General features: G+C 49.2%; 1 protein-coding gene across 3 annotated transcripts; it reads right to left on the bottom strand.

Annotated features, from left to right (window-relative positions):
• Nucleotides 1–3,786: 3,786 nt before the first annotated feature.
• Nucleotides 3,787–27,346, bottom strand: RBBP8NL (RBBP8 N-terminal like). Of its 3 annotated transcripts, XM_054081486.1 has the most exons (16): nucleotides 27,216–27,345; nucleotides 21,559–21,724; nucleotides 19,984–20,135; nucleotides 18,762–18,899; nucleotides 17,572–17,614; nucleotides 16,865–16,960; nucleotides 16,395–16,507; nucleotides 15,219–15,282; nucleotides 13,789–13,955; nucleotides 13,238–13,320; nucleotides 11,650–11,813; nucleotides 9,808–10,612; nucleotides 9,280–9,388; nucleotides 7,251–7,312; nucleotides 6,803–6,929; nucleotides 3,787–5,544 (listed from the first exon to the last, which is right to left on the bottom strand). In XM_054081486.1, exons 4-16 carry the CDS (start codon nucleotides 18,826–18,828, stop codon nucleotides 5,426–5,428), a joined length of 2,019 nt encoding a protein of 672 aa, XP_053937461.1. In that variant the 5' UTR covers nucleotides 18,829–18,899; nucleotides 19,984–20,135; nucleotides 21,559–21,724; nucleotides 27,216–27,345; the 3' UTR covers nucleotides 3,787–5,425. The 3 variants fall into 3 exon arrangements, with proteins under 3 accessions (XP_053937461.1, XP_053937460.1, XP_053937462.1); XM_054081485.1 differs by lacking the exon at nucleotides 19,984–20,135; XM_054081487.1 differs by lacking the exons at nucleotides 19,984–20,135; nucleotides 21,559–21,724 and having other exon boundaries at nucleotides 27,216–27,346.
• Nucleotides 27,347–60,948: the final 33,602 nt, after the last annotated feature.

Here is a 60,948-nt window from a genome sequence, read left to right as displayed (position 1 = left end):
CTGCTCTACCTTAAACAAAGCCACGGATTGTGTGGACTCATGGCTGAGCCATCATGCTGGAAGAAGGAGCTAGTGTGGAGCAGGCTATGCCTGAAAGCCCTTTTTCCAGTATTATGTAGGGAACAGAGTCACCAAAGTCAGCAGGATTTTTCTACATGCAAGAGCTGCAGGATTCCGTCTAAGCATCTGCTGTGAGACAGCATTTTGAAGTACATATGTGGGCTGGGTGCTATATTTTTTTTTGCAAAATCATGGCCCAAAATCAGGCAAAGATAAAGAGGTCAAGAATATATTTAGGCTGGGAACCAGAAGAACAGCCTTCCAGTTGGAGGAACTGCTAGTATGAAGATAAGGCACCAGAAATTCCTGTACACATTTTTCCAGCCTAAGCGGTTTGTGGATGGGAATCCAAGAAGCCTCACAGGGAACCAGAGTGGCTTCCTGAAGCCTGGGAGGATGAGCAAGTACTACGTGCATCAAGAGCTTAATGTCCCCTCTCTCCTAAATAGGCTCTAATCTAAGGTCCTTGCCCCAGGGATACTCTCACAGTTCACCCCTGATGAGTCCTCTCCTTAAATCAGAGCATCCAGGGGAACCAGCACCCTTTGGAGTTAAGCTTCACACTCACCACATCTATCTAATGGTCAGACACTGAGATTTTGGGACTATGCATTCTCCTGACCACATCCTCCCCCTCCTATTCAATGTCTCAGCAAATGCCCGGAGGCACCATTCCCTACTCCTGTTATGCATGTAAGAAACCATGAAGCCCTTCCTAACCACACTCACGAGTTGGACCACTCCTTCTCTCTGCTGGCACATCCATCTCCATCTCTTTCCTCCTGCACCCAAGTCTGCAAACTGGGTTTAACTCAAGCCGTTGGCCCATGCAGCCTCCAATGGATTTTATCTGCCTCCAGTTGGTTCTAGATGGAAGTCCTGGTTTCTCTTAGCTGCCGCTGGAGAAGCGTGACCATGTCCCCTGGATTCCCAGGTCCTCACCCATGGTGGGTGATGCAATCCTCTGCTCTCGCTGCAGATTTCCAATTACAGCAAAATAACATAGCTGAGTCCCAGGAGGCAAACAGACCTCTGCTGATAACTGCATGCCTTGGAAAATGACTCAGGCTCTCCTGCGTGACACGAAGTATTTCAGAAACACAGAGCTGATTGATTTAATCCTAGAGCTCCGCACTCACGAGGGCCATGAGCTCGAGTCAGGAAAAATGTGTTTAAGTGAGGATTTGTGAATGAATGAACCAAACCCCCTCCCCTGAGCCGTGTGATGCTGCACTACACACTGTTATTAATAGATCGGTAATTTTCATGAGAGGATCTTGCAAAAGGTGTTTTCTGGAGAGGTCCCACTGGAGATCAGCACAGCTAGCAGCAAGTTCGGTAAGAGCAGGGCATGCAGCACAGACCTGCCAGAGCCAGGGAACTCTCGAAAGGTTGATGAGGATGTTCAAGGCAGAGCAGAAAGCTGTGATACCCAAGGGAGGCGGGAGTGACTTGTACTGGGGCTCAAAAATTCCTACAAGGAATTCTCCAAATCTCTCAAGAGCCACCACTGTGTGCTGGACTTGCCAAACCTATCCACGACTTCACAGCCTCCTTACAAAAGTGTAAAGCCTTGTCTTTGTTCCTGACACTCGTGTTGTCCCTGTCCCATCTGAGCTCCTGGCTGCACACTGCCTTGCTGCACACGAGGCTGCCTGGGTGTGTGCTGTCTTTTTCACACATGCAGGGTGCATCTGACCTTGGGAAGGACCCACACAGAATACCCAGCCCACATAAATCCCCAAAAAGGACTTTAGCAAGACTTCAGTAACTCTTGGAATGAATTTTCCCATGGTGAGCTGAAGAGTGAAGCTGTGTTTCCAAAGCTAGCGCTATAAACAGGCACTACTTACTGATCGGGTCTCAGTTAAAGGCATTTCACTATGGAGGAGGTGGTGGTCAGTCTCATAAAAAAAAAAAAAAGCATAAATTAAGTTACCTTCAAAATATCTATTGTCATAGAGGCAATCCCACCATGGAAGTTTCAAAGTACGAAGAACCAGATGTGCGTTTCTCTACTTTTGCTGCTTTTGGTTCCTGCATTGCAGCCAGCCACGTCCTCAGCACAGTTCCCTTTTGCTTCTACCTTGCTGGACTTCCTACTTCCCTGCGCAGCCTCGTCTCCATTCCACATGCAACAGAGGAATCTTTGTGTGGTGGCAAGTTTTTTCCTGAGATGGAGTTCTATACTCACTGCTGGATTTGCACACTTATTTCCTATAAAATTCTATGAATAAGCCTAGAGAGTAGCTGAAAATGTCAGTTTACTGGTGAATTTGGTGGGAGGCTGATGCACAGGGAGGACCTGGGTGGTCTACAAGCTGCGAATAGCGATCAGCGCTGTGAGGATAATTCGGCACATACAGATGCTTAAGGATCAGGAAGCAAAAGAATTGCAACGATCTGTTATTGGGATTGTTTTGCATGATGGGAGATAAGGGAGCCAGTTGTCCCTATTTTGGATGGGCTAAAAGTGAGCAGAAATGGTCACACCATTGCTTTTTGAGATTCGTGTGCAATTTCAAATCTAGCCCCTGACCTGAGCGACCCCAAGCTGTGCTCTGAACCCGTTCCTCTGGGAAAGCAGTTTGCCAGGCCAGGCATTCTAATTACATCGCGTCACTGATGACATCAGAGCTATAATTTGTCCGAACAAAACAAACATGAGCTGCCAGCCTCCTAGAAGGACCAGTCTGTTCATGGGATAGCTTCTCTTCTGCTTTATTGCTCTGCGGGTCGTAAATCCAAGGGTGATTTTAGTGGCTTTTTGGAGAGCATTGTGTAAAACAGTCCTTTTTATCCTGAACGGAAATGTGGCAACAAAAAATGGTTTTACTCTGCAAAAACCATGGATCACTGGGGCTGGTCCACAGCTGCCTGTTGGAATCATTAGCCAAACTCCAGTGAGGTTATTAAAGAGGTGCTGTGCTCTCGTAGAATCATAGAAAGTCCTGAGTTGGAAGGGACCCACAAGGATCATCGAGTCCAACTCCTGTCCCTTCGGAAGAGAACACCCAAAGTCAGCCCCTCTCAGGGGAGGCAGGGTCAGTCTGTCAGTCTGTCTGCTGCCCAGCGTGTTCCTGTGAACACGTTATCTTTAGCAGAGCTGAACCTGCATATGGAAAACCTCTGGGAAGCTCAGGGGTTCCTTGCAGGGCTCAGATTTCTTCCTTACAGTGGAGGCCTGAGGCTGCCTGCTCCTCACCAAATCAATATGTGCATTTATCTGTCACGGATGGCTTCAAGTAAAAACTGACAAGCATAATTATGAGGATTAATGGACTTCAGCAATTATCTGTGCTTCTGTAACAAGGAAGGGGTTATTAAGGAGCCAGGGGCTGGATAGGAACTGCGTTTCCAGGCCTGGATTGAGCAAAGCGTATAAAGTTTGACTTCACTTAGGTAACTTGCTTGGAGGAGCACTTTGCTTAGAGCTGACAAATCTGTTTTTCCGGTTTTATAGTTATGGGTTTGCCCTAACTTTGAGCTATGCATCCCTGCCAGCCCTTCAAACACAACCTGCACAGGGATACAGGGCATCAGCTCAACAAGCCTGCTGGAAAAAGGCAAGAAGGAACACAAAAGAAAATAAAAGGACAAAAAATGAAGATGAATTCTGTGACGGTCTTGTGCAACAAGAAGAAAAATATCTCCTTAAAAAAGGAGAAATAGAGAAGTTAATTATTTTTAATAGGACTTTGCACATTTTGCTTATCAAGTGATGATTGTAGGGAGGGGATTATAATATAGTCGCATAAAATTCCCTTCCTCCTTCTGTTTTCCTGATCCCAGGCTGTCTCCCTGCAGTCCGAGGGGCCTCTTTACAGGATTACATTTCCACGACTTTTTGTTTGTTTCTTTCTTTCTTCTGGATGGAGTATTTTTAATAGACTGATTTGTCCAGCTCACCATGCACATTCAGAGATGCTCTGGGTATTAGTGCCCCCTGCACGCCAACATGAGCAAGAGACAGACGCCGTGCTGGCTGTCCAGGATCAAACGGGGAAGGCAGCAGCTGTGGCTCTGTTCCACACTTCACATCTATGATCCAATGACTGCTTTGAGCTAGGATGAATTAGCCCTCCAGCCGCCCAAGGCAAGGCTGAACCCAGCTCCCTGCCCCTGCTCCCTTGCCTCTGGGGCTTTTTTGGGATGCATTTTTTGCTGCCTATTTGCTTGGGGGTGGTGGGAACTTGCTGTAGGGTGTGCAGAAAGGATGCTTTTGAAAAGGCTGGGCGCTTGGCTTGTTGCATTTTGCCCTTTGTTCCTGTGAATCGATTCAAAATAACTACATTTAAATAAAAATAACTGTGAGTAAAGGAAGTGGTGGTGCACCAGACAACAGGTATTGTCTCTCGCACTTATCCTCTGCTCTCTTCTCTCTGTTTCAACCCTGTTATTTGCACATATGCTAGGAACAATCCAGCCTGGCTCCTGGGGCAATGTTGTGGCTGCAGGGATGCTCTCTGCAGCCCATGCCATGCCATGCCATGCCATGCCATGCCATCCCCTGCCACTTGATATTGAAGGAAAACTTACCCATGCTTAACATATCTGAAAAAATTGTTTAACAACAGTTTATCCACAAGAAAACAAGCTGTCAATAGTTCCACCAAGGTCAGTGTAAACTGCTGAGCTGGTACCAGCTGGGTCTCACACACCTGCCTTTTCCAGGCATGCAAGACACCTGGGGGAGAGGCAGCCCACAAGCCTTCCCGTGCCTGCCCTCTCCAGAGTCGTGTCCTACCTGCCTGCCCACATGCTTGCTCCTCACTTAACTACAAAAGCAAAGCAGGGGCTCTCTCCAGGTTAAACAAGGTGCACACATATATGAAACCTGGGTAGGGATTTAATCAATGCAGGTTTGTGCATGGGGACCTGCAGTGTTCAGCATGGTCACCACCCTCGGGACAGCCACCAGGACATTGTACATGGGGAGCTGGTTCTGGGTAGTCCATTCTACTCGCGTGCAATCCCAGAGAAAACACAGTCCTGGCCCCAAGTCAGCACTGCAAAGAGAGCATCTCCTCATCCTAGCAGCAGTGTGAGGTCAGCTCTGGTGCAGGACTGTGTGTCACTGAATGTGCTGCTCCACCACTGCTGGTGCAGTGACCTGGCTGCTCCACCAGCAGTGACCTGGCTGCTCCAGGCATCACCTGCACTTTTCTTCTTTGTCCAGCCTCTCCCGTGGCACCAAGTAAGGATTTTGATGGTGCTCTACTCATTAATGAGTCCTTATGAATCCCCTACTGCCCGGCCAGCATGGCCGGAGAAGTTGCTCTCCCAGCACAGGTGAGATGCTGAGGTCTCCAAGCCTTCTCCTTTGGTCTGCAGTGTCCGTATTGCTTCTCATCTTGCCCTGCCGTTAGCTGTCCTCAGAGGTATCGTTGTGGGAAATGGAACAGTTCTCTGATTCCTTTGTGATCCCTGCTGAGCACGGCTCTGCTTTGACTTTCTTTCTTCCTCTCATTGACTTCTTAGCTCCTGTTAATGGCAAGATGAACACAGGAGTTAACCACAGAGCAATGGATTTACATGTACAAAGTCACCGTGGCCTCATCCCAAAACAAGGACAGAGCAGGAGGAAGCAAAGCTCAGCAAAGATGAAGAGAAACCCCTCTCACACTTGAAAGGCATGGGTGCCTGTGAGAGGCTGTTGCGACCCTGGAAACAAAAACATGAAAAGAGAAACAGGCAGAGAACCATCCCGGTGCAGGATTTTGCCTGAGAGGGCACCCAGACCAGCAGGATTCACTTCTTCAATCTCTTCCCCTTCCAGTATGGTCCATGGCACACATCACACGCTGAGAGAGCTGTTACACCTCTCCATCACTTCATTCCTGCCACAACGATATCCAGCCCTTACTCAGGACAGCCCCATCCAGTCCCGGCAGGTTGGATGGTTTCCACCCTGGAGATCACAGGGCAGCTTCCCCCCTCATTTCTCCACCAGTTGGTTTTGTAGAGCAAATCCTCTTCTCGCAGAGCTGCTAGCGAGCAGGCAGCTCCAAAGGCTGAGTACGGAGCAAGGGGCAGTACTTGCCTTTAAAACAAGTTCCCTTCATGCTTAAGCAACAAGTACTCTCTACATTTATAACCGAGTTAACACTTCCCTGTCTTTACTGACAGTACAAAGAGGGTTAGCAGTGGGATATTTCTGACAGAGCCCTTTTTAGGGCTTGACAGGCACACACTGCCTTATCCTTGCCCTTATCAGGGGCAGTTTTCCCCTTATTCACCTGTAGGAAACACGAGTACAACACATTCCTCCGTCAGTAGGGAAAACCTCTACAAATGCACTGGAAAATCAACAAGGTTGGCAGAAACCTTTCTCCAGACGTCAATAACTCACCCCTGGGAATTTGGCCTTCTCCAATCATCATCTCCTTGACCAGCTAAGCAAACACAAGGGACTTAGCCCTGTTAGCTTAAGTGCTTGGGATTGCTGTCCTGGCCACCCTGCCCAGGCTCCCCTGGCTAACCATTAGCAGAGGCTCCTCTGCTTGGAGATACAACGGTTGCCAAAACACGGCAAAGTGTGTCTTATCACAGGGATATGAACAACACCACTGAATCACCTTGGGCAAACATTCGTTCACAGAGTGGCATGCACTCGTTGGAGAAGCACCCTCCTCTCTGCGGCAGGAAAGGTGGCCAGTGCCCTTGGGTACTTCTCACAGAAGCCCCTTGGGAACCAGCAGAAGCTGTAACCCTGAGGTGGTGCCACATTTCTCCTTCCTACCTTTTGTCCAGGCATCCTGTCCTCTTTTTCTCTTCTTCTGCAGTGCATGAGCTTTGTCTTTGGTGCAAAAATATTTCCCTTCAGACTGAGCTTCTTGTAGGACTTCATCCTCATATGGGGCAGCCACCTACACCAGCAAGAAGAGCAGTCAGTCTGCAAAATACTCACTTTCCCAGAGAGCTGATGTCTTGGTAGCATTGCTGTGGATCTTTGTGACCATTGCTATGGAGTGGCGACAAATACTGTTGTCTATAAATTGTCTTGACTAGCTAGAAAGAGTGATATCTCTACTCCTCATCAACAAGTTGGATAACAGTGTGGGAATGGGGTTTGGAGCCTCATGCAGGAAGAGCCATCAACTTCTGGACTAAGCTGGGGTGGTGACAACCAACCTCACACCTCTCGTACCCAACAGCCTAACCTAATGGGTTGAGGAGAACAAACAAACCTCGCTGTCCGTTGTGTCTGCCTCATCGGATTCCTGCTTCCCAGACTCGGCACCATCGTCATCTAAGGAAACAAAAAAGGAAGGTTTTTTTTTGGCTGGCAGGGGTATGATAAGCTCATGAGCAGGTGCAGAGCCACTGGCTCAGGCTCTGAGAGCCATCAAGGTGGAAAATAGAATCAGTGATAAACTGTGTTGCAAAGCAGAAGCAGTGTGAGTTATGCAGCTTGAAATTAAAGATTATGGCATATCCAACAGGAACCTGTTGGGGAACCAGCTTCCCAAAAGCTGTATCCATAGGACTTTGTTACCCCAAGGCTGCAAGCACTGCCCAGAAGTCCATGGCCACATGCAGGTTGGGAAGCTGAGGGGTGTTTAAAACCCTAGACTGCATTTTCCTGTTTGAGACTCAGGTGGGTAGAAGCATGTCTGGTTTAAGAGCCAAAAGGATCAATCCTCAAGCTTGCTGCTGGTGCCAGTCTGTGGCTCTCAGCAGGGAACCTGTGCTGAGGAGCAGAGGAAGAAAAAGCAGGGGAGCTGCTGCCTTGCCCAGCAAAAGGGTTTTGCTGCACATAGGCCTTGAGGCTACACAACCCCAAACACGTACTTGCATGCACCAGACGTGCACCCAGCCTTTGCACGGAAAGAAGCTGCCCGGGCCATGGACCAAGCTTTGCCTGTGGTGCCATCACCCTGTCTGCACCCACAGCGGCACACTCGTGCTGGCTGTGGGGGGGCAGAAAGGGCTGGGGACAGAGCTGTGCCCTCTCCCAGATGGCAGGAGCATCGTCAATCCTTCTTACTCCTCACACTCAGGTTTATCCCAAGTGGGATTGTCAGCAAGGCAGCCTCCTTTGCTGCCTCTGCCCAGGTGGGAGAGCAGACAGTGCTGCTTTCAGGCACTCCGAGAGCCCCTCTAGTCTGATCCATCTTGCCTTTATCCTTCTGCAGGTTAAGGTTCACTAGAAAGTGCAGAAGTATCAGTATATTGTTTCCCGGGCTTTGTGTCAGCCTGAAGGTGAGAACTGAAGAAAGTCCTGTATTCCCACACCCAGAATGTAATCAGCTGAAATTCTTCTGCTATGATGATATCTCCTTAGTGTGTAAATCACAGAGGACTGCCCCCCCCCCCCTTTTTTTTTTTCCACTGTGCAAAATCCTGCTCCGGAGAGTGTTCCCAAACCGCTCTGACACGCCCAGACCAACTAAGCCAGGAGAGCTCAACTTTCTGGTCAAGCCAGTAAGGCTGGTGCTGAGCAGCTCTCGGCAGACGTGCTTCCTGCTCTGCTCCCCATGGCTGCTGCCTCCCACCTGCCCACGCAAACCTGGTGCCCATGTCCTGCGACAGTCAGGCAACAAGAAAGCACTGTGTCCCCCCAGACTAAGGGCATTGTTGGCTTTGGGAATGGAAAGGGATTTTACAGGAGATGGAGTGGGTAAAGGGAGGAGAGCATCCTGTCCTGCCTGATGCAGGTGCCAGCATCCCTCTCTCCACTAGGGCCATTGGTGATGCTGGAGCAACAACGTTGTCTTGTGGTTGTGTCTCTTCATGGAGTGGGTTTTGCCAGTGGGTCAGTTATAAACAAACCACTTTAGCTCCTGAAGCCTTTTGCTCACCCAACAGCTGAGTTTACGGTGGAGGGTGCTCCACAGGATGTGCAAGGATACCTCACAGCTGGTTCTTGGTCTGTGCTGGGCAGAGAGACCAGGCTTTTCTCCAGAACAGCTGGGATTATTTTTCCCCTGCAGATACTGAGCCTCAATTTTGGGCTTACTCCTAGGGTTGAAAATCGAGCCCTCGCAGATGTAAATGTGAAACCTGATGTTCCCCTGAGGGCCAAAATAGCTGGGAGCATGGAGCACCTGGGCCTGTGGAAGGGTGTCCTGTCCTGGTTAAGTTCTGCTTGGTCAGCAGGGATTGCTAGTGCATGCAAAGCGCAGCCCAGAGAGTTCTGGGCTGGAAGAGACCTCCACCAAAATCCACATTTTGTTCTTGCTGTCCCAAATGTCATGTTTGCCTGGGGCTTTTTACCTGGTTCTTCCTTCTCTGCACTGACAGCCAGTCTCACCCCGGTCTCTGGAAGGGCCTCTGGGTTGCTCGACATGGATTTGTTTGTCAGATGTGTCCGTGAAAGAGTGAGCTGTAAGATACAGAGAGCACAAATGCTGCCTTCCCCAGGCAGGTATAGAGAGATGTCCCCAGTCCCTACACGATGACTGTGACACCTGCGGGACAAGCATGGCAGAGGTGTTTCCATGTGTTTGTGGTGGGTTGCAGGGGAGCCCAGCACCCCTTCTGCATCGACCTGCGAGACAGGGCACAGGCGCTGCCACATGCTGGTCCTGGGATCTGGAACCCCATGGGCACTGGGGGGGAGGTGGAGGGCAAGGGCCAGGGCTGAACAGCCACAGCTTTACCGTGTGCAAACACATCCCTGTTGGCTTCACACACAGTAAAGCCATCCTTCCACGTGACGTTAATGGTGGTCATAATGCCAGCACCAGCTCCAGACTCCCCGGGGAGGGGACCACGGTTGATGCCAACATGAGCTGTACTCACCACAGCTTCATCCTCCTCCTTTTCCTCCTTGACAGCACCAGGCAGTACCTGGGAGGCGTTGGGACAGTGGTAGGGGAAGCGCAAGTCATTAATCTCCACCCTGTGTCTCCTGCAGGGGCCATGGACTGCAGGTATGGAAGGGTTCTCCTTGGGGCTCAGCCGTGGGCTGCTGGCCCTTCGTGCCTCCTGGCGACTGTGCCAGCACATTTCCCTGCAACGGCCGGCATCTGACAGATCCAGAGGCGCATCTGCAGCATCATCCCTTGATGCCTCTACTTTTTCTCGAAGCTTAGAGGCCTCCTGGCTCAGCCAAAGCTCTTTCTCTTCCTTCCCATCCATGGCATTCTCTAGGAAGGACCCTTCCCCCTTGCATCCCAGCATGATGCTTGGCCATGGGGAGAGGGGCCGCTCCTCAGGTGTGAGTTTTGGATCTTTATCTCCCCTCTGGCCTGGCTGGCACTGCTGCATGAGGAAATGCTGCAGCCGCTCCCTGTGCTTGAGGAGGCGCAGCTTCTCCTCCAGGTGCTGATCCCTCGCATACATCATGGCAGCAGGGAGCTTCAGCAAGGCGGCACGATCTTCCCAGCCATCGCGCGACTGTGTCCTGCTGTCAGTGTCTTTGACCCTGAGCAAATGGCTTGAGAAGCTGCTGCTGTCCTGGTCGGCTGAGACACAATTGCTCACCAGCCCCAGCTGGTGCAGGGAGAGCTGCTTGTGGAGGAGGCAGATCTGCTCTCTCCGGGTTTTCAGGTTTTCATAGGATGGAGCAACCTTGGGGGTGTCCAGCTTGCTTGCTGTTAAATAACTAAAAGAAGCAGGGAGAAAAAAAAAAATCACGTTAATTAGAGAATTTTCACATGAGGTCCCAGCTCCTGCTGGTGATGTCTGTGGTCTCCCCTGTTCTTTCTATAACCCTCTGCCCATTGCAGCTCCTGGCCCTGCGCACCACCGTTGCATTCAAGCTCTGCTCTGGAGAGAATGGTTCTGATGGTGCAGGGATCAGACAGCCATCAGCAGGTCTCCACACTGTGCGTACCACAGGAAACCATCACCATCCCAGCATCCAAGTGGTCTCCTGTATCTGGGCCATGGCAGCTCCAGGCATGGGCTTGAGCAAGTAGAGGCATGCAGTGACCGCTCGTGTCAGTACTGCTGTTGAGGAGTCACTTGTCAAACCATGCCTTACAGCCAGAAACATTCTAACTACCCCATAGTGCCTTGGTGGGCTGGAAGAGTTCCAGGAGAGAGCAACAGCCCTCCCTCCCTCCCCTAATCTCACTTAATGGGAGGTTTGTACAGCCACACAAAGAAGGCTGGTACGGTGCGTGAACCTGCCCTGCAAACCATGCCCCAGCTATTGCTGGTTATGTGGCAGCTTCTGTGCATGCAAGCTTTTCCTGGGAACGCTCGGCACATCTACTCCCACTCTGGGAAACCGTCTGTCTCTACAGGTGAACTCACCAACTTTGCTCAGTGCTTCTGAAATCTATGGGGAGGACAACCCCGGGGGAAGTGCTGAGCCCTGCAGAAAGGCCCATTAGAATAGAGAGGGAGGAGCAGTGATTGCTGCCTCCAGAGAGGCAAGTCCTGTGGGCTGGAGGTGGGGGCACTCGGTTCACTTTCTGGATCCATCTGACAAAGCTGGAGTAATGAGAGGCTGTTCTTGTTGGACCAGATTCTAGTTGGTTTTTGCTGGTGTAAACTGGGAGACCCTGTCCCCAAGGCCGTGGGAGAATTCTGGAGAAGAAGGTGGGCAGGTATAGTCAATACCAACCATCTCTTTGCAGCCTGCAACTTGCCAGGGATCAGACACACACCATGACCTATGAGTAGGTAACTTACGCCTCAAGGTTGGGGCTGTGCTCACGCTCCAGTGGGAGAGTAGTCTTCCTTGCCGGTGGGGACACTGCGGACCCTGAAGGACTTTTCTCCAGGAGGCAGGGTCTGGAGCTGGGTCTCATCAGGGCAATGGTTCCATGCAGCTGGTTGGCGATCCTCTGGGATGCCTGTGGCAGAGGGGAGAAAGCCCACATGAGCCGTTCTGCTGTGTAGTGGAGATACAGCTCTTCACCAGCATGAGCAAGACAGACAGCTCCTCAGTGCTCTGCTTGATACTGTTGTGGTCAACAGCTCAGCCCTATTTGTACTGGTTTTCCCAGGAAATTTTCTCGTCATGTTTTCTAGTTGGATCTACAGTAGTCTTTATGTGCTGGCTGCACTGCTTTGTAGCCCAGGAGATCTTGTGCCTCTTCTCAAGTCAAGCCATGATTCAGTGGCTTACCAAGATAAGACCCTGCGAATTCCCAGACCCATAGTCAGGCCACAAGACTTTATTCATACAAGCTCATGGCATGCACTGATTTGATGAGTGTATTTCCAGTGGAGTACCTGGCTGTGAGGCCAGGACATCATCATCTCCATCGGCTGCCATGAAAGTCTCACAACATGTTCTGACTTGACTTCCCTCTGCCTACCTGGAGATGCCACCAACCCTTCCTGCAATCCCTATTAATTATCCTTGCAGTCTGCCTGCAGCCTTACCTAAACCCCTTTTCACCTGTTCTTTCAAGATTTCTGTGGAGTTCAGGGAAGGAAAGCCTGTGCCAAAACAGAAACACCTATGTGGGTGTGTACGTGGGCTTGAGTTCCCACGACCAGGAACAGGGCTCCAGGTCCTCCAGGCTCATCTCCTGGTGTCCAATATCTCCATATCACTCAGCATCCCTCGGCTGACACATACTCTTTGTTTTAAAGGCATGGCAGGCTTGCATCAATGCACAAAGTGGCAACCAAAGAATGCCAAGCCCACTGAAAATACCAATATTCATTGTGCTGCAGATGGAGAGACATCTGCAATGCTGTGGGGCAGGGCTCCTGTGGTGTAGTTGTTCTCAGTACCCACAACTCCCACAGTTCATATGTTCTCCAGGCTTTTCCATCATTCATAACTCTCCACCTTCTTGCTTGCCCAGACAAGGGAGAGATGACTCTATAACTCAGGATAAGCCACACTGAACTGTGGTTCAGCCCAGTCTCCGCAGGTCCCTCACTCCCCAGAGCTTTACCCAGCAAGACGTCCAAGAAAGGAACCAGCATGTTGGGCAGAGGACTTAAGGATGCTGGATGTGTTGTCAAGGAGGATAAACAAGGGAGAAAAGAAAGATGTGCACACTCACAGCAGAGACAGGAGCCTGTGCCAAACCCTGAATGCTTTGCTTGCACTGAGTGGCAATTTCTACAGAGACGGTGAACCTGGCACTTGCCCTCCTTGGTTCTGGCAATGGAAAACTGCCCAAGTCTGGCTAGGTATTTTAGACTTTAAGGGCCTTCTACTCTTTCTCTGTCTTAGTCCACCCGCCTTGATCCAGTTCAGATGACCACAGTGGGGAGGAGAAGCCCTGAGGGCATCAGGCTGCCTCTGGCAACTCACAATTTCTGCGAGGCTGACTTCTTGGAGGACAGTGCTTGGGGAAGTCCTGCTGCTTGGAGGGCTTCTCTGTCCTGCAGGCTTATCTACGAAAAGACACAAACAATCACCGTGATGGTCCCACAGAGCTGTTACAGCCTACCCTTCCCTACCCTGTGGCGTGCTGGAGCCTCACAACCCCCTCCTGCTGAGGACTTGGAACCCAAATTTCTGTCTGGCTCACACTATCATCTGAATGGACGTAACCTCTATTGCACGAGCAGGTGGCAGCAAGGCAATGACAAGGTCTCTGCATGAAATTGGCGGTGGGGCCGCAACTGCACAGCACTTATCCCACAGCGAGGACACCCAAGCACTCTTTTGCTCTAATGCAGAGCAGTGCGTTTCTCCCTCAACATGCACTTTCCCTCCCAGCAGCTATTCTGGCCATGGCAATGTCCGTCTAGCTTGGACTTTACTGTCCTGATCCTTTCCCAGAGAAGATTTACACCATGGTTCAGTCACTCTTCCCACCCCTAGGTCCCTTGAGGATGGTGGAAGCCAGCAGCACCCACCTTCTCCCAGCTCGAGGCCTGGAGCTTCATGGTGGATTTCTTCTGCTCCCCTGTGAGCTGCTTTCTCAACGCTAGCATTCCTGCTCTCTGGGGATAGTAAAGCCAAGGGAGAGCTGGAGGTGGAACTGCTTTCTCTGGAGGTGACTCCTGGGGGCTTTGTGCTTTCCCTATTGAAAAGAGAAGGATACAAATGAACGACAAGGGGCAGGAGAAGGAAGGTTTGAGAGCCACTGCACCGGGAGCTCCGAGGTATAGAGCCCAACATATAAATATGTATATTTATACATATATGTAAGTGGATATACCGGATCCTCAATCTCACCTCTTTCCGTCGCAACTTATCACTAGCTCAGCTGCAGCCTGGCGCATGTGACAGAGCCAGCATGACAGCTCAAGCTCCGATTTCCCCACTTGGCTGTGGGTAACGTCACAGGAAGCCACAATGTTGGGTAAGCCAAAACCCAGCTGCAGCTATTGCAAAAGCTTTGTGAGAACATATATGACCGTGGCTGGGCCTTCAGCCTGGTGTAGGGGTGGATTCAGCATGAGGATGTGGCCGCTGTCTTCCTCCACCATATCAAGCTGGTGGGGCTGATGCTCTTAGTATAACGGAGCCACTGAGTTTCAGAGACTTTCACTTATGTCACAGCAAAGTCCTAGGTCAACCCTAATACCAAGACGTAGGTTTTTCCCTGGGAATCTTCCTATCCAGAAGCCCAGGGTCAAGCAGAGCAGAGCAGGAGGGCTCAACAAACCCAGCCTGACCTACAGTTCCGAAATGCTTCAGGCCTTGGGAAGCATTGGGGAGCAAAAGCAAGAGTTTCTCTTTAAGCGGATGGTGCTTCTGTGCTCCAAAGAAAACACATTTCTAAACTAATCCCTCAGTGCTAATTCCTCTGAACTTTAAACCCCTGAGGAATGAGCTGATTTGTATGTATTGGCTAGCCTGGCAGGTTACTTGGCTTTCAGCACAGCACTCTGATGGAATATGAACCTGTTGGTACAGATCGCTTCTCTTTCTTAAACCCAGCTCAGTCCTGTATGTGTCACTCTCTTTCCCCCAAAACACAACTTGTGTCTTGCAGACCCTCTCTGGCTGCTTCAGGAGGGGAGGTGGTGCCATGGGAAAGCCACGGAAGCCCAGGATAAGGTCCACGGCCAAGGCACGCAGCCTCCCACAGAGGGATGAATACCCTTATGCCCCAAAAAATGAATCCTTGGATGTAGGAGAACAGGGAGCAAAGATCAAGAAGGACTTAAGAGACCATTACAGGTGTTTCAGTGTCTAACATCTACAGGAAACCATGGTGATTAGATGCTAAAATATCCCTGAGGAGGCTGCAGTTAGGAGGTAGCCCAGCTCAGCTGCAGGGATGCCTCTGTCCTTACCAGCAACCCTCGTAATGAATGCAACCCAGCAGAGCACTTACTTCAGGCTCTTCAGTTCTTCCTTGAGAGTTTTATTCTCTTCCCTCAGGCGGTTCATCTCGTTAGCTGCAGGGACACAAGGTGCATCATGGGTTCAGATGCTGCAAGGAAACAGCTGATGCTCCGCACATCTTGCTGGGATGCACTGGGGGGTAGGAGGGAATGGCACCAACTTTTGCAGGGATGCTGACCTTCCTGCCTTTCTTCCTTCTCTGAAAACATGTTGGATAGTAGGGAATAAAAAGGAGCAACTTGCTGACTTGGGTTGGGTCAGGATTGGGAGGCTGCTCGCAGGTCGTCCATCTCGAGGGGACAGCGTGACCCAGGTGGAATAGTGGCTGGGGCACGGTGGGGTGGGCGCAGCCGGCATCCTGCCTGTGAGCACCACGGCTGCCCTCAAGGAGCAGGAGCTGTGTTAGCGGGAGGAGTGGGGGCCGTGGGGTGATCAGGTGAAGGCCACAGGGAGCCGTGAGCACCCTGTAATGAGGAGGCAGCGAGCAGGAGCAGGCAGGATCCCAGGCAGGCTGGGCTGCTGCCTTGGCTTGCTCCTGTTTGAAAGCAGCACTTGGGGTGAAATGGCATAACGCGGGAGATAAACCAAGGGCTGCTGACATGTCTTCATCCCTCCTAATATCTTCTTTACCCCCATGACCCACCCTGCGTCAGCCAGATCCCCAGGGGAAGATACCCCTAGCCTGAGCAGTGCTGGAAGCTCTGCCAGGCTCAGAAGAGCCATCGCATGTGTTGCTTGATTTCCATTTACCCATACCAAGCTGCTACCGTGACTTTCCTGTCTTTGCCGGAGTCTTGCTTCTGTGGTGACAAATGCATCTTTTTCCCAGGCAGCTGACATGGTGTGCCTTACTCAGGGCTGCTCTTGGCATGAACATCTCTCCTTTTTCCGGAGGTGTGGAGGGTCTGCAACCCCCCAGCTCCACCACTTTCTCCAAGCGGTTACCTCTGCTTGAGTGGGGCCATGGGCTGCCATCCACAGTCCTGGTCAGATCTGATTTTTTCAAGACCCCACGCTCACATTGCCTCCCTTCTTTCTCCCCAGTTCAAAACCCCTCCTGGGTACCCTGTCACCAGTGGGGCACATGCAAATATCTGAGTGAGGTATTAGCTGAGCAAAGACACAACCAGCAAAAGCCAAGCTAACAGCAGGCAGTGGTACGTACTGAGGATGAAGATGTGCTGCAGACTCTGCAAATGGGAGGTCTCGTACTCATTCTGCTTCTTTTTTGCCAGCTCCTGGGTGACCATGCATCTGTCACAGAGACCCGCTCGCAGCCTGCAGGAAAACCCACAGCAGGCAGCTTGTTACCAAGTGGTTCCCATGAGGAGAATAAGCTCCTGCCCGCCCCATGGAAAGGTGCGATCACCCTCCCCATCACCTAGAGCTGGTGGGAGGTGTTATCACTGATGCAGTCCAGCCCTGGCCCTTCAACCCCTCTGGATCCAGTCCCACCACTATCAGCTTAGGAAAGCTCCTCTACATGTGCCTGGGCTCCCCCAGCAGCTAAGTGTGAGCAAAAAAGTTGTTCACATCTGATATCCTGCTCCTGGAAAGACAGCAAGCCCTGAACTCAGCCCCAGGATGGTGCAGTCACTGCTACTAAACAGCACCCAATCGAAAAATAAAGCTTACCTGTTTTCTAATACCTTTACATTTTCTTTAAGGACCTTCTGCTGTTCCCTTAATTGGTGATTTTTAGCAAACAGCTCTTCAATTCTCTGAGCATCGCTAAATGGAGAGAGAGAATAAAGAGAAGAGGGTCATTAGATATTACCCCAAATCTGTGCCTTTATAGAATCATGGAATGGTTTGGGTTGGAAGGGACCTTAAAGCCCATCCAGTTCCAACTCCCCTGCCATGGGCAGGGACACCTCCCACTGGATCAGTGTCCTATCAACAGGGGAAGGGCTTGTGCTCTGAGCCTGCTGTGAAACTCACACTGGTGTGGTTGAATTGTTTTTATTTGTGTGGCAGGAAGGCAAATTAATCTGTTAGAGCCCAGACTCTGCCTTGCAACATCTGCCCTTGCAGTTGCAGCTTGCTTCATCCTAGGTTATTGCTTCCCAAGAAAGCAAGCATCTGTCAGCACAAGCATCACTTGCTGGTGGGAAAGGAAATTGGATGTAGGCTGGAGTGCCTAAGTCATGCCTGTGCTGGAGATTTGCAGGGAGAGAGACGTTAAAAGGTTTGAATTTGGCAGAGCTAGAAAGGCAAACTGTGCTCTCTAAATCAGAGGAGTGGAGAAGTGCTTTGGATGCCTTAAAATGAAGGGGTGTAACCTCTCCTCCACCTCCCTCATCCCGCCGAGGCGTGGGTAGAACAGACAGGATGCTGCTCACCGACACTTCTCCGTCGTCAGCTCCGTCAGCTTGCTTTGGAGACCTGCAATAATTAACAGAGGCAGGTATTTATTGCCAATTCCCTGGCACTTGGGAAACAAAATACAATGATGGATCTCCAGGACGCTGCCTGACTTTGCAGAAACCTCATCCATTTACAAACCTTGTTTCCTAGAAGGAATAACACATTGACTGTGTTAAACAATATCACAGTTTGCTACAGCTGGAAAAGTTGTACTAAATGCGAGCGCACCCCGTATTTCCATTGTTTAATGAGTCTGCATTTCCCTCCCACCCCCAAAAAGTCTACTTCAGTTTTGTTACTACTTATTTCTCATTATAGCAGGCATTTCCCAGGTGGGCAGTATTTGATAACTCTCGGGGCTGAAAAGTATCTTGGAGGAAATTTACAGCTCAACAAGAATGGTTGCTGTTGATGGATCTGCAGACGTTACATCTCATCAACTCCATTTTATGCAAAGTAGATGTAAACATGAGGTTTAAATTGCTCAACAGTTTCCTCTAACACTCACGAGGCTTGAAATTACACAAGAGAAGAATGAATTAATAAGCCAGAATCCTCCAAAAGCGCTGCTGTTTTGTTCGTAATATTGATACTGGGAATTATTCTAAGAGGAAAACAATTGCATTTGGCATTTGGTTGCTCAACCTAAAGGTTCTTATTTTAATAATGTATGACCTCAGGAATAATTTATTCCCCAGAGGAATAAACTTCCTAACCTGACTCTAAGGTTTTATTTAACAGAGCCTCATACTCCTGCTGCTTCTGTCTTATAGATTATCGCATCTTTCTACTTGCTCTTTGATCCCTCAGTATCAAAGATTGCTGCAGGTGGGGTATTAGATGCAGGAACACCTTTTCTCTTCTGCTCCTCCTCATCATCCAAGAAGGTACTGATTTTCTTAGTAAATCTTGTTCCTCACTGGGACAAGGTGGATAAACCACACCATGGTGCCATTGGATGGTGTGGTCCCCTGAGGGTCAGGCTGTGACCCTGCAGCTCCATCCATCCCTGTGGACGATGCTCGCTGAGCCCCAATTCCCAAAGCTCCCTAATCCACTACAGCTCCTCCTCCCTTCAGGTTATTTCAAACCTAACAGATCAAGGTGGCATCACAAAGAAATGGACCTCCGCTAGTTTTTAACAAATCTTCTCATCACTCCTTACCTTGGACCTCTTTCTCATGGATTTCCTTGAGCTTATTCAAGAGCTCTGCAAAACCCTCTGTGGTCATGTTCAGGGCTGTGCCGCACGCTGCGCTGCTTACAGCACAAGGATGTTCTTTTAAATTACTCTGATTTCACCCTGAAACAGAAACAAAAAGTCTGATAAAAAAGAAGTCTTGTTTTTTTAAGGATGTTGCCCTAATTTTAAGAATTTTTCAGAACTTTTGCTCTGATTTTAAGAATTTTGCCCTATTCCCATCAATTTTGAAATTACCAGCAGGGATGGAAAGCGGAAACTTTGAAGATGAGAAAGCTCGCTACATCAGTGATAACCTCATTTTCCCCTAGGATGCTGATGTTAGGATAAACTCTTTTCTTTCCATCAGCCAAAGCCTTGGGAAATCTCGGGTCCCCAGAATAGCTGTTGGTCCAGGTCCCTCCTGGGCCATGGCAGTACTGGGAGGAGCATATATCTGAGTACCCCCTCAGTGTATTGTGGAGGGTGCCCCAGGGTTTGGGAAGGAGGGGTGTGCAACCTCCTGGCTCCACCAAGCAGGTCAGCAGAGCCCTGCCCGTGCCAAGATGTCCTCCAGGACCACCAATACCATACTGGGACAAGAGCAACTTCCACATGAAGGCATTCACCATTGCCACATGAGAGCTTCTCCCCTAAGAGTCACGCTGAGTTACTGAGTCATGGCCAGTAATCCTGATCCCATCAAAGCACCAAAACACTCAACCTTCAACCAACCACGCAGAGATGACCAGGGAGAAAATCCCATTTCCTTGGTTTGAAGGTGAAAGGCCAAGCTGGGACCTGGATTTTGCAGCACAGGACGTTTTCCACCAGGCTCCAGCATGCTCCCAGCCCAGATCCCTGCCGGCAGCCCGCCTTGTGCCTTTATCTGCATGCAGAGCAGAGGTGTGCCGGCTCGCCTGCATATGCAAGATGCGGGCATGCAGAGCTGGGAGAAGAAACTTTCCCCTAAAGCATCTGATTTTCAAAAGAAATGAGGCACGCGCCAGCGAGCACAAGCAGCGAGCTCAGCTTGCGTGCTCTTAGCACTCTTGGATCAGTGAGACAGCTGCCTAAATACAAACCATCTTGGAGTGACTTTGTTTGTCTTTTGAGCAGATCTGGTAGAAATGGAGCAGGGTGCTCACTCTCTGGGGAAACAGTTAAAAAAACATTCATCGCTCCCACTTCTCTGCTCATAACTCACCTTTTCCCAAGGCTGGGTGAACTCTCTGAACGAGTAAAAGCCACCCGAAGCCCAGCATGCCTTGTCATGGCTTGAACGGTTCAGGATCGGGTGCTGTGAAATGGTTCCCAATCTCTGCTGCTCAGCCCCAACAGCTGCAACTGAATAATGAGCTGGGGATATAACACCCAAAATCCAAAAAAGAAGAAAATCCAAATGCCTGATGTTAAAAGGAAGCACTCTCTGGGATTACAAAGTCCTAAATTCTCCTCTCTCCTGGGCAAAGCACCTCCCCAGGGCTGAAGGGAGGTTGTGAGAGCCACAGCTGCCGTCATGGGGCTGAAATTCCAAGCGCTGGTTGGGAAGGTTTTGAAGTGCTCAGGTGCTAATTCCTATTGCACTTCCTTGTGCTGTAAACTGGGAAGGGATTGCAACCAAAAGCGGAGCCGATGGTGGCTGCGTGGGCTCCCTGCAGTGCTCGCTGGTGCTGGATCAGCCCCTGCCCACTTCATAGACTCACAGATTTGTGAAGGTTGGAGAAGACCTCTAAGCTGACCCAGTCCAACTCTCAGCCCAAGGCTGGTGTCTTGGAGGGCAGCACCCAGCATTTCAGGCCACAGGGCTCTGGGAAGTTGTCATCCAGGCTGGGATTCGTGCCAGATGGGGTTCAGGGAGGCAGGGCTGGGCTTGGATGTGGCTGGAGGAGGGTGTGGGGGCAGCCCAGGTGCTCAGTGCCGGATCCAGATCCCTGCTGCTGTGACTCAGCGCTGCGGGCAGAGCCCGGCAGATCAGGATTTTGGGCTGGGGTGTGGGCAGCAGCTTTGCCTTTGGTGCACAGCTGTGGCTGCAATGCCGCCAGGGTTAGGGCTCACTCCTGATTTTCTTTTCCTCGGAGCCCCCAGGTCAGCAGGGATCTGTGACCTGCTGGAATCCAATTGGTGGGGAAAAGCTACTGCCATATTCAGTGCTTTTGAGATGCCAGCATCCATCCCTGCTTGCAGACGGACCTGCCACTCCGCAGCAAACCTAGTGAAGACTTTGGGTCTCTGGTCTGCGCACACACGTGATCACAGAGATGTCTCACAAACATCACCCTCTGTGTATCTGTACCCAGAATTTGGCCTTTTGCTGAAGGAGAGCAACCCCCCCGTGCAGCGTAGGCTCTCTCAGGGGTTTGGCTTTGCTTCTTTCTCGCCTGGTGTGGAGTGGCCAAGGCATGAAGCCACAGCCGCCTGCTCCTCTGCCCTGCTTGAGAGGATTTATTGAGAGAGATTTATTGATGAAGACTGGACCACAGAGTCCCTCAGTGCGGAACTCTCTCCCCGAGACAGGGATTTCATTTACAGCCCTGAGCCCTTTCCAGTGCTGTCACTGTAATATACACCTGGTGGTGCCGGATGCGGCCCCGTGGCAGGGCCAGGAGCAGCCCCTCGGCGCACCAGCCAGCCATATTTCAAAGTGAAGGGTGCCCTCTGCAAACAGAGCCCCAGTGTCAGGGATTGAAGACAAACTCCTCATCCAGCCCTAAATCTGGCAGCTTTGGGAAGCCCAAGCTCCCAGGGCCGGGTGGTTGCTGGTGGCCATGGTTTTGCTCACCTGTTTTCTGCATCCACCGATGCTCCGCTCAGGGCAGGACATGGGGTCAGAGTTGGGGTGCAGGGTCCCCAGCACACTGGCTCTCACACACAGGGCTGGGGCAGCCTCTCGTATTGCCTGGGTACCGGTGGCATCGCTCCTTGGGGTGGGATGCTCCTGACTGTGGCTGGGGAGCGGAAAAGCAGCAGGGAAGTTATTTCCTAGCCCATACCAGGAGGCTTGGGAAGGGATGGACTCAGATAGCCAGCTCTAACAATCCATGCCCTGATCCCTGGGGGTGTTTTGGCCTCCTGTTCCCATCCCTGCTGCTGCCATCCATGTTTGCATCGAGCCACAGCCCATCCTCACTCTCAGCACTGGTTCCTCTCAGAAGAGCAAAGCAGCTCATCAGCTAAACAAGCTTAAGACATTAAAAAAAAAAAAGGCGGGACTCTTGAGTTCTGGAGCTGTCAGATCAGCAAAGCTTAATGGATTTACAACCAGATATTTCCCCACCAGCAGCACTGGAGTTGTTCAGCTCCAGGCTGGATTTATGTAATATACCTCTTGTTGGGCGATTGCCGGGCATGGCTGCTATCACTGGCCAAACTTTTGTTTTCTTGGCTCCCCTCCTATGTTCTTAGTCTAATTTTAGAATTATAAATTGAATTTACATCCAGAAAAGCTGCCTGATCACTCATGGAAAAACTCCAGTGCCAGGAGTATTTTGCAGGCCAGCACGAAGCTGATTTGTTTTGCCAATGTACTGTGCGCTTGGCAGAATGGAGAGAGATTTTTTTGTGTGTTGGGCTTTTTCTTTCTCCTCCCTCATTTATTTATTTGTGTGACTTAACGTGGCATAGGCTGTCCTAAAATGAAGCACAGTGCTTACTCTCCATCACGCACTGGTTTTGCACACAGGTGTTGGATAAGGGCTGGCAGATTGCAAAATCACCCTTGGATGGGTGAGACAGGTAGAGCAGCTTTGGCTCTTGCCTTACCAGGGAGGAGGATAAGGAACCTTCCTCTGCCTCACACAACCCGAAAATCCTCCCCGAAGCAGGGCAGCTGCTCTGTGCTGCTCTGCCAGCCTGGGGACCGGTTTGCAGCAAGCGCTTGCTGCAGACGCCCTGCCTCAGGGTCGCCTACGCTGACTTAGGATGGGGATCCCATCTGGGCACTGTGGAGCTGCAGTGGCGCTACAAGCTATCCTGATGGCTCTTTGGGTTTGCTGAGGACTGACACGGATCGCAACCCCCCTGAACAAGCTAAACAGGACCAGCAGCTCCAGGGAGATGCTGCCCCTTCTCACCTGCGTGCAGACGTGCCCCATTGCAGGGAGGGGAGACCAAGATCAAATTCTACAAGAAGGAGCTCCAGCTTCAAGTCCCAACCTAAACACCATTTTACTTCAACCCTAGAAATAGAGTGCAGCCCCGGCTATTACAAATCCAGCAGCTCAGTTTCCTTGCCACCATCTCAGCTCCTTGAGGACACCTCCTTCTCTGCTGGCTGTGGCGTTCACCAAGGCAACAGGGATTTTCTTCCATCACCATATTTCTGCTTGAGAACTCCTAGCTGGGGGGTGTCCCCTAGGACATCCCTCCTCCCAGAACGGTCTTTGCTGCCCTAGTGTCACAGGATCACTAAAGCAGGAGAAGTTGTTCTTCTGCCATACCTGAGTATATGCAGGAACTGGAGTGTGGCTTTTATGTAGTCTGGTGAGCAGGTAAGGATCTCTTCTTGCCCTATCCCTAGTGGGAAGGGAGGCTTTCTCCTCCTGCTCCCCCATTCTTTCAACAAACAGCTCTCTGCTGCTTTCCTGAGGTTTAGCTGCTCCTCATCCCGGGTGGGGGGAACACTTGCATTTGGGTCCACTGGCCGTGCCGTGATGCTCCCAGGAGCACGGTGGGCTTTGGGCAGATCTGCGGGCAGGTCTGCGTGCCCATAGGAGGATTCAGAAGATGATTAAATGTAGCCACTTATCTGCCTGTGCATCTCAGGGTAACCACAGCTTCTATAAACATTGCTTAATTAACACCTCAAAATGCTCTGGGAAGTGGGTAATGAAGCATTATCACATTTTTCAGGCGTTTTAATTGAGAAGTGGTGAGGTGCAGGGAATAGCTCAAGGCTCCATCGGGAGCAGAGGCACACGGCCACCAGCACCTCCTAGCCCATCCAACACACTCCCTCTGCTTTCCCCATCCCCAGAGCCCTTGACTGGGTAAAGCAGGTGGTAAATACCCTGAGAAGCTCTGATAGACAGCGATATCACCCCACGCTTTTCTTGTGAACCTGTTACGCAGCACATGGTGCCTGAAGAGCATCTCTGTCTTGCTGTCTCCTCCTCACTGGCAGAAGATCTTGTTAACAGCATGCCTTGAGCCCACGCTGCTTCTGACAGATGGACAAATTGTCATTCATGGTCCTGCACGGGTGAATCTTATGTTGGGTAAGGGGCAGGAAGATCCATTGTACCCATGCTCACAAACTGGCACCTCTGCTCCTGCTGTGTTAGGGTGTGCTTGGCCATCCCGAGTCCATCTCATGGCCATGTGAATGAGAAGAATAAAACTCTCTCCCCTGGACACGGTGCAGGTAATGAAATCTTTAACTGAATCAATTTTTCTCTTCAGCGCTATTTAAAAAAGAGGTTATGTGCCAGGAAGGTTCCATCCTGCAAAACCATCCTGGGTGCTTTGTCTCCACTGGCTGAACCAGGTTAGCTGGATGGGGGTGAGATGGCCTGCAGCACTCCTCCTCTGTGGGAACTCACAGGACCTCAGGGTGCTGGATCTGGTCCTGGCCCTGTGGCTGGGGCAGTTCAAAGCCTCTGGTGGCGCAGGTTCAAAAGCTGAACCAAGTGGCCGGGATTCCCTGCCAACGGGGATGTCCAGGTTGGGGATGCCCCGGGATCCACTGCCGATGGGAATGCCCCAATGGGGAATGCCTAGAGAACCCCTGCCAGTTGGGGATACCTCAGCTTTCAGGGCGCTGGGAGACTACTTTCCACTTTTATCTGCTGATGTAAGACTGAAGCCTCAGTGGTTAGTCAATATTTCTCTTCTATAATAGCAGGAGCTGTAGAAAAGGCTCCGCGTATTTTGAAGACCCAAAGCAACACGGCTGTGTCGGTTGTTACTCTGCAAAACTGTCTTCCCATCCACACATAGGACAGCTGTGCGGATCATGGTTGCCTTGGGCAAGACCTCGTGCCTCAGGTTTCCCCTCACATTCCATATAGCTCTTCTAAGGCAGTGACAGAACAAAGCTCCGGATGCTGCTTCTCTGCTTTCGGGCAATTTGAGCAATGACAGGGTTTCAGGTGTCATGCAGTCAGGTCAAGCACAAGTGGGGCAGGAAGGGTGGATGCTTTCTCTTTCTGGTCTCAGCATCTGCTCCTAGCGAGGTGTGGAAGACAGGTTCCCATCGCTGAGGTGATTTGGGAATGTGCTCACGGTGTTGGGCAGCTGAAACGAATGAGCTGCCTCCAAAAACCTCAGAGAAGCTTTAATGAAAGATGCAAAGGACAAATTCCACCAAATCTCCATCCTTCAGGAATTCCTGCAGCTCACGTTGAAACAGGTGGGAGGTCCCACTTACCTTCCCGCTTTAGGGGAGGGAAAATGTACAATGCCTCTAATTTGGAAGAAAAACCTACCCAGTGTGGCTTTGCCTTCCTCATAGTCACATGTCAGTCAATCCAGCTGCAGGCGTGTTTGCCAAGCAGAGCCAGTCCGCTCCCGAGCGCAGCCCCTAACACACTGCATAGTTGCAGACTAGCTGGGACATGTGCACCCTCTTACCGCTCCCGAGCGGATCGAGGGCAAAGCTCGTTGGGAGATGCCATGTTTGAGAAATACTTGCTTCTTCAACAGGCTTGCAGAGGACCACGCTTCCCCACTTTCCTGGCCAAATCTCTACCGGCTTCATAGAATCAGAATCATAGAATCACCAGGTTGGAAAAGACTTCCTGGATCATTGAGTCCAACCATTCCTATCTGCATCTAATCCAGATCAAAATGTGACTTGATTCTCTCCAGGACAGGTCTTCTCAACCTGGGTTTTTTGCCCCACTGTGGCATCATGGCCAACTCTCCACGTACCAGCTCAGCCCCACACTGTGCTGTTCAACAAGCGAGATAGCCACAGCCAGGCATTTTTATGGGCTGAGGCATCTCTGCTTGTCCCAAATGCCTGGTGACACATCGGTGCTGGGGACACTCTGCTGAGTCTTGAATCAATACCACACACCAGCATCCCATGTCCTCCACTGAAGCTATGGTTACCTCCCCTGTGAGTGCCCTCAGGGCATTCCCATCATGGACTATCCCAGCAGAGGGGACATGGAGCAGGCGATGGGGACAGTCCAGCCCACAGCAACAAAATCCCTGCGCAGGGAGGCAGTGTGTGAAGACAAAACCATCACTTTCTTCAACCTGAATTTAAAGTAGGGAATAGAGACGACAGCCCCGGGCATCCCTACACCTCATGCCTAGGACTGCCCTGGGAGTGCTGGTGAGCTCCAGTGCTGCTGAATATTTGTACTGCCTGCAGGAGTGGGAGGGCACTGCCAGGACATCACATAGGGAATGAAATGGGGAGACAACTTTGAAGGTGAGGGGACAGAAAGACAAATCACCCAGCTCGCAGGGTCACTACAACTGAACTCCTAAGTGCCACGGAGGGGGAAAAAAAAAAGAAAAAATTTCTTCTTAGTCCTGGCAACAGAAATGAAGTCAATTTAGGGTGGGAAAATGGGAGTGGGAAGGGAGCCCTATGACCCCACTGGAAGTTCTTTACTGCTCAGTGTGCGTGTCTTTTGGCACAGGCCAGTGATGCAGAAGATGCTGCATAGGAGGTGGATCAGAAGTGAAAGGAGGCGATGCCCCCCGGTGCCAGGCACTAACACCCAGGTGAGGGGCACTTTCTGCCCAGCTTGGGCACCGCTGCCAGCCCATGCACTCCTGTACTCCATTCCAACACAGCCGTGGATGCGGCTCTGCTCACACCATGGCTGTCATGCAGTTTGTATGCTTGATCAGAGGAAGGTTTGTTGGTTGCTGCCTCCTGACCCTGCTCTCTAGATGCAAACACGACTGAACTCACCAGTACTCGCATCAACCCTGACATCCATAAACTGCCCTGACCCTCACACAGCTATTTCACTTAGCCCGAGCTAGAACTGGATGCTGTTTCTTTGCATTTCAGCTTCCAGTGATAACACCATCACCTTTCATGCTCAAGTAGAAAATGCCAGAGGAGAAATATTTCTTAGAGGAGGAGAGAGAGCCCTGGTGTCCCAGCCGGGCAGTGGCCGCACAGCCTGAGCTGGCTCAGCTCTGCTCCTTGGTGACCCTGCATGCCTGCAGAGGCAGAGCCACCACTTTGCAACAAGCCAACTCCCAGCTGCTAGAAAAACCCAAATTTCCTCCACAAACTCTAAGAGAGGAACAGAAAAGCAAGCAAACCCACGGCACAACAGCCTCTACCCATCAGATGGGAGCTGGAGGAGGCTCTGGCTGCCAGCACCAAGCGACTGCTCCCCCCTGAGCACTGCTGTTCAGATTTTGGGTGCCTCTCCATGCACAGCTCAAGCCAGCTCCCTCCCCAGCTACACAACATCGCCCAGGATGCCAGGGACAGATAAAAGGCAGCGCAGGTACAATACTTACATTGTGGGGCTGTCTGAGTGTGTCTCTCCCTTGGCTCGTCAGGCTCAGTTAAGCTGCGATCAAGAGACCGTCATCTGGGACATGGGAGACAGGAGTGAGCAGTGTGGGTGAACTTGCACAGACAATAAGCCATAATTTTTTCTTTGCAGTCTGACTGGCTCTACTGGTTTGCGTTTCTTTGCCCCAGCAGCAGAAAGGAGGCTCAGCTTAACTAAAGCTGCCCAACAGGTTCTGCTGTAATACAAAAAAAGTGGCAAGACCAGTATGGTTTGAACCCAGATAGAGATTTGATTGTTTTCCCATAATTACAGTTCAACGTGTGCTGTTGGTTGAAGTCAATCGCATTAGCAAACAGACCCATTTAAATAATTCAGCCACCATTAAGATGGGATTTTTTTTGGTTTTATATAACTTCGCTCTTTCTGAGAGGAAGAGAAAGAAGACAGGCCAAATGTGACATCCCCTACTAAACTAGAGCAGCATGGCGCACAACTGCCCCCAGCCCAAAGAGCTCAGGGGGAGGGTAGGAATGTGCCCAAATTGACTCAAATGGCTGCTTGCAAGTGCCGGATGAGAGCCCTTGGTCCTGGGCTGTCTCTTGGGGGCCCTTTGCAGAAGCCGGAGGTGCTTTGGGGATCAGCAGGGAAAGGCTGGATGACTTGGGTGCCGATGGTGGCCTGCAGCTTAGGTTGCTTTCCAGCTCCAGCTGCTGACACAAGCAGCTTCCACCCCAAACCGTGGGCTCACAGAGCTGAAGGCAACGTGGACACATCCTGAGCCTTTGAAGTGCAGCTATTTCAGCATCCCCCGGGGAAAAACCTGGCACAGACTCCCCTGCCTGTCTCTGCCAGGGTTGGGTGGGGACAGCCTTCTCCCACATTGCTGCAAACAGCAGCAGTGCACAGGGGCTGTGAAAGCAAGAGATGCACTTGCTCTACATCAGCATGGCACCAATAAAAAGCAATAAAAAACCTGTTGCCTACATATCTGAGACCCAGATGGCACATCCTGCTCAGCCGAGAGCTGCCTGGCAAGCACAGCACCCTGTTATGCTGGCGCAGCCGCCTCTGAGCACGGATCTGTACTTGGGAGGGACGCGTCCGTGTTGCTTAACAGGACACGTAAACTGGGGAGGGAGGTTTCCCTATGGTATTTCCAGGGCTGTTGGATAGGGAGAGCTCCTGAGGAGGGTGATTTAGAGCACTGAGCTTCTCCTTTCAATCATCTTGTGCTAGGAAGGCAGCTCTGCTGTGCTGCACATCCCTGGATGTGGTCCCCAGCCACCACCTCAGTCCCAGCTGGTATAATGTCATCTCCATCCACTGACAGAACTACCACCACGCTGATTTACACCCCAGCTGCTGACCTAGCTCCTTAAGCAAGCCCAGTGCAGCGCTGAGCATCCTTGGCATCATTTCCCTGCAGCAATTGCATCTCTCATCTGCAGCTCTGCTGCCAGAGGTGGCTTTGCGCTTCCTTACCTGTGCACGGACAGGTTGGGCAGGTGGGAGCAGCCGGAGCTCCCAGGAATGCAGCTGCACGCCCACACTATGAAAATGGGCGGCAGGTAAACAAGAAGCCACTTGGTGAGCAGTGGTCCTCTGCAGACCCGTAGGGACTGTTTGGTGGTTGCTCTACATGCATGAAATTCCTGGCTTGTTCCTCTGCAAGGGGGACATAACACAGGGCTGAGAGGGGTTATTTTCCATCCAAGGCTTCTCAAGAACCATCTGCAACAACCAGGGGGAAGCTCTTGGCCTCTTTATTCCCTTTCTCTTTCCTTTAGAGCTTTGTTCTACCTAGGGTTATGGACTGATAGGGTTCCGTACCTCAGGCTGATGTTTGCACTGGTGGAATTCACGGCAACCACGTGGAAGAGAGATCCTCGCTTGGACCAGCCTGGTGCTATCATGGGAGGGGTGATGGGGTGACAGGGAGGGATGGAGCTTGAGGAGATGACCTGCAGCAGCTAGACCTCCTGGGACATGAGCCAAGGGGGCACCACTACCATCTCATGTCTGCCTCCAACAGTTCAGTGACTGCTCTGTCTGCAGCATCTCCCACAGGCGCATTGGGAAGGGAAACACTAAAAGGAAGGCTTAATGGTAGCAGCTGCTTGTGGGGAGCGAGGAGACTCGAGGAAGGAGCAGCTGCCTGGAAGGGTTGTGCTGATGTATGGGAAAGCAGAACGGATATTTCTGGAAAGCAGGAAGTGATGCACTTCAAAATAATCTCCACCTTGTCTTGCAGGTATCTGATAGAGATCCCACAGATTGCTCACAGGAACCTTGATTATACTTAAAATTGCTCTGCTTCCCGGCTGAAAAGTCAAAAGATCAGGATAGGAAATTTTTTTTTTTTAAAAAAAATAGGAACTTAAAAACTAAATATAAAAAAAAATATATTTCAAGCCCTTTTTCTAGAAGAAAAAATCCTCTAAGCAAAGAAACCCAGAAACACTAATGCAATATGGAGGTATCCAATCAAGACTGAGACAGGTGGCTGCAACTGGAAAACCAGCGAGACAGGAGAGCATCGCTGTGCAGCGTGTGGAGAGGCTCTACAGCACTGAGGCTGAGATGAGCAGCACAGAAGAAGAAGAGGTCATCAAATAATCGCAACTGGGGAAAAGCAATCTGTTTCAGAGCCAGAGCTATCAGAGGCTGCTGCCAAAATATAGCAGCCCTTGAAGAGAGTGGTCACTAGCTGGACTCAGGGCTGAACCCCCTCCGCAGACGCCACGGCCACGTGCTGCCAGGAAAGTGCCACGAGCCTGTAAAAAACCTGGAGGAGGGCATTTCCAAGGTGGGTGCTCAAAGCAAATTCTAGTCATTAGGTCTGTTTTAAAAAGAACTGGATAAATCCTCCACAAAACTGATTTTTTCTGTAAGTTCAGCCACATTTTTCCCTTTGTAAGCACACGTCTTACCCTGCCAAATTCCAGCACTAACCTTTACTGCACAAGACAAGAAGGACCTTCCACAGATTTCAACCTGTTTGCTGGATGGACAGGACATGGCTGAAATGCCAGAGGGAGCCCTGCACCCCCAGGACAGGCAGAGTCCTGCACTGTGGGAGCCATCCCCATCCACCACCCATCCCAGCCAGGGCCCCAACAGCCCTCATTCCCAAAGCCGGCAGTTCTTTGCCCATAGTTTTGAAGACCATCTAAATAGCCAAAGACAGGAAAAAAAAAACCCCTCTCTTCTACTACCAATGAAAGTAGTTTTCCCACCACCTTTTTGTATCAGAGCTCTTGACAACACATTAAAGAAGAGCAAGGCAACTGCTCTGAGAGCATCAGCTCTATATATGTAACAGAGAAACTGGTTTAACCATGAGAAAACCCATTCCCCGAGTTGAACCCCACCTGAAATGAGAGGACAACTGTGAATTATGCTTTTAGGGATAAATGGGCACCACAAATAACATCTGTTACAGACGTAGATTATCCTCAATTCCAGAGATTTAAAAAGAATGGGAAAAGTTACTGCTTTGTGGAAAAAAAAAACCCCTGAAAGCACATGCTTGTTCCCACTAAGGGGACCACCACAGCAGGCTGAAATCACCCAGGGATTATAGGGGCATCGTCTCCATGGGCTGGGCTGCAGTACCTGAGCAGGTTCATCCAAAGGTCCAGGTCACCAGGTGATTTTTTCGTGACATAGGCAGAGCTGGAGACCAGCATCCTGCAGCATCACTGGGACAGGGACCAACAGCCCCACGCTGGGCTGAAATGGGCTCCTGGGCCAGGGTTGTGGGTGGGGGCTTCAGGTGAGGTTGCTTAAGGCTGTTAAAGCCCATTAGTGCCTTCAAGGCCCTGAGGAATGCATCCCCACCTCATTACCAATCACTTCACACGACTCAGCTGAACACGAAGCAGAGCCCAAAGCCTCATTTTAGGGTATAAACATAGTGCCAGCTGCTGCGTGTGTCAGTGACACCGGAGACAACTTCCTCTGCAGCAGCCTGGGAGTGGGTGGCCCTGTAGTGTGCACCTCCCTGCCTGCCCGTATAACTTCATGGGACCCCATTGCCGTTCTGATGAGTATTTTGAGGCCAATTAAAATGAAATAGAAACCCAAGCAGAGGAACAAAAATTGTGTGCCAGCTCCAGGGCAGGATGAGCAGCAGGAGCATGCACTGCAGTTCTTGCCTGCATCACCCTGACCTTCCCACTCCATGGCACGGTCATTCAACACAAGGCTTTCCTACCCATTCTTGCCTCCGGTTATATACAAGGCAAGGTTACAATCTTTATCCTCCTCCTGCCTTTTTGCAAGAAGCAAAGTGTCATTATCCCTGTTTCAGCTTAAGGAAATGATAAAATGGTGTTAGGCTGAATTCAGGACCTACTGGTGTAGCTTCAGCAGGGCAGGCAGTGCAGTTAAAGCTCCAGATGTCTTTGGTGATCTCAGGTTGGAGACTCAGCATAAAGAAGTCCATGTAGGCTTTTCTTGTCACTTCCTTGGTTTCACTCTTGTTAACAGCCATCTCAAAGCAGATATAAGAAATGTTTTTCCAGCTTGCAATCCTTGTTGCCTTGTTGGCAGAGGTGCTGGCGTTTTTGCAGCCACTCTGAGCACAATTTCTCTGAAGGAACCGTTAATATGTGTGTAATGTGGACAGGGGATTTTTGGAAATGCACCCTCTCCCTCATTTGAAAGCAAGAGATGTGGGCTCTGCACATGGAAATCTTGCTGGGAAGTGACTGCTCCACTAGCACAGGTTTCCTGGGAAGCAAAGTGAGTTCAATGCAGTTGTCCACACCTCAAATGAATCCATACAAACAGAGGAATAAAATCTTCCCATGGACTATTCAGGACTTTTCCACTTGGTCCAACAGTAGACACCCACCTGTGGGTCCCTGCTGATGAGCTGAGTGTGGAGGCAAGGTGCAAATCATCCCCCTTGCTCAGGGCTTTGTAGAATTATAGAATCACATAATGGTTTGGGTTGGAAGGGACCTTAAAGCCCACCCAGTTCCCGCTCCCTGCCATGGTTAGAGACACCTCCCACTGGACCAGGCTGCTCAAAGCCCCATTCACCCCAGTCTTGAACACCTCCAGGGATGGGGCAGGCACAGCTTCACTGGGCAAACTGGGTCAGGGCGTCACCAACCTCACAGCTGAAGATGTCTTCCTAATGTCTAATCTAAATCTCCCCTCTTTCAACTTCAGTGGGGTTTGTGGTGATGAGGATGAGCCTGAAGTCGATGTGTTGCCATTTCTGACCCTGACTGACCGATCCTGGTACTGGATATTCAATATAAGCCTGAGGACATTTCAGAGCCCGATCCTCTTGGGATTTCATAAACCCTAAGAAAAGCAAACCCACGGGCTGATGCCCAGCACTCCCCCCAGCAGGAACAAGCAGACAGGAGCAGCATCCCTGCCTTGGGAACGATGCCGCTCTGCAGCAAACACCGAGAAACAGGGGTGAAAAAATAAAAAGGAGCTGTCTAAACGCAACGAGGCAGATGTTGCAGTGCAGTGACAGTATTTTCCTTGGCTAACACCCCCTGCCCTCCAGCCCTGCCGCCCTCAGGGCTCCCCGGAGCCCAGCTCAGCGCCCGCCGCAGCCGCCAGAGGCTGCTCGCTGCCCGCGGGACCCGGCGCTGCGCCCCGGGGAAGGATGCTCGGCAAAACCGGGACCGGGAGCTTGCCCCGTGCTTTTCTCGCCTCGTAAAGGTGGAACAGCCTTGTACAAGTGGGTTAAAAAAGAGATCAGGAGAGATCAGTTGTTTGCAGGTGCTGTAAGCCTTGAAATGAAATGCAGCAAAGGGGAAGCGCAGAATCCTGCTCCTCGGGAGAAATAGCCCCACGGGAAAGCAGCTCTGCAGGGAAGGACTTGGGAGTGTCGGTGCACAACCAGCTAACCATGAGCCAGCCGTGTGCCCTTGTGGCTGAGAAGGTCTTAGTAGGCACCACCGCGCCTGCTAAACCATGTCCCAGAGTGCCAAGGCTGCATGTTTTTTAAACCCCTCCAGGGATGGAGACTCTACCACTGCCCTGGGCAGCTTCTTCCAATGCTTCACCATCCTTTCGTAAAGAAATTTTTTCTAATATTCAATCTAAACCTCCCCTGGTGCAACCTGAGGTCGCTTCCTCTCATGATACTGCTTTTTACCTGGGAGAGGACACCGGCAAGCACCTTGCTACAACCTCCTTTCAGGTAACTGTAGAGAGCAACACCATCTCCCCTCAGACCATGACTTCCCTCAATTCAGACTCATGAAGCAAGTGGGAAATTTTCCTTCAAAAAAATCCTCTTTTCCTTGTGTTTTGACCAGTGCTGCCAGCTCTGTCCCTGGACACACACTGGTGAGCTTAACCCAGACCTCTTCCCGCTGGTGTTGCTTTGCCCTTTAGCTGTAATTTTTTTCTTGATTGTAAGGAGAAGCAGATGAGTCCTTTCCACTCTGGCTCAGTTTTCCTTCACCTTCTTGAACCTGAACCATCTGGGTTACAAACACCCTGGGAGAGCAGCTCTTACCTTCTGAGGCACAGTGAACGTGCAGGAGAGTATATAGACATCAGCAAACTGTGTGGCAGCTGTTCTCAATGAAGAGCAAAAGGATGATGGAAATGTAGCTGTCGATGTCAGGCTTTGGCACAACTTGTCTGGTCAGGAAACATAAGTTTTTGCGATCACACTTAAATTCACCTGTTCCTATCACTATTGATAATTTTTTTTTCCTGATAAATCAATGTATGAATACCCTCAAAAAACATAGTTTGGCCCTGTGGGTGGTGGGGTTTGGAGGATGCGCTAGTGCCCAATTGCAAGGACCAGGCTGTGCCAGAAATTATCCCCCTCTTTCCCAGCAAGTTGGCCTGTTGAAATGAGCATTTCTTAAACTTTACAAAAATACCCTCTTTTTGGCCCATCCATCTTCATGCGACCCCTCAGCCGGCAGGGGCTCAGGCTGGGCCATGCCCATGCTCCCATCTCAGCTGGACCACGATCCTGATCCTGCCCAAAATTCATCTTTTATTTTTTCCCACAGGAAGAGGGGAGCCAGTCCATTTTCTTCTGGCTTCTGCTCGGTTGAACTGGGGAGGACCTCGCTGTCCTCTGACACATCTTGGCTGTCTTTTAAGCGGTCACGAACCATAGTTTGAGAAACTCTGCACTTAACAGTCCTTCCTATCTCTTACTCCTCCATCTCCTCTCTGTCTCCTACAATATCCATTTTCCCTTGCCTCTCCCTCCTCCCCTGGCCAAAAAGAAATAAAAAATTAAGTGTGAATTTCAGAGCCAAAGATACATTTAGGGTTTTTTTTTTTTTAAGCAGACACCAAGAAGTGAAGGAAAAACCCTTCCTGTAAATTATAGTCCCATGAAAATGGTTCCAATTGCACAAAGAGTTTGGCAAATTATGGAAGATGCAAATGTCAGTCGAAGAAACTCTGGCAGTAAATATTTTTCACAACTGCTTCGTTAGCAAAGCTTTTCATTGGAAAGGCTCCTGCTTTCAAGAGACGGGGAAGGATGACAGCTCTGTATTTTTTGGTAGGCTTTAAATGGCTTACCCATAACACACAGCTATGTCATTTATCCCGCTGTAATTAATTCATCAATAATATCTCCGTCTTAAAGACAAGAAAACTTATTTTGAACTTCATTTCTGGCAAAGATCCTTGGAAAGAAATATACGTTCGTTACTCTCCTCTTCCCAACTTTCCTGGAGGTGTTATATCCAGCAGGGCAACACCTGAAAGCCAGTGTATGAACCCTGAAAGTACCAAAGCTGAGGGTTTTATCGCTCTGTTTCCATCTCCTCTTCCCCACAATGGAAAACCCAGAGCAAAGTGGTCACACTTCAGTCTTCCACTTCACACTTAGGTCTTCCTACAAAAGGCAGGAAGAGATGATTTCCTAAGTCCAGCTTGAGTGGAGAGAGCAGATGTCAAACCAGCCGCAAAGCACCTAGTATCACTAACTCATTGTTGGTTTCTCACTAACCTCCTGTTACCTAATGATTTTCTTCAGAAAAATCATAGAGAACTCAATTATTGTGTTTGCAGTTGTGGCTGATCAACTCTTAGGCAAGAAAAAGTAGTTCTCCACCAAGTTAGGCTGGAAAAAATGCTAGAAGATGTTTCCCGTAGCCTCCAAACTCAGAAGCTGAATTAAAAGACTGAAATAAGCACTACTTTTACACGGACAAATTGCCAAGGTGATGCTAGCAACATTATGTTCTCCTTCTGGCGCCCAAACCATTGGAAATGTAAGACTTGCCCTAGGGCCTAATTGCTGATCAGCCATTTGTGTGGTGTAACACTCGCAGAGTCGTGTAGGCAGTTGTGCAACGCCACAGCTTGAGCTATGCAAGCCCATGATTTATGTCCCTTCCTCTCGAGCACATATAAAAGACGACTTCATCTGATGTATTTGCAAAGACCTCTGCAAAATTCCCTTCTCCAAGTGGAAAAACTCCTTAGGGTAATGTGGTTTATTTGGGCCAACTTCTCCCTGCCCAGTGCCAAAGGTTGCGTCCAAGTCATGACTTTCCAGCCTTGGTCTTTGCAGGGCCCAATCTCCCAGCTTGCTCCCGTGCCTTGGCGTGGGAAGATGTTGAGGAAGGGTGCTCTGCACAAAGGGGTGGCTGTGGGGATGGCTCCTGCAAGACCTCCTTCTCCCCTGCATCCTCCTGCCCTGTCTGGAAAGGTCCAAGCACACCAACACCAGCAAAACCACTCCAGCCACATGCTGCTGGGTCCCCCCTGGGTGCCTGGTCCTCTTGCAACTCCTTTTGGGAAGTGTTTTAGCGATTTCCTCTCCATCACCCGGTAAAAGCAACACCCACTCTGTGCTCTTTGCAGAAATAAATGTGCAAATAAAACATGAAGGTGAAGGGCTTTGCTGCCTGCCTCCACGCCTGGCCTGGCTGCTCCCAGCCCCATGATTTATGCTTTGTTTTGCGAATGCCTCTTCCTGCCAGGTGATCACATGGGCCCTCGCCTGCACATTATTTTCACATTTGCTTTTGCTTCCCTTCCCTCCCTGCCACCCCCCCAAAATGGTTTTCATTTTTACTAGAGCAATTTATCCTTGCAGTTGCCAAGGGCTTATCAGGTTGGGCATATGTTCAGACAAGTCGTGCCTGGTGATTTTGGAGGCAGGGGTTTGTTTGAGAGGAAGAAAATCAATGAAAGCAACTCCAAAAGGGCGGCCGAGTGGGGCTGGAGTGAGCGTGGCCAGGCTCCAGAGCTGAGATTTCGGCTCCAGGCAAGGGTGGAGGTCAGGAGCGAGACAGCCTGCGCAGAGATGGGGAGGACCAGAAAAGGGGAAAATGGGATGGGGAGAGATATTTACACCCCCTCGAGCTATGTGCGCTAAGGTCCCTGCCAATCTGGAGCTGTTGGTATTTGAAATGGCACGCAGAGAGGTGTCTCTCCTCCCTTGAAGGTATGTTAATGAGTACCTTGTTAAGAAACTCCTTGGAAACTTCAAGAGAAGACAAATCCTCTTCATTGATGAATTAATCTTCTCCCTTCCCTTGACCCGTCAGCCTGTACTGCCAGCAATGTTCCTGTTAGCTTTGATGGAGTTTGCCAACATCTGCTGAGATCCAAGACCCATAGAAATCCACTGGAGCCTTTCCATGGATCTCAAGGAGCTTTGGGTCAAGTCTTCTGCCTGCAGGATGAGGCTTTGGGTATGCGCGTTGGCTGCCTGCTCGGAGCCTGCCGGTGAGTGATGAGCTGTTGAACAATGTCTTCATCTCTGGGCAGGGTTGGGAGGAGGGATGGAGAAGCTAACTGGAACCAGCCTGGAGTGAAGTAATTTGTTTCACTGCGCTGTTTCCCTTCTCCTTAAGGCTCCCAGGGAGGGAAGTGGAGCTCACAGGCAGCAATGTCTGCTAAAACCTAGGGCTCTTGTTTCATTGCGTTAAAGCTTCACAATCCTGGAAGAGCTTCTCAGTCCATGAGGTTGTTACCCACCTCCAAAGATAAATCTACCACAGCAGCCCAGCCATGGCGGATCTCCTGCTGCTGCTTTCCTGCAAAGACCATGGCTCTGCTGGGAAAGGGCCATGGCAAATGCTGGTGACATGGGGTGAAGCACAGCCCAAACGGAGGCTGTCCTGCCCCTCGCCAAAGAGAGTGAAATATCTCCAAACCAAAAGTTTTCGAGTGCTCCTTGTGAGGCAGCTAAACATGGGTTTTATCAGCGCATGAGAGCTTGCAAAGATAACACTTCAAAGAAAACACGTTCTAAATACACCTTTAAAAGCCTTAAAATGTAATTCCATAAATGTTTGTGTTACTCGGGCAAGAGATAAAGCCAAGGAGTATTACTGAATTGTAGTGGGGCTGAATGCCTGCAACTTCCCTCGTGTCCCTATCAGATGAATGGTTCACTTATTAATCCATATCTGGATACAGTAGAGTTCTTTCCTTTTTCAATAATCTTCTCCCCCTCTCTGTGTGCTGGCTGCTTCGCTGCTCCAGCAGAATCCGGGTGTGAATCCCAGCAGGAGCATGGTGGTTGCACAGGCTCTGGTTTGCTGCAGAGACCCCATCCCTGCAGCTTCAATCCTGCCTTTTCCATTTGCTGTTTCTTTAACACCCAAATATCTCATTTCGATTTGCCTTTCTGTGGGTATTAAAGAAACAGAAAATGGAAAAGGCAGGACTGAAGCAGCCTATGAAAAATCCTGCATTTAAATCCTTCACAGCACCCTGGTCAGATGAAAATGACTTTCCCTGACACATATCCAGAGAGAGTTCACTCTGCCCGGAGTAGGATTGAGGGAAATCCCTGGAATCTCTGCTTTTCTATGGGAGAACTCTTCTCTGCTGTCACTTGGGGTGGCCGGTGACCTCAAGACAGGTAGGTGTTTACACAGGGCTGTGAGTCTCGGAGTGGAGAAATGCAGTTTTCCAATTAATTTCCCTGCAGTCTGTTTAGTCCCTACAATGCTTATCAGGGAACACGGCACGCTGTTTAACGGGCCAGCACGGCACGTCATAACAAATCATCGCGGCATCACTTTGGAAACGTTCAGCCCTGTGAGCACCAACCCCAAAAAGCTATTTTAGGAAGCCAGTCTGCCCACATTGGCACACGTGCAGCCTTCCAGCTGTCTTGGATTGGAGCGGGATTTGGCCATTCGTGTACGATTTCATGCCTACTCACCCAATCCATCCTTGGCTTACACTCCAGCAGCTTTCTGAAGCTCATTAGAGGGGAATCTGCCTGAAAGTCTCAAGACCCATCACCAGCGAGCAGTGGTGCACAAAAGCCAGGCAAAGGGACTTGTTTCTGAGGGGCTGAACAGCCTCTGGCTTTTTTTTCCTACGTGACAAGTGGAGATGAAGCCAGACATTTTCTGACAGAGCTTGCAGCCCCCACCCACGGGCAGGTCCCCCCGGCAGCACAAATGATCTGGGAGTGGAAATCGATGGCGGTGCAAAGGCAGCACAAATTGATCCAAACCCTTGTCTGATGGACAAAAAACTCTCAGCATTTTCTTCAGTGCACTTAGTCTTAAATAATTAACGTTATTCTTAAGGTGCTTTTTTCCTTAACCCCCCATGTGTACCTTTTTCCATCTTTAACCTGCGCAGACCACTTTTCAACCTCTAGCACTTTCTTCCTCCTGAAACAAAACCCTCTGGTTTTCTCTGGATGCTGGAACAGAGTTTGAATATTTGGTTTAGATCCAGAAACGTTTCCCTCTCTCTAATCCAGAGAAAAGGTATTTGCAATTTTTTTGTACTGCACAGCACAGGAAGGGGTATGAGGAGCAGTCCGTGGTGTGCCGCATCACTGGACCTTGTCTTACTGGAGCTACCAGTAGCACCCAACAACCCCAGCAAAGAGCACAAGGAACCACTTTTGCCTCATAAAACCTGCACTGTCCATAGGGAACCTCACTGATGATATAGTTTGCAGGGAAGGTGACTCTACCACGCAGAAAGGCTCTGCAAGCCCCACTGAGGAGGGGCAGCAGCCGGGAGTCGTCTGCCTGGAGGGCTGCAAGATTGAAAAGAGAAGTCAACAAAGATGAAGAATGGTAGAGCGAGAAATCCTGTGTTTTCTCTCAAGGAGATGTTTTCTCTCCTTTATCTAGCGCACAAGCTATCTAGGCTGTGTGTATGTCTAGCTGCCAGTGCCTGGGATGCTTAACGTATCCCCTTCTGCTCAGCATTCAAGGGCAAACCCAGCAAAGGCAACAACTGCAGCAGCACTGTGAGCAGCTCAAGAGCTTTAGAGAATGAGGGTGGTAAGCCTCCATCCTTCTTCAAAAGTGCATTTTGAAGATAAATTCTGCACTTGCCCAAGGGCACCTCCAGCTCCTGGTGCTCAGGATGAGTCCCCAGCATGCGAGGCCAACAGATCAGTATTCCAGCTTGGTAAACCCAAGACAGTAATGGTAAATAAAGGCTTAATCATTTGTGTCATCTTTCCTAATTACCAAAGAGAAGCAATTACTCCCAGCCCACCCAGAGGCTCCAGTGTCAAACACTTCTCCCTGTGGTGAATGATGCTGGTTCCCCAAAATTCAAAGCGATAGAGATGTGTTGATGGGCAGGAGAAGGCACCCTGGAGGGTACACATCAACCCAGGGCTTTATCTTCATCCCAGAGCTTTATCTTCATCCCAGAGCTTTTCAGCCCATGGCTAAGAGCGGTGAGTCATGCTGGCTGGGTTTCTCCACTCATGAGAAGAAAAGACATTAAAATACCATCCCTATTGTTTTGGCTTGGTTTTAGTTTTTTTTCTTCACATCAAACAAGACTATCTGTGGCTACGGGTAAACTGCTTTTGGGTGCAGCTTTGGGAAAAGGGGCTAAGTGCATCCCTAAGGTGTGCTGGCCTTTTCCCCAAGTCCAGCAGCACCCATGGGATGCTCTGACTGACTGGAGATCCCACCACAGCAGGGACATGGAGGTTCCCCTAGGTGACTACATCAGCAGCTGCTCTTACAATGCAATATCAGGTATGCAAAGAAGCACCACAAAGGGTTAACTAATTAGGAATTAATGACCCTTTTGGGCTTGGTTATAGGGCAGAGAGATGCCTAAGATGTACTTAAGGTATCTGGAAGGGCTGGATGTGGCTCCAGTTCCGTAAAACTCCTCCTAACACCACCCCAGCCCAGCAGCCGAGCAGCCAAACCATCAGCAAACACCGCCTGCCCGCACCGACTGGCAGGGATCGCTCCTCTCACGGAGCTGGCAGCTCTTCAGGCAGAACTCAGGCAAAGGTCCCCACACGTTTTGGCATTCAGGGCTCCTATTCCTTCTCTTGCCACTGTATTTGACTCAGACCATTGAACCAGAGTGTCTGTGGTGGGATGCATGGAAACCATTATACCAGAGGGTAAATAAGCACAGCTTTCCTGAAACCCATACTGACAAGGAAAACGTGATACGTGCTGCTTGCAGAGGCAAACAGGCTGTTCTTGGAGGCAGACTGAAGGGAAAAGCCAGCAGGGCTGGTCACAGACTCTCTGGAGCCATATTTACTTATTTAATGCTTCAAATGTAACATGGCTTGTATAGGACTCACCAGCATGCAATGAGAAGAAAATGTTCTCCAAAATGCCAGTCCCAGGAAGTGATGCTCCTTTTGGCCAGGATGCCCCATTTCATTGCAAAGAAGCTCCTTTTTCTTTCAGTGTACCTGGCTGCTTCGTTCTTTTCTTCCTAGAAGAGTCAAATGCTATCCGCTCTTGCTACCCAGATTTTCAGGTCTCTGTGTTTATTCAGTCCTCAGTGGAAATGAGGGAGATGTTCCTTTGGCTGTGTGACATCTTTGCAGCATGAATTGCCTCATGTCTTACAACACTCAGTTGCAGTCTGCTGGGCATGTACACTAGCACCAATAACTCTTTTGAGTAACAGTGGTATTAAATCATCAAATAAAGAATAATTCAGGAAAGAGAGATATGATGATGATAATGATGTGGAATTCATTGTAGGAGAGTGAGCCAGCCGGCACCAAGGCAAGGCTGCTGGATTTGTGTGTGTGTTAATGAACATTTTGATTCATTAAGCATGGCTCATTGTATGGCTTCATCAATGAGTAGGTGATTTCGGAGCTTGTGCCAAGTAGAAGGAACTTTTTCCAGGTTCCATCCCGCCTTTGTTTGGCTGGTGTAGGACAGAAGCAGCTCTTAATCTTGAATGCAAATAAAAAGAGAGCCCAAACCAAGTGCATCTGAGGACCCAGGCAGCCCATTAACCAGCAGGAGTTGTACAAACAAGGGTCCCTGCCCACGTCCAGTGTTCTGGGGCATTGCAATGATTAAGGGAGCTTGCTGAAATCTGGCATCTGGAGCCCTCAGACTTCATTTATGTGTAGAGAAAACACTGTACATCATCTCCTGGATGGCACAAAGAGGTTACTGTTACAGAGATAGAGCTGCCCACGTTACTCATGTGCAGCCAAGTGCTGAATCATCTGGGTCAGCTTAGGAAATGTCATCTGTACTTGTCATATACATTTTACAGAAGGAATATTTCCAGGGTGTTTTAGAGAGCATTAATATAATTTATACATAGTGCTTCTTTTATCCCTTTGCATAAAAAGCCAGGTGTAATTTTTTTGCTGTGAATCTGGCCACCCAGGGCTTATAAGAAGAGAAGAGTTATAGCTCAAGCATTTCTGAAATCTCTAAAATGCACCTGCAATAGTTTCCTCGTTGATCGCCACGCTATTATTTCGAACTTCACCATTTTGGGGCTTCCCAAGCATCCAAGGGAGCACTGCATGTCCTCTCTCTGTATCCTCCTAGAAACTAACAAGGACACTTAAGGAGGTGAACCGGCTCCTCCATGGGTGAAAATCAGCCCATCACAAGCCCAAGCCTTCCTATCAAACACCAGCAAAAGACTTTACCCCATGCAGGTCTAGACTAGAAAATGCTGATCCAAGCCCAGAGGGGCACAAATGATCCTTCTTGAGGCGTTTCAATATCACATCCTCTGTCTCCTAGAGTAGGAATTACAGGGGCTCATAAGCACAGTAAATAACTTGATTAATTCTATCTGAAGATCAAGAAACGAGGACGTCAACATCAGAGATTGGTACTTATTGTGTCCAGTCTGTTTTGCATGGTTCCTAGTACCAGGGTTTTTTTACTGATATTGCTTTTTCTTCAGAAATAACCCAGCCAAGTTGCTCTGCTGCCTCACTTTACTTTTAAGAAGTGCATTTGGCCTCACAAGAAAGCATCAAAATTTTGATGCTTAGCAGAAAATAAAAATATTTGCACTCAGTTCATTTATAGAGCTGCACATAAACTGCTCCCCCCTCAGGGCATATCCAAGGAAAAGACCAGAAATAAAGTATAAATTCTAAACAGCAGTAAAATGTTTATCGCTTTGGGGGTTATGAGTGTTCAGCTTTTATTACTACAAAAATCAATTTACTGAACTTGAGTTTACTGCAAAATCACAAAAGTGGAAACCTGAATTCATTTGGCATCCGTGGCTTTGCTGCTTCTCCCTTCCCAGGCTCAGGAAAGCTGTGTCCCACACGCCCCACTCTCTGCCTTGTCCCCACCATAGCTCCTCTCCCCGTGGCAGCTTACCTGCGCTCCCTCCTTTTGAACCTCTCCGAGAAGGAGACCAAGAGCCCAACCTGAAAAAACAACCCTTGAAAAAAAAAGAGGAAACAGCCTATTTCCTCCGCCAGGATTTTCAGTTGCATTTATGGCCCCACCATGAGCTGTGGTTTGGGATGGAGATGCAGGATACGGCTGAGAAAAGGGGCTGCTAAAAACAGCCTGAGTGTGAAAACCCCCGTATGAACTTCATTGCAGTGGAAGCGGATGGTTTGCTGGGAAGTGCAAATTTGCACGTTCAGAGTAATAACAGGATATTGTAATAGTGATTCAAACTGTCAAAATAATAATAATAAAAAGGAAAAGTAGGTGGTTTGAAGTCACTTTGCTGTGTCTGGATATCATTCAGTGCAACCCAACTCCCCTGCAAATCCTACATCGCTACTCCTCTGCTTTTATTCCTGGAGGTTTTAAGGCTAAAATCAACTTGTATTTTAACAGAGCTGCTGGAAAGCAATGCAAAGAGTTTGGCTGAAGAACTTCAGGCTTGCTGTCCCTTAGCTGGGGTTCATACAAAAGCTGCAGCCAGGCTGCTACGAGGGTGACATTTGCAAATCCTTCACAGTCCAGCACATTCCCCCCCAAACAATCTAATTTCTCCATAAAAGCAGATATTTCACATAAAGAGAATCTCAGCCCTGCCGATAATTTCTGGGAAAATTGTAGCAGAAAAAAACAACATTTTTTTTTTTCAAATTAAAAAATAAAAGTATTGCAAGAGGGTTAGGTCAGCTCTACAAATAATCACAGCAAATGATCCAGGAGTGGTGAGGAAGATGAAAGCCACCGAACTGAGCAAGTCAGCAAAGAGCTGGGGACAACAGCAGATTCCAGGAAGAGGGACATAGCTCAGGAAAGCATGTTTGGGGTGGGAGGGTGAAACTCCTGCCCTAAATTAATAGATTTGGCCCGCTTTCCACGCTGAAACGGGGTCAGAAACACATGAAAACAAGGTGCATAGGAAGGAGATGAGAAGCCCTGCATGGGCCAGGCTGGGTACCGGGGTGCCACACCAGCTGGGGTCCTGGCACCTCGTGATAACGGGGTTCAAGGCGAGCATTGTCAGCCACGCTGGGGTTTGCGTAGGGGAGTTTCTCTTTGGGTACAAGAAACTGGGGCACGGCTGCACGTACATTTCCTCTTTTGCCACCCAAAAGAGAGTGAGGTTTCCAGATAGGGGAGTGGGGGGAATGTCTCTCCTAGGTGGCTGGTTGACAGCCCCAGGCAGGGTCCTGGCTCTGCATTTGGGGGAGCTTTGTATAAATGAGGTGTTTCTGGAGCGAGCCTTGGCATCTCTCTGCGGAGAGCCAGCGGCACTTGCCAGGACCGCAGATGGATGGGGGAGCTGTAGATAGGGCAGTGTAAACAGCCGTGGCTCCATGCTCAGTGTCTGGCCCTGTCACCTCACAGCCAGCTGGCCCAAGGGCTCTCAGGCACCCCCAAAATAACAGCAATGGCCAAGGACCAGCGGGTCCATCCCCTCCTTGGGGACGCATTGGGTGGAAATCATGTGGGGAGGTGTAGTCATGCAGTGCTGCAGCAGCACTATGAAAACATTGCTGATGGAGGGCTAATTTTTTAAGGCTCGTTTTGCTCCCACAGTGACTCCTCCACCCTCTGGCCAGCTGCATCCCTCAGCCACACAGGGCAAACAGCCTTTGCATTGCACTTTTTTAAGCTTAGCAGAGTTGCCTTCCATCCTTGCTATGGGCATGGTACCCAAAAGGCAGCCTGAATGGCTGCAAAGAAGACACTGTTCCCCAGCATCCTCTGACAGTGTGAACACAACCCACTCCAGAGGCAGACAGGATTGCTGCCCTTTTCCTTACACCTCGACACCCCTCCAGTAGTCCCACTGCAGCTGAAATTTCCAGCTGTTGCACAAAAGCAGCCCCTCAAAGCTTTGTCTGTCTATCTTGCAAAAGGTGGAAAGTGCTTTACAATTTTTCCAAAGGTCATCTGATAACCTTGTCAGGCTTAATTGTGCCATAATCAAATCCCCTCCTCCCCGGCATGGGGCCGGATGAATCAATCGCGAGCAAACACTGCTGACAGACCCCACCAACATGAAAGGCATGAGCTCACAATTTATTAAAAATGTGCGTGATGGAAAGGATTCATTTTCATTTCCTAAAAAAAAAGGGTTTTCTTGGCTTGCAAAGGAGCAAAGAAGAGATGAGGGGAGAGGCATGAATCTGGATGAATCACGGAGGAAGAGCGGGTAGGGATGCAGGAGGACAGGCTGTGCTGTCTCCACCACGGGCACCTGGCCCTGAGCATCACTTTGTGCTCAGAAATCTGGGGACCCTCTGCCCCTCCTGGGGCAGATGAAGGGGTCTCCGCTGGGGATGCGCAGCTGCGCTGAGGACTGGGGCAATGCCTCCTCCCCAAGGCACAGGGCTTTTTTCAGCCACGTCCCTCCCAACTAACAGTCCTGATCTGGGGTCATGGTGAACCACCTGCTTTGCCCAGCACAGGGTACTGTCCTTGTTTCTGGAGATCTTGGGTTGCCTGTCTCTAATGCACAAAGTAGTTGCTTCTTGGCATGAAGTACAGCACAAACCTGCTCAGCTGATTCCTTTTGTCCCAAGAGAAGGAGCTGTCCCTGTCATCCCCAACATTCCAGATGAAGGACTGGTGATGGAAACCAGTAACCGCATCTCGGTGCCCATCCTTTCGGTGCCCAGAACCATATGTTCCGGTGCAGAGGCACAAACTTCCCATAAATCCATTGCAGAACCATCACCAAGGGCTATTGCCCCTGGAGACCCACTGCCAGGCTGCACACGAGGTGACACGGGTGGACATATCGGACTGGGAGAAACATGAGGTGGCTCCAAGCACCGTTAGACACCTTTCCAGGAATCATGTCCTGCTCCGAAGACTTTGCTGTGGTTCTGTCTGTGTAAGCAGGATGAAAAAGACTTGATTAAAAGTTAATCATTAGAGCAGTATCAGTCTTGCCTAGAAAAATTCAGAGCCCTTGAATTTTCCTCTGCACTGAATTTAGTTTCCAACAAAGCAGACTTTTCCCTCCAAAAAGAAACCCTGGTGAAATGACAAACATGAGCAAGATTTAAGTCACAAAGATGCTGGGTTTTGCATCCCTTAAATAACATTTGGAATCAGCATCACTGGAAAGAGAATGAGCACATGTGAAATAGAACCTGAATTTTCTCCCAAACTCAGGCTGTTTTCCCTGGAGAGGTTCCAGATCCTCCCAATGAACATTTCCCTTGCTACGAAAGTGAACCCTGAGGCTCTTGTGTACAAACTCTCCACCTCTCTGCAAATTGCTGACGCAGTCTGAGAGATGCCGCTGATCCCAATCCAGCATCATTTGGATGATTCTGCTGGGGATGCAGATCCAGGGTCCCTGGGCACAACCTGCGACTCCAGCATGGATACTGCCATGGTGATGGAATGCATACAGACGGGCTCCTTTCGGCTCTGCAATGCTCAGACCTCATCTATTTGAGGTTCTACACAAGCAAGCCCTCTGCCATCAGCTGATGGAAGAAGGGGACAGCTTTCCTTGCTGCTACCACCACATGAGTCCTCCACCTTGTGAACAACGTCCTGATTTCCCAGCTCCTCCGAGCAGAAACACGTGAGTGTTTATCACCAAAGATTTCACACTAAATATTCCTATTAATCCAGATTTCCAAGCTAACAATTCTATAATAAAAATCTCCATTAATCAAGTTTTCAAGCCACCAATTTAAAAAAAAAAAAAAGACAGATGATATATAGATAGATCATTTAGCAGATTGATGCGACACTTCCCAGGGTGATGCAAGGCCAGGCTGGATGAAGCCTTGAGCAGCTGATTCAGTGGGAGGTGTCCCTGTCCATGGCAGGGGAGTTGGAATTAGATGGTCTTTAAGGTCCCCTCCAACTCAAACCATTCTATGATTCCCCAGCATGAACCAAAGCCACCAACCCATTGCTGTTGCCTCAAGCCATGATGATAACCATAATAACACCAAGCTGACTCTATTTTTCCCCATACAACTATTGCAGAATTCCCTTTGGACAGACATAATTTCCTTCAGGATCAGGAGAACCCCGCAGAAGCGGCTTGCATTAAATATGGGAAATGACTGCCACCTCCAGCCCTCCGCCTGCTACTGGAGCCAGCAGCTCCCAACCCTCCTTGGGGGACTCAAGGAACTTGGAAACTTGTTTTACCGCTCGCTTGTACCAAAGATATAAACAGTGGGGCTCAGAGCGCAGAAACACGAGATGGCAATTAGCCCAGAGCTATTAGCTGTGCCTGAATATCATATACTCCAAGCTTCCTTGATCCGTTGGAATTTATATGACCGTTAATGGGGACTGTAAATTGCTGTCAGCGGGGATAACTCGATCCATGTTTTTTTTGAGAGGTGGAGGGATGGGGGGAGTGGAGAGGAAAAAGGGAAGGTGCCCTGAGATGGACACGAGGAGCTGTACAACAGCTTTAAGGCACTGCTGTCTACTGCCATATAACAGATAATAAAAATATGGTTTAATTTAAAATGTAAGGATATGGTGTCAAAATCAAATGACTCAAGGACAAGTAGGGAACATAAAAAAGTCATAGCCCATGCTGTGAGCATCAGCTGCACATCATAAAGATACAGTAATTGTATATTTCTTTAAAAGAAATTTTCATACTTGGGGGTTTTATGAGAAATAAGAGTTTAAAATATTAAAAGTGGAAATTTTATAATTGTTGGGGTAAAAATGTTCAGATGAAGTGTACAGGAACAGCAAGAGCACAGAACTAAAGCACTGATAGCTTTGGGTAGATTCAAATGTGAGAGACAAAAGCAATTAATTTGGTGTGGATCACCCTTTTTTGGTTCTGGGCTTGGAGAAATATCCTAGGAAGAGCTCGCAGCATCACAGCATCTTTGCAGAACTGATGACTTAAAGCCCAAAAATAAAGACTTCTGAGCCTGTGGCCAACCTCCCTGGGTTCATCTGGGCTCTGGAATAATTAAGAGACCCACAAGTTCATTTTTATAAGGGGAAAAAGTCTTTTAACCCAATGACTAAAATATCCCTTCCTATTGTTTCACTTCTCTGTCAGCCTCTGGGAAGAATAGCCCGGCATTTCCTTCTGCTGTCCTGCTTCTAAAACTGTAGGTTTCAAGGGAAAACTCACAGAAATACGGAAATTCTAAAATCTGATCTCCTGTATGAAACCATCAACAGCAAGAAGCTGTTGATGGTCACTGCTTGTAGATGATGAGAGATGGTTCTACTATGTATTTCATTGTCATTAACGTGCAGGGGTTCTGAACAGAATCCAGATGCTTGGACGCTCCTAAAGCACCTTGCAATCATTTAATACTTCTAGATATTTGTCTGCACCTCTTCCGATTCTTTGAAGGTGAAATGGTTTTGCTGCAGAGCGGTAGGGTCCAAGCAGGATGGGCACTGCTTACTCAGATCGTGTTTGGTATCTCTCATTTGGAAGATACTGCCTGCCCAGCTCCAGCCAAACACAAAGGACAACATAAAGAGAGTTTGGCTGCGCAGTCTGTTGCCAGTGTACCCCCAGGCTGGAAATTACAGCTCTGGAGAAAGGAGGACTAAGATTCCATCCAAACCAGTCAGAAAGGCACCTTTTTTTCCCCAAATATAAAGCCAAATTTATAGAATCTTGGACACCATAAATATTAATGCAGGGTGCCCTTGTGTAGTGTAACTATTCACGATGTATGAAAATTAACTCCCTGCATCTAAAAATCTCTCTGATGGTACTCGGTGCCCATCAGCCAACCTTCATGGCTCACAAGAAGAGATCCTTCCCTCAATGCAATTATGCAGAATCTGCAATGTGAACATTGCTCTAGTAGGCTTCTTAGGAGAAATGTCCTTAAAATAAACCAGAATCTCATTCTCTTGGTCTCCCAATGCCATAACAGCATGCCCAGAGGCCGTTTTACACAACTGGACTCTCCATGATGCTGAAGGTGGCATCTCTCTTCCTTATGGTCCATAAAACATGCCTACCTTCATAAGGCTGCCTGGAGCCTTGTGTGGTCCATTATATTTTATGCCGGTTTCCTAAACATTCACAGTTAAATAAACTATGATAACACTTCATAAACATTTTTCTAACATACGGAATGTTTGACATGAATTTCAGCTATTTTAAAACTAATAAACAATTGTCAATCGGATGTCGGAGACTAAGCAGAAGCCACAACTGTTCTTATGGAACATCAAAGGCATAATAAATATCTGATTTTTTTTTTTTTTTTAAGCAAGGCTTTTGTACTTTTGCATATGAGCCTCTGTCAGAGAGCAGAGGAACGAGCTTTGGGGCTGTGGGGTATTGTCTGTTCTGAACAAGAAATAGGAGGTGTTACGCTTTATGAGATCAGACTGCACTTCAGAAATCTCATGGTATTTGAAAACAAACTCAAGCAGACGTCAGGCTCCTGCTCTGCCCGCTGCAGATGCACTTTTTCCCTCCCAGGTGAAAGGCACCTTGCGGAGCTGTTTCAGGCTCCCTCTCTGACATCCCTCTGGCATCACTCTTCGGGCGAGCATCTCCCTCAGCCCTGCCTGGTCCCCGCGCCAGCACAAGATCAGGCACTCTGGGGCATAAGGAACTGCCTTTAGGACACGGTCTCTGCAGAACCACGCAGTGACTCTGGTCTGACTTACAGGGAAGCAGCGGTGGCCCAAAGGGTGCAACCTCCTTCCTGCACCATCTATCCCAAGCTGCTTCGTATCTACAAGTGGGATCAGGGTAGAAAACCAACGGCAATGCAACAGCCACACAACTTCCTCCCCAATGAGCATCTCCAGAGATTTTTGCATTGCTGCAAGGTCTCACGCAAAGTCCCTTAGTACTTGGATCAGTGCCACCAAGCAGGGATGGGGCCACAGCACTGGGGTTCCATGGCTGCCCCAAACACTCACAGCTCTTCCATGGCACTGGACCGGCTCTTTGATCATGCCCTGCTGGGTGGGGAGAGGACTCAGCTCAGAAAAATATTTGTTAGGAGAAACACAATGTCAGTGGAAGATTTTTCTCCTGAGGATTGCCCTAGACTGGAAAAAAAAAGCTAATTTAGAATAACAGCTCATTTAGCAAGAGATAGTCTGTCTCCTTTAATCTATTGTTCACAACATCCCAACTAGTTAAGGGTTTTCCGGCTGGACAGCAAGAGCTTGTGAGCTTCAGAGAGGCGGCTACCACTGCTTAATATTTATCTCTGGGCATATACATCAGGAAGGAGTCACCCACAGGAGCAGAGCTGTGCTCATCTCTCTCGTGTCGCGAAGGATGTGCGATTCCAGATGAGATGAAAGTTGTTCACTTGTTTGGAATGACGGATGGTGGCTGGTGTGGGTGGAGGACAGACAGAATAATCATGCTGCTTTATAAAACTACAGAGTTTTGGAACCGAATCTAAGGGAAAGTTGTAGAGTCTCAGGGCCAGATGCACTAAAAGCTCTGGTTTTGTCATGATACAAGACAGAAGCATTGGAGAAGTCCTTCAAAGCCACCCCCAAGGCTCACGGGGACTGGGATGCTCTTGCCAAGCTGCTAAGGAGCCATGGGTCCCCAATATTGAGCTGCTCCTACATCCTGAACAGCACTGCCTTCCCAGAGCCTCTCTGCCCTTACAATTCCTAATAAAACTTCAGAGGTCCACAGGATGAGAAAGCAGGAGGATACGAAGCTGTTGAGCAGATCTCCCACCCTTCCCCAGCACTTTCTGCAGGGTCCGAGGTGTGATGCCCAGGAAACTACAGCAGGGAGCTGCCACAGCCTCCACCGCCTGGATGCTGCTCCAGCAAAGCCCTAAATCCATGTCTCAACCCATGCCAAACACACGGATGCCCCATGCTGCTCCTTGGGCTTTGCTTTAGCGCCTTCTGCCCAGAGACATTGCTTCGTGCCAGCACAGCCCTGCCTCTTGCTTCCTTCTCCCCACGCTGGAGATGAGGGAAGGCTTTTGGCTGATTGCTTCACTCCTTTGCCCTCTTTTCCTTGCGGTGTTGCCCCGGCTGGCTGGGATGGGGCCGGCACCCAGTATTTCCCACCAGCAGGATAAGGCTAGTGAGCCCCACCGGAGCCAGTCTGGCTGCTTTCGGCCGAGCTACGCGCTGGGGCAGATAAGTAAACACTTGCAGCTCTGACATAAATTACTTTAGTCCTTGACAGCAGGACACTGACCAGGGTCGCCTGATAAGGGAGGGAAAGCCTTGCATGTCTCTCAGTCCCACTCAGATATTTCACAATAAATGTCACTGGGAAAGAATAGACACTTCTGTACCCATTAGGCAGCTGCATGTTCCTGTCACCTTGAGAAGAAGGGACGCATTGTCAGAGCTGTTGGAGCAGGCAGGAACCAGCTGTTAATCTGCTCTGACATACTTTTTCACAGAGCAAGTGTGAACAGGGCGTTGCGAAAAGCCAGCGGAAAGTTGATTAAAAATAGGCCCTCATTGAACACCTATGGTGTCTGTCACTGAGCTAGAGAGTGTCGGCCAGAGGACCTGGATGGAGGCACCACCTCCTCCTGGTTTCAACTCGGCCACTTTCTGCAGTCCCCTCCTGCCTGTGCCTCAGTTTCCCCTTGGTCACATCACCCAAGGGCAGGACATCTCCCTTTACTTCTTCTGCTGACCTAAGTACATCCTGTACTATGGATTTACTATCAGTACTATAGATTACACAGATCCTTCTTCAGGCCGGAGTGTTTTGGACTAAGGCTGGTTCATCTAGTCCAAGTGACATGGTTGCAAAGCTAGTTGCCATAAGGTGAACCAGATGGGCCACTACTGCTTCATCTGGATGGGTTCTGGCAAATGTAACAGTGATACCTGAGGATGTCACCAGCTCCAGCTGGACACCCTGCTCCTCTGCTGGGCATCGCCCACAGAAACCTCCTGTGCCTTCAGCATCAGTGCCCAGCACCTTCCACCACCCTGGCTGAGGGGCTCCTGCTTTTTACAGACCCCTTTGCGTGGCAAATCTCATTACAAGGGCTGCCCACACTGAAGTAAGTGATGTGGAACAGAGCTGCTGGTAATGGGTGTCTGGGGAGTCAAATGTGCCCAGTGGACAGCTCTGAACTGAGGCTTCTGGTGCGTCCACCTGCGAGAGGACTTGGGAATCATTGTGGCTTTGTTGCAGGCAGGCAACAGACCCAAAGACTGGGCAGGGAGCAGTGTGCCTGCACTTCCATAGGTGCCCTGGAGAAAGTGGCGTGCGGGGCTGATGATGTATTATATGCTCATTCTAGCCCCTGGCTTCTAATTATTTCCCAAATGAAAGCTCCTTGCCTCCACGCTCTCTCCTTTTCTTGGTGACATTATTGACCAATGCACAGACTTCTGTAGTGGAAATGGGTTTGATTTTTATCCCAATGAGTAAGAAGACTTCAGACGCATTCCTAATATTGCAGCTTGCTGCTTACAGTGAGACTTTTCTGGCACAGCTTTCATTGTCTGTAAATCACTTGCATACACTCTCTGCCAGATCCTTCGTCTGTTCTTGGATCCCCATGTCCTGCAGATCTTCGTGGCTTTGCTAAGTAGTCTTTTAGTTACAGGTCCCTTTTATTACTTCAGATATTAAGAAATTTTGGGTGGAAGACATCTGCTTAGTGTCTAATGCATCAGGATACTCATTAAAGGGATATTTCCCCCCTGCTGTCTCAACGTCTGATCTCTGGAGGAGGATGCTGGTCTCTGCGGCTGCCACACCTTCCTAGGGGCCCACCATGGTGTTTGCTGTGTCCCCCAAGCCCATGCACCCTGGGGACCTGGCCTTGGCTCCTTGTCCAGGTAGGACAGGTCTGGCCATCACTGTGAGCTGAAAGCCCCCTTGCAACCCCACGTTCAATATTTGATTTTCCTCTACTGTTTAGCGTTTTAATGTGGTCCTGCTTATTTTTACAGGTTTCCCAATCTGCCCCCTCCTCAGATTGTTTATATTTTTGGAAAGCCTTCTGTTTAGTGCCTGTAATACCCCTGACATCCTTTAGCTGCAGTGATCTTCCCTCACCCGCTCCTCTGCTGAGACTTAACTAGGATTTGTTTCAATACTAATCTCTCAAACTGTTTATTAAACCACCTCATGATTTATCTGCAAAAGATTTTTCTTTAAGTTATAAAATTGCAATCAAAATTCCTTCGGGCATTTTGCATTCCCCTCTTACGATCACTAAATCCTATTTGTTCTCGGCATGACCCTCCTTGGCTCAAAGCCCGGGCTCAGCCCCGGCATTGCTGGAGAAAGAGGTGGCGCAGCAGAGAGTGCAGATGCGCTCCACAAGCGCACGGCTCCAATTACCCTTGTGCCCCAGCAACTTCCCAGACAAGGAAACTACTAGACTTGCTCTACTGAAACCATTTCTTTCCTTTTCACCTTCATACTTAGTGGCTAGCAAGGCTTCCCTATTAGCAAGGGTGAGTTTTCCTTGTTGTCCCATCCCCTCACACCTAGTTCCAAGCCTGTAACATGCTAAATAATTCCTCTTCCACCTTGGTGTTTACATTCTTCAGATACTTTCCTCTGCTTTTCATGTCCCGACTCATTTGGCCCTTCACTGGGTTATACCCGGCTCCTTTTATCTTTGCCTGGTGGAGCACCCTCCCATCTCTTGCTCCTTCCAACCCGCCCAGCTCAGCAGCAGCACCAGCCAGGCTGCTTTCTCCCCCAAAGACTCACCCATCCATCCCAGTCCTTCCAGGATGAGGTTGGCGCAAAGAATGAGCTTGTTCCATGTGCCTGGATCCCTCTTTTGCAGCAGCTTTCCCAGCCAGCTCACTCTTCTTGGTGTAAATCAAATATAGATCAGACCAGGCAGCTTTTCATACCTATTTTGTGGGGAATACAACTGCATAAAATCCTAATTTAAGACACAGCCCATGAATGCGCATGGCAAAGCTTCATCCTCCCTGATCCAACTGCTCTACCCTATTTCCCACACCACCATCACAGCTTTTCTTAGCGCTGAGGGCAACTTTCAGCCAGAGATGAAGACAGAAAATGTTCACCTATATGGAAAATAGTATTTAGCGTTCAGTACTTTAAACAGATTTTGGGCTCTATTTGCAGGAGAAAAACCTTCTACAGCTCTGCTTACTCAGTAGTGCCACATCAAGGGTTCAAATCCTTCTGAGTGTGTTACCTTTGATTTGTATTATAAATTATATATTTACTATAGCGAAGAAATGGCAAGTCAGTAATTGGAATGATACATTTACTAGTTTAATACACAATATTTCCCCTAAAACGCAGCTCCTGACTATGGTTAGCCAAACAAAACAGTCCACCTACTACACGCAGGACACTTCAAAGAGAAAATTAAAAGGGACAAATACGATATGAGAGGATGAGGAATCCCAGAGGGTCCTTATCAGGATCCCTTTCAGTGGGTGTTTTAGTGGGAAAAAAAAAAAGGAACAACAACAAAAAAGACCATGAGCCCGAGCCTCCGTGGCTGACAGAGGATTTTCCTGTGGCTAGACACAGAGTCTTTAAAAAAAGCTGTGGCAGAGTGTGGGATCATTAAACACCTTCAGATTCCTTCCCCACTGCCAATCACGGCATCAGCAACCGCCCTCTCCATGGCGTCTGCTGATCCCACTTTGAAAACCTCCCCATTTATCACCGCTGGGAGAGATCCTGCTGAGACCGCTGGAGCCTGCTGCTTGTCAACAGGGCACCTTATCTTCTCCAAACATTTACTTAACCCTTTGTCTGGCAGGCCAGGAACAATGGGAGCCTGGCCACAGCCCTGAGATCCCAATTCTAGCTGTGCCTCAGGCAGGCACTGCGCACCAGCGGTGAGTTGAGCGAAAGGGGGATGCTGGACACCAGCATAATACCAGCCTCTGACTCCACAGAATAGGTCAGTTGCAACACAGTAGAGCAGAGAATGATAGTTTAAGTGTTTTCTAACCAGGGACAGATGTACAAGGTAAATAATGCATCAACAGTAATTCAAATAATCCCCTCCCCAAATCAGCTACATTAGCCCAGAGTTGGTGCAACTCTACTTGATGGAACAACACCACCTTCAGAACCAAGTTGGATGAGGCTATGAGCAACTTGACCTACTGGAATGTGTCCCTGCCCATGGCAGGGTGGTTGAAACTGGATTATCCTTAAGGACCCTTCCAACCCAAACCATTCTATGATTCTGTGATTCAGAAGATGTGGTTCTTGCTGTGTAATGCTCTAAAGACAATTTTTAATCACTTTATACTCATTGCCATCTTAAGTGGAAGACTCGAGATGTGTCTTCATTGAACAACTTACTGTTTCAGAACAGGTATTTCTATAAAACCAAGCATTTTTAAGACCTTTCCTTTGATGTAGCATGTGAACAAGAAGAACGGTTTTCCAGTGGAAACGGGTCAGATAACTTGCAACATCAAAATGAGATCTCAAGTCTTGAACTCCAATGCAACAGGAGAGAAATCCATGGGGCCAGATCCTGGTTCCAGCAGCACAAAGCCTCTGATGTGCAACACATAGGGATGAAAACCTGTAAGAAACCAGAGGGCCTGGAGATGAGCTCTCACAGCTCGCTTCTCCCCGTTGCAAACAACCCACAGCAGACTGGCTCAGCGGCTGCGCTGAGGACAGTAACAAATGGCTGAGTATTTGAAGCTGGGTTTTAAGTCTTTGTATTGCTGTTGTAATGCTTTGTGCTGTTATCTGTGACAAGAGCCGGGAGTTCACATCTTTATCTAGGAATAAAGACTCACAGATCACAGCAGTGTTTGACGGTATGACAGCCTTGGGAAATCTGGAATAGAGTTAGCAACAAACAGCCCTTGCAGCAAAGCGGTGGTGACAGACTGATGCTCCTCTCTTAATCCCAGTCTGGATTACTAGATTCTCTAAAGTGTTCTAATTAACTGTCTTTTATGGACTTGCTTAGTGAAGTTGGGAATGAGGTTGATATATGTTTATGTGCTTCCTAGTACTTCAGCAAGTAACACCATCCAGGTAGTCTCCTTGAGCCATTTGGAAGGAAAAAGGGAAGGGATAAATAAGAACTTTATGCTGTGGTGTCACACTTGCGTTATACCCATATTTCACTTAGTTACGTGTCTTTTTAAGCAGATATTCACAGCCCCAGGGACAGGTTCTTGCATTTTTTTAACTCACATGCCACCTAACGAAGCTTAGGACCCTTTCTAAGGAGAAGGGTTGTTTATTCCTCAGTAATGAGTATTTACAGTGAGCATCAGTGCTGCCAAGTGACTAATGCTGTATTTGTGGGATGTTCAGCAGGTCAGTGTGGTTTGGTGGGCACCACACTATTGTTACTGAGGCACAAGCATGGACCTTCAGTAAAGGAAGGAACTCCTTCAAATATAGATTAGGACACATCTGTGAAAGCTGCATTTTCCCAGCCCTTGGAAACAAAAGTGACATTACTGACCACTCCAGAAGAGAAGTGAGCTTAGATATCTAAAGGCCATCCCTCTAGGACAGGGGACTCTGACCAGTCAGAAGAAATCAGCAGCACAGGCACAGTACACAGAGGTGTTCAGGACTTGTGAGTGCACAAGCAGAAAGCTTTGGTCACCTTCTCAAGGGCACCAGCATTTACTCTTCAAACATTGCTTACGGCACAGCAGAGCCCTGGATGGAGTCAGACTACATGCCTGAATTTAAGCGAGTGCTTATACAGTGCTTAGGTCAATCTAAATTTCACTAAACTCAATGAAAATACTGCAGTGTTGGGTTTTGATCTACAGGAAAGTTTAGTGACACTTTCATGTTACTTTCCACCTTTTTTTAGGACAGTGGAAGTACCCAATTACTCCAACTGTTAAATTATTTTTCTAAAGATCTGTGACCAAGAACTAGTGTTTCTTCAGTGCCTCTATGTTTCCCCCCAAGGAACAAGCCTATGGAGGGGAGATTTTGGACAAGGAACACACGATCTTTCTACTGATAAAACAAAGACAAGATTCCCCTCATTTTCATGTCACGCTTTTTAAAAGATATTGTGATAGGGAGAGAAGCATATAGAAGTAGGTCAAAGCAACGAAGTTATCTGAGAAATATGGGGCCACCTTTATCCATTTGCTAAAAAAAAAAAAAAAAAAGGAAACCAAACCAAACGAAATCCAGGATGTAAGTGGCTCAGATAACTTTGGATCTAGAAGGGGCTTTTGATGAGGGAGGAAAGCAGACTTTGGATGTAGCTTGTGCAACATTTATCCTAAGAAGAGCCACAGGAATGTGACATATATTTAGCCAACACGCCTTGAACTCGAGAGGACACTGCCATGTAACTCATAACTCCCATATCCTTATGTTTTTATTAAGAAAGGCTCCCAGGAATTGCCAGACAACTGATGTGTTCCACTGTGAGTGAAGATAGGCCTTCTGGCACGGAGCACACAACCTTTTGTTTTTGCAGAGCGTTGCTGGACTGACTGGTGAAGTGGCTGTCATACTGCAATGGCGTGTTTTCCCCAAGTTAAGTGACATTCCCATACCCTTGGCAGCAGAAGACATGTTTCTCCGGTGTTGGAAACTCTTGGAGGAAAGCCCTGCATGCTTTGGCAAAGCCACCTGGGTACCTGGCAAAGATCACTCAACGCTGCCTGCCCTCACTCCATCCCACATTGCCTCCACTATGATAATGGAAGCCTGCAAGCGCGCTTTCTCCTAATCCCAACAATGAAGAATGGAATTACATCAATCTTAAGGGAAGAGAAAGACATACCTTTCCAGATAGATGAGCTACAGTATCTCCTGCCTTATTTAGGGTAGAGGGGACAGACCACATTTCTAGTTCATCAATGCAAGCAGGGAAGCACAGCCACGATGCACAGGTTTCAACGTGAGCAGGGGGGGATCAGACACGCTGAAGACAACGGAACTGCCATTACACATTGAGTTACCACATAGTGATCCCATCAGTACAAACAAGAATTTAGCAGCAGCAGTTAAAGATGTTTTTCTGCCACCGCACCAGCATTGGGCTGACAGCACACCAAGCCCTTTGCTGCTGCTGGTATGATATACCCGAGACTGATATCAGGAACCATCAGAAGGGTTAGTATAGAAATAATTCCTTGAAAACACTCAGCTGTTACCACAGCAAAGCCAGGGTTTAGCTAATAAAGCTGCAGGACTGCCTGCATTACCCTAAGTGATCCCATACACAGATAAACAGCTGCAGGTGAAGCCGAATAAGTGGGTTTCCCTGGGCCACGTGCAGCCAAACTTGAGCACAGAAACCCTGTAAGTGGCAAATCTTCATTAGGAATTTGTGAAGAGGAACACACACAGGTCTCAGATCCAAGCCTCACTAAAGAGAGAGAGATTATTTCAAGGCTCTCCGCTGATAAAATGAAACACCTCAGGCAGAAGCCAAGATTACTTCAGACTCCAAAGCCACATCCCTGAGACGACACACAATTTAACACAGATGGTGTCCACAAGAGCCCCAGGCAGAAGCAGGTCTATAACTCTCACTTGTCCTGGGCTTGCTTGGACTTTGAACCTCATTTGCTGCATGCCAGGAGAGGAACAAGTATTCACACAGGGCGAAATGCTGCATCAACAGTGGCTGCTGCTTCCCTGAGCGCACCTGGGACCAGCAGTGCCTTCATCTCCACTCTCCACCAACACCCAGGGCAGCCAAACAACCTCCCTTATAAAGCCCAACCCCTCCAGCTAGGGCTGGGGGACATTCTGCTGCCTCTTAAAGAAGTACTGTCTGGGATCTGGCCTGTTCTCAGTGAAATAGGGTTTCTTAGAGGGAGATAAGAGCAAAGGAAAGCTTTGGGCAGTGGCCGATGGATGTGTTGTAGCTGGGAGTGGGTGTCAGTAGTAGACACCTCTCCCATCTGGGCCACAGAGCATTGATGGATAATCCTCTACTCTGTGTAAGGAAGCGTAGAATGAATATTTCATGCATAATTAGTCATTTTTCCTTCATCGTCACTTCTCTGAAGTGGCTCCTATCAGCAGATGATTTAGCTGGAGGAATATAAAATATTATTTCAACTTCCTACACTTTCATCAATTCAATATTTTCCCAGATTCTCTTCCCAGTCCTGACTCACATTGTTCCTTTACCCATCATGGTTACCTTTTAGGCACAATTTCATTATCTATTACTTTAATCCCCAAATAGTGAGGGAGTGTTACACAGAGAGAAAAATGGGAAGTAGGCCCAGCAAATGGAGTTAAGGAGAGATAGGAAGGAGCCAGGGTCTGTCAGATCCCTGGGGCCCTGCAGGGTACCCGCAAATGACAGACAGCATTTCCCACGTATCAGACAAGGCCAAACACATTTCTTGATAAACTAATTAAGTGAATGTGTTGAAACAACATGAGTGTGACTGGGCCTTCGCTCTTCTCTCACACCGGCTGGGCTGCTCCTGGGGAAGTGGCAAATCATCCTTCCAGGAAGACAGGGCCAAATAAAGTACAATTTAGGAGCGGGTTATGACCAGGGTACCCATTATTACTGCTCAGTGGGGTATCTCCAGTGCCAAGGGAAGCTCTTGGGTGCCCATCCCTGGGGCCACTGAGCAAGGAAGGGTCACTTTCTAGGGTTTGCCAGGTATAAAGTGGGAATGCTGAGGTGGGCTGTAGCACAGCACAATCCCTGCTAGCCCCTGGGAGCACCCACATGCTGGGGGTTCAACCCCATGGCAATGTTCCAGTCCCACAACAGAGACACGAGGTTTTGTGGGCGAGACTGACAAGTGAATAATAAGGGCTGCCAGCCTGGACCAGCTAAGCATTGGCACTAGGAGGATGTGGTACAGGGACTTTTGGGCAATAGCTCTGCCTAAGAGCAGTTGCGTATATTATTTAGTTACAATACTGATACTGCTGGAGTTGCTGGTGAGAGCAAAGGAAAAGGTGGTGGTATCCTGGAGAGAAAGGATGCCCAGTGCATCCATCATCTGCTCTTTCAGGTGAGCTGGAAGGCCACCCTGCGGTACATCAGTTCATTGCCATGCCTACAGTCTCCCTCCTCAGCTTAGATATCCACTCTGGACCCTGACCATTTATATCTTTAGATCTTCTCTTTCTTTGTTCACATAAGCATCGCCACAGAACTTTGCAGGATGCTCTCTGCCTGGGCTGGGGACTCCCTTCCTCCACCCACTTGGGGCCAGGCCCTCAGCAGCAGCAAAAAAATATTCCTGTCCCACATGCTTGCTCACAGGATGAAAGATTACATCCTATCCTTCCTTCTCCTCCCTCTCAGTCCTCCTCTGCCTTCCAAACATGATGTTGGGCTGTGCGTATCCTGAGCAGCTTTCGCTCAGACATGACAACCTGGACTTGACCCCTGAGGTTCTGGCTCCACTGAGTCTTCCTGGACGTTTCGGGCAGCAGGAACCTCTGTCAGCACTGGTGATGGATGGGTTCAGTGGAAGAGAGGCCTACAGACAACAAGTCTCGCGAACAGAGCAACAGGCAAAAATAAAGTAGACATGAGCAGCAGTAGCTTGGTACAAGCAGAGCTCATCGTTCACAGCTGCAAAGAGCCATCCCTCCTTGAGATCACTTGGTTGTCACCATCTTTCCTGCAGATCATGCAGTAGATGGAAATCTTCTCTCCTACCCAAGCAATGCATGTTGGCTTTCAGGCTTTCCCACCCTTTCAGCTTAACCCCCAGTAGCTGGAAATAGAGCAAATAACAGTAAACATTTCTCTAGTGTGTTAAGAAGGAGCGCAGAGTGGGCTTTCCATGTGAAGGGAGTGCCACCACAGACAATAAATGTTTGCAGCCACATTTCTGTTCCTTCACAGCTGGGTTCCCAGGAAAGCAAACAGTCCACAATAGTGTCTCCAACTAAATGTGATCTGCCTAGATTGACTAGCACATGACTTCATCATGAGCAGGGTCAGGGCAACTACTGGGCAGGATCCACCTCCCCAGGATGGCACTGACAGCAAGATGCCACTGAACTAGAGATGCTCCAGCACCCCTACCTACCCCTCACTACCAGTAACCTGGATTGGGTCGGGATTTCAAACTGTGGGAATCCCTGAGGAGAGGCATCCTGGAGACTGGTCTGTGAGACATCAGCCTCTTAACTCATCTGCAGTGTCTGGGCAGTCAGAAGAGGAAATGAGGGCAGAGGAGAGAGGATCTGACCTTGGGGTTCTGCCTCCTTTT

This window comes from Cuculus canorus, chromosome 16 (genome assembly GCF_017976375.1).
Source record: "Cuculus canorus isolate bCucCan1 chromosome 16, bCucCan1.pri, whole genome shotgun sequence".
NCBI classification, from domain to species: Eukaryota; Metazoa; Chordata; class Aves; order Cuculiformes; family Cuculidae; genus Cuculus; species Cuculus canorus.
The sequence above is the reverse complement of the archived record's forward strand: the minus strand, read 5'-3'. Positions and strand labels throughout refer to the sequence as shown.

What these genes read in the sequence shown, in the direction of transcription:
- RBBP8NL (XM_054081487.1), bottom strand. Translation starts at nt 18,828, where the DNA reads ATGACCACAGAGGGTTTTGCAGAGCTCTTGAATAAGCTCAAGGAAATC. An exon ending in AGGAGGAGGATGAAGCTGTG is followed by an intron (nt 9,389 to 9,807) that starts GTGAGTACAGCT and finishes TGTATCTTACAG; the next exon opens with CTCACTCTTTCACGGACACA. An exon ending in ACAGGATGCCTGGACAAAAG is followed by an intron (nt 5,545 to 6,802) that starts GTAGGAAGGAGA and finishes TGCCATTAACAG; the next exon opens with GAGCTAAGAAGTCAATGAGA.